Source organism: Silene latifolia, chromosome 8, assembly GCF_048544455.1.
Source record: "Silene latifolia isolate original U9 population chromosome 8, ASM4854445v1, whole genome shotgun sequence".
In the NCBI taxonomy this organism is placed as follows: domain Eukaryota; kingdom Viridiplantae; phylum Streptophyta; class Magnoliopsida; order Caryophyllales; family Caryophyllaceae; genus Silene; species Silene latifolia.
In genome coordinates this window covers 48,342,814-48,394,415 of record NC_133533.1, presented here as the reverse complement: position 1 = coordinate 48,394,415, position 51,602 = coordinate 48,342,814, and the positions used below count along the sequence as shown (strand labels likewise).

The 51,602-nt window shown below is 36.5% G+C and overlaps 1 protein-coding gene across 2 annotated transcripts; it reads left to right on the top strand.

Moving 5' to 3' along the window:
• Positions 1-26,909: 26,909 nt before the first annotated feature.
• On the top strand, positions 26,910-30,883 carry LOC141596813 (serine/threonine-protein kinase Aurora-3-like). Of its 2 annotated transcripts, XM_074417065.1 has the most exons (6): positions 26,910-27,229; positions 27,333-27,575; positions 29,173-29,268; positions 29,763-29,977; positions 30,061-30,133; positions 30,471-30,883. In XM_074417065.1, exons 1-6 carry the CDS (start codon positions 27,047-27,049, stop codon positions 30,570-30,572), a joined length of 912 nt encoding a protein of 303 aa, XP_074273166.1. In that variant the 5' UTR covers positions 26,910-27,046; the 3' UTR covers positions 30,573-30,883. The 2 variants fall into 2 exon arrangements, with proteins under 2 accessions (XP_074273166.1, XP_074273165.1); XM_074417064.1 differs by lacking the exon at positions 29,173-29,268 and having other exon boundaries at positions 26,914-27,229.
• Positions 30,884-51,602: the final 20,719 nt, after the last annotated feature.

Sequence of the window (51,602 nt, the reverse complement as noted above, 5' to 3'; positions counted from 1 at the left end):
AAACATATGAAATGCGATAGAAAAGCAAATAGGAAGGTTTTGACGGATAAAATGGCCATAGAATGTTATAATAGTATGCAAAATAGGCTCAATTAGGGGACTAAATGTGCGCAAATAATGTTCACATCACAGGCCAGTCGATCGACCAGGGTGACAGGAACAGAAGCCCCTGGTGTCGCGGCTCAGTCGATCGACCATAAAAGCCAGTCGATCGACTGAGATACCTGCTGTAAGTTTCTGATTTCTTCGAATTAGCTCAATAAATTGAGCTAATATGGTCTATGAACCTGCAAATACACATAATAATGCGCCCAAAATTGCGCAAAACCCAAATGTAAATTCTAAAGTCTTAAATAAATCCTAAGCAGACTTATTAAAATGCGAAGTCTCACGCACACGAAAAACGATAAATAGTCTAAAAGCAATAAAATAGTCTTTAAAAGGTCTAAGAAACACATAAATCAACGGAAACTGCGGAAAATCTGCGACCAAGGCTTCTGTCTACATGAAGTAGCTTCCGCAGTGCTCATCTCAGAAACTGGACTCCACTCTACTCTGACTGGAATACTCAATGGATCATCTCTAGCATCTTCCCAAGCATGGCCATCATCTTCTAGCTCCTCACACTCAAGATCTGACTCCGAAATTTTGACTGGCTCCTTCTTCTTGGGCTCCTCGTCAGTTGCATAGCTCAGACATCCCAAACCGCCTCTCTGAATAATGGGCTCCTTCACAGCTGGAGCGATCAACGGTTCTTTCTTCCCCAAACCGGTTCCTGCAACATCTAAAACAAGAGAATCGTCCTCCATATTGCTCCCAATCTGGGAAGGAGGTGTCATAACAGGAATAGGTACAGGTAAGGAAGTAGGAATCTCAACATAAGATTTCTTTTCAGAAATCACATTGCAAGTAACGGGGCACATAACATCTTTCTTCCTATAAGTCTGGGCAAAACTAATGGACTGCTTTCCCACCTTAAAGGTCAGTGTCCCTGAGCCAACATCAATAACTGCACCAGCGGTGTGCAGAAAGGGTCTACCCAAAATGATAGGGATATGGGCATCCTCGGGTATGTCTAACACAATAAAGTCAACTGGGAAGAAGAATTTTCCTATTTGCACAGGAATATCCTCTAGGACTCCTACAGTGGACCGCGTAACGATCGACCATTTGCACTTCATCATATTAGTGACCGCAAATCTAGTCAATCCTAATCTCCTAGCAAGACTCAAAGGCATGACACTAATACTAGCCCCTAAATCATATAATGCCTTCTCAATTGAGAAGGTACCAATTTTACAAGGGACTGAAAAGTTACCCGGGTCAGCTAACTTGTGTGGAGCAGTGTGAGTCAAATAAGAGCTAGATTCTTCAGTTAAATTAACAGACTCGGCCCTATCAAGTTTCCGCTTCTTATTTAAAAGTTGCTTCATGAATTTCATATAAGCGGGAACTTGATTTACCAACTCAAGAAAATGTACTTGCACATTAAGACTTTGAATGACATTTTTAAATTTTTCAAAATATACCTCATCCTTCGTTGGTACCAGCCTCTCTGGATATGGGGCTTGCAAAAGTAACTTAGCCCTCTCCTCTAGGTCTCTCATATCGGCATCGGTGGACTTAGGCTGAAAATCCACTACTTTATCCTTGTTATAGCTCGAACCTTCTTCAGTCCGTCTCAGGTATGAACCATTGACCGTCGTAGGGTCATACTTTGGAATCGGAACGAACCCATCAGCATCCGGAACTTGCCTCGATAATTTCGGAGCCGTCGTACCCCGAAATAGGTGGTCCCTCAAGTTATCTGGCATTGGAGGACGAAAAGGTTCAACATCAGCAGCGGTTTCAGTCGATCGACCAGTGAGGTCGGTCGATCGACTGGATTCTTCAGGACCAGAAGCTGTACTGTTGCACGGACTGGTCGATTGACTGGGTGATGCGGTCGATCGACCGTGATTACTGCTGATCGTCTTTTTCTCGCCCTTTTTCTTCTTCCCTTTTTCAACAGCTTTCTCAGGTCCATCAAGAGTAGACCCGCTCCTCAGCGTCATTGCATGTATGGTCTCAATACGCTGATTCAAAGAGTGAAATTGACTCGGTATCTGAGCTGTATTCTTATCTAATGTAGCAAATTGAGATTTCAGCTCCGTGATTGAGACCTCATTCGTCGCATTACTTTTCTGTACCTCCACCATAAGCAGCTGCACTAGACTCGTCAACTCTGCAACTTCGTTATTCAACTCTTGCTGTGACGGAGTGGATGGTGGTGGGGCTACATAAGGAGCACATATGGTTGATGCGGTGAAGTAGGAGCGTAGTTATATGCATTGTCGAGCTTAAATTAATGAAAGGCAAACATCTTCTTATTAGGGCTCCTGCATGCATCAGCTATGTGTCCCATTCCGCCGCATCTCCCACAAAACTCCACCTGCTGCTTCTGAGACTGGAACATGGGTGGAGTCTTCTGAAGTACTATAGATAGGACCTGTAGGACCTAACAAAACAACACTAAAGAAGATGGTAAGAACTGCCTCAAGGTACTCAGTCTTCCCTTGAGGCGAAACACAGATTAAAATAAAAAACAACTAAAACTAGCGCTGCCTCCCCGGCAACGGCGCCAAAATTTGATACCTGTCGAAGTGAGTACCAAAAATAATATTTATAAATTCCGAACTACAACTAGCAAGCGGTAGTAAGGGTCGATCCGCAGGGAGGTAGGGAGATTATAGTTACTTTTAATTTTAGTCTACAGTAACAATGAGGGGGGTTTTGATGTGAATTATAACTAAATCTAATAACATAAACTAAATAAACAAATAATAGAAGCAAAAGATGTAAACAATGATAAAAGAAATGCTAAGACGGTCGGTTCACTATAGCTGCGATGGCACAAAATCCTAGGTAAGTCCGAAATACAGTCGTGTAGGATGGGTAAAACAAGTCCTCTCGGTCCAAGTTAACTAGTAACTCCTTTCGGCCTATGCTACTAGTCCCTAAGTCTCACTAATGCTAGCTCTCGCCCTGAAAAGTGATTCCTAAAGCCTAAATTACATTATCTCTCAATCTCAGCAATTTAGTCGTCTCAACTCGTTAATTAATGCCCTTCCCTATCTTTCGATCTATGGGTTGGTCAAAACTAAGCATCTAACAAGTCTCCTCTCGGTCTCATTGTTAAATATTGCACTTAACGAATTATACGGTGCTAATCAGACACGAAGTCAGTCGATCGACCAGCTACCCCAGTCGATCGACCAAGCCCTAATGCGGGGTCACACCTATTCTAATGTCATCTACGCCATAGATCCCCTACATCTTAGCACGCAGTATTTAGCTATTCATAATGGTATTAATAACGAAAACAAAATTAAAGTTGCGAATAATGGAATTCATAATTAAATTGAATAAACAGTAAAACCGCATAAAAGAGAAATTAGGGCTTAGGGATTCTAAACTAGCAAGAACTAATTCTGATGAAACGAATAAAGCAATACGGAAATTAAGGGTCTAGAATTACCGAAACAAAGGAACAAGCCACGAATCCGAAAGTAAGATGCGAACTTTATTGAAAATTCTAAACTACGAAAATAGCTACTGTATTTTTGGTACTAGATGATAATAAATCTGATGAGGAAGAGTTACGTTATAAAGAAATTATCACGTAACCTAATCCTCATAACCTAAATACAATGGGCTTTATCACGTCTTTTAATTTGCGCATCAGCTCGTGGGGTGGTCGATCGACCACTGGGAACAGTTGATCGACCACAGGCGATGTACAGTAACTTCTGATAAATTCTGCAGCGCGCACTGATCTTAAAACAGCTGTTATTTCTTTGTTGCTTGGTCAAATCAGGCGTTCTATGCGGCATTGGAAAGCTAATAGGATAAGCTTTCACCTCCACTGGGAACAGTTGATCGACCACAGGCGTTGTACAGTAACTTCTGATAAATTCTGCAGCGCGCACTGATCTTAAAACAGCTGTCATTTCTTGGTTGCTTGGTCAAATCAGGCGTTCTATGCGGCGTTGGAAAGCTAAGAGGATAAGCTTTCACCTCCAATTAGAATCACTCGATTATCAGATCTAGAACTCGAGATATAGCCATCTTAATAAGGCTGCAATGTCGAGAAGCATTATGACAGTCTATAGACCATGTAGGTCAGTCTATAGACTGCTGTAGCTGGTTATCCGCTTTTAAAACTCTCGTAAATATATCTTTCAGGCCTTGAAATATGCACCAAGTTCGCTTCCCGAGTCTTTACTCCATGTCAAAGGCAATGCTAAGTACTTAGGGACGGATTCGGCTCGATTTCCGCTGGATTCTTCACATTTCTGCAATTTTATACAAAAACACGAAAGTAGACGGAAATAAGGAAAATAGTAGCATAAACTACATAATTGAGCTCTGAAATGCGTGTAAAATAGGGTGTAAAACATCATATAAATGACAGGCATCAGAATACACGAAGTATGGCATGTGAATCCATAAGAATGAAGAAAGAGAAGTTGTTTGATGGTGAACTTCGGGGACGAAGCTCCTTTAAGAGGGGAAGAGTAATGTCGCAAAGGAAAATTGACGTAATTATAACAATTTTACAGTATTTTTGTGATATTTTAAAGTATGTGAATGATTGTTTGAATAGTTTTATAGTGGTTATTGTGTAATTGAGTAAGAGTTTATAATTATCGAATAAAATAGCATGTCATTATACTTCATCTTCAGTTGATTATTTGTTATGTTGTCATGAGAATTGGATGTTATTAGCGGTAGTGGAATTGCTATTAGTAGAATTGTGTTGTGTGGCTAAAATAATAGAGTGGAATGAACACTGTATTGTTGCGAATCTGTGGTAGGATCGTTGTTTTGTGTGTTTTGTAATTGGTAATCGTTGGCAGGTAATGGATGAAAGTGTAGTCTGATGATTGTGTTGGTGTACGTTTGAATAATATTGTGTAGTAAGTGCAAGTGATAGTCGAGTTAGTCATTCTTATGGACAGTATGTGTTCAGCTATTCAAAAAGGAAGTTGGTGATTAGCTGAGAGTCATGTTGTGTATTGTGTGCTAAGGTAGATGATGATGATGATGCCTGATGAACATATATAGTGGGATGGTATTTCTAAACAGAGTTATGTTGACCTGTGTCGGGTAAACGGTGGTGATGACCTTGGTTTCTTTGTCGTGTGTCGTGGGAGAGGATGAGTCGAACTTCGGGGACGAAGTTCTTTTTAAAGAGGGAAGACTGTAATACCCATCCTTTTAGGGACCCGTTGACCGACCTTAGAGACATATCTTAACCTTTGAAACCTTACAAGCGATGACTGGTGACGGTGTGAGCTTTAGTTTATGTGTTACTCGATCTAGCGGAGGCTACTCGATCGAGTAATTTGGGAGCTCGATCGAGTAGGGGTCACTCGATCGAGTAAGTCAGTTACTCGATCGAGTAACGGGTTTGCAACGGGGAATTATAAATCGTGTTTCGTGAAACCTCAAATCATTTCCGCCTCTCTCCCCTAAACCTAGATACAATCTCTTCTTCTTCCCTTCACAATAGTTCCTTCTTTTGAGATCCTTGGGGATGCTTATGCCATGGGAATGGGTTGCTTGAGTCGGGTAGCGGTCTTGACGCCGGATTGCTATGCGTAGGTATGTCATCGTCATCGTCATTGTCGTTGTTGTTTTCAGTTAGGGTTGTAGTGATAGTGATATATGATTGTACTATTTGTATAGGTGTGTTGCTTGGTTGATTGATATCATATGGTCGGACGTGGAATCGCTGCGGTTTGCTAAAGGTAGGTTCGCCTACTCAGTACTGTTGGTTGTCTAGTGTGTCTTTTGTTGTGGTTTGGTTGATGTAGCGTCGGTATGATTGATTGATTGTGGTATTTGGATGGTGTTGTGTTGTTTCGATTAACGTTGTTGTGGTGCAGCTAATTGCGATTGTTTGTCTATGGTTCTCGAGGTGCGTCCGGCTGAGTGGAGTCACTTGCGGGAGTGGCTTCACGCCCGTAGTTCGCCCTCCATGGAACCCGCCACGGGAGGGGATGTGCACATTAATGGACATGGGTTTATCGCTCAGTTTGATGAGCGGGGCTTAGGTGGGAACGACTGCGGTCCCCCACTGGCAGGGCTGGTCCAGTGGACAGTCGGTGACGGTGATTGATTGGAGATGTGGTGTGTGTGTGTGTGTGTGTGTGTGTGTGTGTGTGTGTGTGTTTTGTGTACTTGCGTTGTGTCTGTGGTTGTTGGTGTATTTCCTCAGTTACTGACCTTGTGTGGTTTTGTCTTGTTGTTTGTTTCTGTTGTGTCTGCCGTGATCCCTTATGGTGAGCAGTCAGTCTTGGCAGGTTGTGATCTGGATTTTAGCTGGGTGCTTGGCGGGATGAGTCTCTCACAAGTCACGACAGAAGTGGTTCATATAGCTGATAGTGGTTTTGAGTTGTATCTTATTTATATCAGTAGTTTTGGTTAATCACTGTAATATAATTTAATTATTCTTTTATCGACATTTGATTATTACTGTCCTCGGGCAACCGAAATGGTAACGCCCTTATATGCTAGGAAAGGTCTTTTCAAGGCTCCTTGGTATATGGGGGTGTTACAAAGTGGTATCAGAGCGACGATTTTGGAACCTGTAACAAATGAGCCTAATGAACGTAGTGAGTCTAATAAAATGAACCTGGTGTATGTATATTGGGAGCCCCAGCTGATGCTAGATTTTATGTGAGTAGGCGCCCTCATTTCAAAATCATGGCCCAATTATGCTTAAGCCAGTCACCGGGTATTGGAATATCGAGTCGGAAATTGTGTGCCTAGTGTGTATAACGGTTATGTTATAAATGTTTGTGATGAAGTCTTTATGAATGCTAGTGTGCGTAATGGTGATGAGAAACTGTTAAAATCTTTGGTTAAGGAGAGGTGAACATGGGAGTAGTGGAAGCATGAAGTGTCTATAGTATGTGATAGTGTTGTGTGGTGTGGCAATAGTAATGCTTTCTAAATCGTTCTATGTGCATTAGTATAAAGGAATTGTGAGTCTTGTATGTGGTGATGATGGTAAGTAGTAAGTTTTGAATTAGTCGTAACATTTGTCAAAGTAGTATTTGGTAAGTGTGATGAATGAATGGTTGGATACTTCCGTGATATGGCATAGTTAAGTTGAGTAATCTAGTTGATAATTTGTTGTGACATGGTTAAGTTATTAGTAAACTTGGACGATAAGTGAGGGCTTAATGTTAGATGAATGCTTAGAGTGATATGATTATAAATTGTATTGTTAAAGTTGCAAATGCATGATTAGAGGTAAAGGAATGTGTCGAATGTATGCACGAGGAACCTAATAGTGTAGTCAATTGGTTGCGTAATGTTTGTCATAGAATGGAGTAAAATGTGTTGAACGAAGTGATATGTTTGTTAGATCAATACATTGCATTAGTGTAGTGGTAATACGTCGTGAATGTATATAATAATCTGTGACGATTTCCGAATTCATTTTGGAATCGACATGAGTTGTTGTTTTGCAGGAACCGTTACTCAAATTCGTAACTTTTGACCTCGTTCTCATTCTTGCCCGACCGAGTAAGAGTATCTAGTCTATAGAGTAGACCTCATTCGATCTAGTTAGGAAGCCATGACGTCGAAAAAGTTGGATCTGCCATCGAAAACTCGACCGAGTAGAGGCCACTCGATCGAGTAACCCACTTAGTCGATCGAGTAAGTGAACAATACTCGGAGAATTGCGGGATTCATAACCCCTCTTCTCTATTCTTTCTTTCTTATTCTTTCATTAAACAAAAACCCTAAATCTCTTAATCTCTCTCAAGTTGCTCTCAGCCTTGTGATTTTGTGCTTGAATCTCGTATTTTCCTTGCTTAATTCGGTCTCTTTGCTTGCCAATCAATCAAGGTAAGGGTGTTTATCCTATTTCTACGTTTTAATTAATTAGAATTATGTAGGATGGTGTTTGCTGGAAAAAAATCGATTTATATGTGCCAAATCTTGCTTGTAATTGTTGTCACATGATTTATTTGCTTTAATTTGTTGAGTATCAATGCTAAATATACCAAAAATAAAATCAAATTAGGGGTTTGTATATCTCGAAATTTCTAGGATTTGAGATTTTAATTTAGATTTTGGTTGTCTTTTACATATAAAAACGGAAAAATTGAGTAATGTATGTTATGGGTATCATATTTAGAGTTGATTTTGATGAATTTTGCTTAAATTTTGCCTTAAAACTCCGTCTTAAAAGTGCCTCAAACTGAAATTCGTCCCATATCCTTGTGAAATTTGTTTGTTGGTAAAGCTATTTTGAAGGATTAATCTTTAAAAATTAGTAGTTGTGATGTTAATTGATGCCATACTTGCCATAATTGTGACAGTTGTAGAGACCGTCTGATGATAAATTAGAGAGTTTAATGTTGTAATTTCTGGACTGTTTGGTGAAGGTGTGTACGTAGTAACTCTTTTCCATGATCATATATGAATGTTTACATGTTTTCAAGTATATGTGGTTTGTGTATTCATGTGTTGAAAACAGATGTCGAGACCAACTGTTGGAACCCGTCAGAGTAAGAGGGGGAGGGTTTATGAGCCCGAGGTAGGTGAAGGGAGTGGGGGACCTACGGTCCTAGAGGTACCCGAGTACCCTTCCGTTGTCTTTGCGGACTTTACTCAAAGAAATGCTTTTGTTGCTTTGCAGAGATGTCGTATGCGACCCACTCGTTGCATTGACACTACTCTTTTGACTGACATGGGGATTGTGACTGATGTTAGGCATATCTTTGAGACCTTGGGTCTGACTGGGTTGTACCGTCTCCGGAAACACTCTTATGCTTTTCTAACCCTCGAGTTTATGAGTTCTTTCAAGTATGATGCGGTGGAACAGACCGTTGAGTTCCGCCCTATGAACACCAGTTTCCTTCTTACCATGGATATGTTTGCCACCCACCTTGGCCTTTCTAGACCTGCTAAGGGAGCTCTTTGGAATATCCCGACTGAGTGTGGGGCTAGTAGCCTTATGCTCTGCTTTACTGGCAAACCCGCCCCCACCTCTAGCAACATGTTGATTAATGATGTTTAACATGTCACCTTAAAGATCTTTCTCCATGCCTTGATCTGTTTGCTTTATGAGAGGAAGGATGTGAGTAAGCTTAACTCACACGAGGTGGTGTTGCTTGCGGCGTACCTTAACCCCACCCGATCTCACAGAGTTACCTTTAGTGCCCCGGACATAGTGTGTGCCAGCTTAGCCTTGATGACCACTTATGACTCTCGTTTTCTGAGCTGTGGTGCCATTGCATTCGGTTGGCGGAGAGGCTTACTACCTTTGAGGCCTCCTCGGCCTATACCCCCCTTGACCCCAGCGGTGCCGACCTTGGACCGTGAGTACTTTCTTGACCTCAAGTGGTTGAGGACTTTGGAGGGTGGTGGGTTAGCATGGAGAGTTTGGGGGATGAGTTGAATGCAGATACCTACTCCCGAGCACCTTCCTGCTACCAAGCCTTTGACAGCAGCAGTAGTGGCTGCCGATTTTGATGATGAGGAGGAGGCTCCTGAGAGGCAATCGTACCTCATTGACTCAGATATCTTGGTGGTGATGCCCGAGCCGACGAAAGTGGATCGTGTGAGACTTGAGGATGTCCAGCCTAGGGTGGGGTTGTTCACCGGTCCGGAACCGGACCGGACCGGACCGGACCTTGCTAACCCGGAGACCGGCTGTTATAATATTAGAGGTCCGAAGACCGGACCGGCCAGGAGAAGACCGGACCACAACCCGGACCGAGTTGCCAGTCTAAACCCGGACCGGACCTCTAAGACCGGTTTCTGTTGAAATTACAAATTGTCATGTACGAATCATCATTACAAGCATAACTGATATCTCTCACCACCATAAGTATAAAGGTTGTACTTGAAACATGTCTCCAACACCAACAAATTATTCCTTATAAAAACTCAAAGTACATAGACAAAATTTCCCCATTTATATATTTTGAAACCTAATTTTCCAAAGAACTAAACAAAGCAAAATCATTTGATCCATTTATCGGAGGTTCAGAGCTTTGCTTGAAAAGTGAGTTGTTCAACTTCTTTGCTGCTTGTTACTTTCTCAAAGTCTACTTGAAATAAACGAATAATATCAAACAAAAGCATAAATTTAATTGAAATAATTAGTAAAAAAACAATAGTCGAATAATAGAAAAATAACATACAGAGCACTTTTTCAATGAAAACTAAAGTTAATTAAAAAGAGAGAGTAAATAGTAATAAATAAAGAATAATAAAAGAAAAGGTGTGGAGGAGAGAAGACGAAAAGTAGAGATAAAAGGTGGGTAAGTGGACAGTGGTAGGTGTATTTAAATACGCAATAAAAGCTTAGGAAAGTAAAACCCTAGCTGCAAACAACTCTATATGATAGACTACAGTATGTTTCTCGAGGTTTCCATCAGTTTCTAGTAAAATTTTGCGCTGTATGTTCACATTTCATCCGGTCTCCGGTTCTGGACCGGTTTTCTTCGGGTCTAGACCGGCTAGGACCGTGGACCGGATTCACCTAAAATCAAGACCGAAGACCGACCCGGATAGCCATCGGTCCGGTCCGGTCTGGACCGGTCGGTCCGGTTCGGTCCGATTTTCCGGGTCGGCCCGAATTTTGAACAGCCCTAGCCTAGGGTAGGGAGGGGACCACATCGAGTGAGGGAGAGGGTGGCTGAGACTCAGCCGGAGCAGCCTGTGCCCCCACAGTACCAGTATCCCGGTTACCCTTCCTTCTATACCCCTGAGATGAGAGTGAACGACCTCACGGAGAGGGTGCCAGCGACCTTGACGCTCCGGAACCTCCACGATATGGGGTACATACAGGGCATCGGGACAGAGGTAGTGCAACCGGTGTGGTGGAGAGGCATTAGGGACGACAGTGGAGTTTTTCACTCTTTTGGCGTGGAGAGGTCCACTTGGGGAGAGCATCCGTCATATCCCTACGGTTGCTTGGTGTAACACCCTCATTTATTTAGGAGCCTTTAGCAAGACATTCCCAATAAAAAGGACTGTTACCATCTCGGTTGCCCGAGGTAAATGATACAAATTAAAACAAACCAAAGTACTTTAATAATTTTAACTGAAATAATGGTTTTATTACATTGCCAATCGATTAAATTTAAACCTTAACATTACAATATACTACGCAGCGGAAATTACATAAATAAAGTTGTATAAGTCAACTAAGTGATCTAGACAGCAACTATGGTCCAAGTCGAGCTCACGTCCCAATGCTCCCAAGTCAGCTAATCTTTAGTACACAAATCGCTCCCCATTATGGTTCATCACAGGTGTTCACGAATACACTGTCAACCACGAGGTTGAGTAGGATAATCACACAACATTAAATGTACAAACTTAATAGATGTAAGCACGTGGAATAAATACCACCACCGATTCCCATCATATCCACACTAGTCGTCCCGGTCCGTGACCGAGGCTCCACCACACCGTCATCCCGCCAACTCCTGGCCCGGGGATAAACACAAATGTCGTCTCAGTCCGAGACTGAGGATATCTCATAACTCATTGTCGTCCCAGTCCGAGACTGAGGATAATCAATAAAATAACATGCCAATATAAATATTGCCATCCAATACTAAACATCCAACTATAATTCAACAATAATAATTTACCCATCCATTAATCATTCAATTTCCACAAAAGACGAGTTGAGTAGTTATCCTACCTGGCAAGTAATATCCAATTACGCAATCCGAGCTAATCAACTAGTAGCTCTCTTCAATAAATCCGACACCTAACAATTATAATAATTATAATTACTAACTAATTAATTATTCAACACAATTAAACTAATTATAAATTAATTATATGAATTATATTATTACGTAGAGTATTAATTTAAAACCCCGTTTCAAACTCAACTCAAATCCCAAATCTATAGTTATATTATAACATCTATTAATTTATAACTAAACTATCAAATGTGTTTACAATTATATCTTAATATACACTAAATGGTTTAATTAATAATCATGTTTTAACCAATTAAATACATATCACTCAAACTATCAATTTTATTTTCATTTGCACACACCCATACGTCCCCATCTCTCCAGTAAACAAACACTTATCACCCAACACACCCATGCTATTCACATTCAACTACACCAAATCCGACTCCTACCATGACCCCATCGCACCAACCCCTCGCCGTCAATTCCACGCATTACACCACCATCTAAAACCCGACCCCTTCATACATATTCCACGGCCAGCAAGGTCCATAGTCACCACTCAGTTTATCCATCTAGATTTTAACTCACGACAAAAAAACAGGGTTATATCGCTCCGACGCAAAGACATTAAAACAGCTCGCAAATGCTACCCAATCACTCGCTATAGGCAACTTAAGACACGGTACAAGTATCAGAATTTAACTAGCTCCATAGCATGTGTAAAACAGCAACGAAACTTCGCCGGTGTCAAAACAGAGTAATGTTGTTGCTGCTGTCCAGCCTCTTTTACGACATTAAAACGACTCTAAATTGCTATTAAGACCACCCGCAAGGTACACCTATTAACATATTATCGACAACAGCGAAGTGCCCACAACTCGCCACCAAACCGAGCCCGAAACCAGTCCTAAAACAGACTCGGCAACACAGTCCCTTAGTTTATGAGACGCCACCTATGTTGATAATCACTAAGCTTTCTATAATTTATAATAATCAATCTATTTAAGAAATCTATATTTATGAACTAACTGAGTCGTACAAAACTTAAACGAACGGGAGAAGATGATACCTCGAGGAAAGGACTAGGAGTGACGACGTTAGTAACAAACGATGTAAAGGAGAGTATAAACTTATTCCGAGCTCTCTAAAATTTCTGCGTGAATGAAGCAAAGGGGCGAGAGAAGGTATATGAATGGTGAAAGATTTAGGGTTGTTGGCGTAGGCAAGATATTCAATGTCTTTTATATCATAAATATTATTATTAATATTATATGTTGTATACCATATCAAGTTCTACTAATTATATTCTAAGTTCGGCCCCTTTATTCATAATTTAATAACCCACCATAATAACTAGCTTACGACCCGGAACTTATACTCGCAAACATTTATAAAATAGAATTCTTTAATTATATTAAAATACGGAGTATTACAGTTGGCCCCTTGGCGCATGGGAGCAGATGCGGGTGTTGGTGGTGTCGCAGGACATGATGCAACTGGAGCGGGCACGTCAGGTGGTGATGGTGGCGTCGAGGTGATGGATGATCAGGATGTGGAGTGATGATGCTCCTTTTATTTTATATCGTTATGTTGACATACATAATGACTAACTTATCCTCTCCCACGACATAATAATTTACGCATCCATTAATGCCTAATGAACATACATAATTTTTGTCATTTATTTACCTTATTTATTTAACCATTATTTTCTTTATTTAATGAAATGACCTTTTACCTTTCCTTTCATCATTACTATATATACTCAATAGTTATGTACCATATTTTTTATTTTTCTTTCATTCATAAAATTTGAGAGAATTAGTAATAGAAATTTCTATATATATAATTATTATATTCACCCTAATTTTCAATTTTATTCAAAAAATAGCACCTAAAGTAAACATAGAAAAGTAAATTAATTGTTTCATTTTTTATTGTTCTTATGTTTTGTATTAATTTGTTATTATGTTTTGTGTTTGTATTAATATTGCGTGGGAATGAATTTCCAACTTTATTCAAAATTAAGGTATAAATTAAATACAAAAAAGAAAGAAAAAAATATTGTAAACTATTCATCTCCTCTCATAAATTTTGTTATTTATTTACCTTATTTATTTAACCATTATTTCCTTTATTTAATGAAATGACCTTTTAACTTTCCTTTCATTATTACTATATATACTCAGTAGTTATGTACCATATTTTTTATTTTCCTTTCATTCATAAAATTTGAGAGAATTAGTAATAGAATTTTCTATATATATAACTATTATATTCACCTTAATTTTCAATTTTATTCAAAAAAATAGCCCCTAAAGTATACATGGAAAAGTAAATTAATTGTTTCGTTTTTTATTATTATTATGTTTTGTATTAATTTGTTATTATTTTTTGTATTTGTATTAATATTGCAGGAGAATGAATTTTCAACTTTATTCAAAAAATTGGTAGGGAAGGTATAGCTAAAAAACTAAATTAATTATTTTGCTTTTTGTTTTTATTATATTTTGAATTAATAAGAATATTATTAGTTATTTTTGTGTGTTTATATTAATATTGCAGGAGAATGAATTTTCAACTTTATTCAAAAAATTGGTAGGCAAAGTATACATAGAGAACTAAATTAATTATTTCACTTTATATTTTTGTTATATTTTGAATTAATTAGAATTTTATTATTTTTTTGTGTTTGTATTAATATTATAGGAGGATGACATACTCGCGTATCAATAACAATGCACGAGATTGGAAATAATGGCTATGGATCTTCTTTATAGATTTTTTCTTTGTTTCAATGACTTTCACTTTTGTCAGTTTTTCTTTTTTTCTATAATGGTGTATTTGAAATATCGAATTGTAGCGAAAATATTTAATAAGTTGTTAACATGTTGTTACATTATTGTCCTTCACTCTTTCCTACACTTTAGTCTCCTTTGTAACACTTATGTTCTATTTTCATTTTGTCAAACAGGTTACAAATAAAACTGTTAGCCAAACTGTTAAAGTACGATGCACATATGTCAATTTGATCTTATCATAGTGTTATAATATGCATAATAAATATTATGCATAATTAGTAATAGTTAGAAACCGATTCTTATTCTCCAATTCATTGTTCCAATTCCAATGCTTCAAGGCCTTTAAATCATTTTTTTTGTTTTCCATCAAATATACTATTCTGTAACTCACAATTTTTTTGGATAAATAATTTTTTTGAATGATTTGTTTATATTTTATTTTCTCATGAATTAGGAAAGGCTAATATTTCGTATGAAGTATAATAGTATTGTTTTGATTATAACTCATGTCACATGAATTCGCCATGTCATATTAAAAATATGCAACATCACATTTAAATATGTCACGTCACATTAAATTTTAATCTAGGTGGTTTTTTGAATCCTACGTGACTTTATCTAGGTGGCGTTTATTTGTCATTTTAGGGTAGCCTTTTAATTATATTTTATAGATTAAACAAATGATTGAGAGAGAGACTACTCCATATAAGTTATTCACAAATTAAACACTTAAACACAATCAATTATTAACGATCCCGTGATTTTCACGGGCTCCAAAACTAGTGCTCCTTACTTAACCAAAAAGTCCAAATAAATTGGTAAAAAGCTACGAGTTTTGAGGGTATGTACATTTATTAATTTGATATGGAGATAAACAATGGGGATAAACAACATAGTAAGGTAAACGACTTGCACTTTTGAGGAGTTTACATTGTATAATGAGGTGATGACAATCGTTGAGCTAAGTATTTGTGTGATAAGCAAAGCATTCAATGAAAGTTTCATTTACTATAACTATATGGTGTTTTACGTACGGATAACTAACTTAATTTGCAAATTATTAAATTATATTCCATTAGAAAATTTATTTATAAATTTGAAAAGTGAAAACTTAAAGGATAAACTTTAATAGAATTTGTAATTATTCTCTTATTCTAACAAATTGTAATTCCTATTCGTAGAGTCCTTACATAAACGTACTTCTTAATTTTATATAAAATTAATAAGATAAATTTTTGAAAAGAAAGAAACTTTATTGAAAGGTGTTCAAATTAATAAGATAGGAAGATTTATACGGAGTACCTTATTTGAGTAATTGAAGTACAACTTCTACGTATCATTCAAAATGATTTAATTAAAAGATAAAAGATCTAAACAATTAGAGGAAGGATAAATTTGAAACCCGTACAACGCACGGGCACAAAATCTAGTTGTCATTAAATAACCCATTAATTTATGTTTAAGATGGTATTAAAGTTAATTAAACAAGCTGACACCAACTACCCATATTACGGCTTACATCGCCACCACTACCGCCACCAAGTCCTTCCTTTTCCATGGCCAGCAGCCACCACCACCACCACACCGTACACCACCCTCACCAACACCACCATGCTCACGGCTAACCCGAGCCTTAAACAACCGTGACTCCTTTGCCCTAACACCAACACAACCAGTCACGCTCTAACCTCAACCTCGACATCACCACCAACGACAATACCCTTGGCCTCCACTATGTCAACCACTAGCCCAGAAAAACCACCCCTTAACCACGATCCAAGGTCCGCCCTAACCCACGGTACAACCGAACCTACAACGCGCACACACACGGTTTCAAGACAACACACAACCCCTCGGTCAAACCGCCTTAGTCAGGTCAACGGTGGTCTCGCGGTGGTCACGGTCAAGCAAGGGTCACGGTGGTCAAGACGGGTCAAACGTATAAATGTAAACAATTGATTATTTTAAAGCATACGGAATAACTTACCACAAATAAAGTTAGCGCGAGGTGAAATCGTCTCACAATCTTTCTCAAATCTCCTCTTAAATCTCTCTTCCTCCTCTCTTATAAGATGAGTTGTGTTTGTGTGAAATAAGGGTTTAGGTGGTATGTGGGGTAGGTTTATATAATAGTATGAGGAAGCTTCTAAGTGGTTTCCATATAATATTATCATACAACTAATAAAATATGTAAGACCAACTCAATCCAGCTCCAACCCGTTACCCGACCACATACACGGCCCAACCTTTCATTTTCTTTTATTTTATTTTATTTTTGCTCTTATTATTATTACGATAATAAAACTTGTAGAATATAAAATGCTCTAATAACTATAAAATACTTTAAAATGTCTTACTAAAATACCGGGTATTACATCGTGGTAAGTGTCTGATAATTGGTAATTGATTTGTGGATTTTACTAGTATAGTAATAGGACGTAATTGTTGGTTGTAGGACATGATGTGGATTCTTGCTAGGCTTGATGTGATTAATGCGATTTCCATGGCATGGTGTAAAGGTAGGGTTTCCCTACTTAGTTTCAGTTTATGATTGATTAATTGACTGATTGAGTTAATATGATTATCGTTGACGCGGATGGTTGTGATATTTTGATATTGGTGACATTGTTGGTATTGATTGTGGAGCCATTATCGGGAGATGGTCTTCACCCCCATGTTCGTCCCTTGTGGCTCCCGTCACAAGGAGATGTACACATTAATGATATGGGTTCGTTTGTTGCGATGAGCGGCGCGTAGGTGGTAAGGCTGCGATCTACCACTGGTGGTGTGGGTTACCTGTTACGATGAAAACCCGACTACTCGTTGCGATAAGAGCCATTGGCTGCAATGGAGTTTTGAGTCAATGGAATTGGTATTGTCTTGCTCATTTTGGGTGCTTGTTGTACTTACTGCTTTGTATTACCTTTTACTGTTACTGACCTGTGTGGTGTGTTTGTTGTGTTTCTTCTTGTTGTCTGTGTCTACGGTGATCTATTTGATATTGCCGGCAAATGGTGAGCAGTGAGACTTTTCAGGTTACGTGTTGATGTTGTCTTAGTTTAGCTGCTGAGCTGGAGAGATCGCATGACATAGAGTCGTTCGTTGAACGAGAGTAGTTCACCAGTTGTATAGTGCCTTGTATAGCTGAGTTGTTTACCCTTTTAATTTCCGTTGTATGTTGTAACAGAGTTTATTAATTGTTCTTTAATGGTTTATTTGATATACTTACCCCGGGCAACCGAGATGATAACACCTTTACTTATTAGGGAAGGTCTTGTTAATGCTCCTTGGTAAGTGGCAGTGTTACAGATCTGAGTTTATTTTTGGGGCGAATTATTTAGGGAAGGTTTAATATTTGTGATGGGAGTATGAAAAATGGGAAATGGGTTTAGTAAAGGGGTAAATTAACTGTGATAGTGGGCTTGGGTTGAGCAAAAAAAACCGAACCGCATTTTTAAACCGAAACCCGAATAATGGAGACCGAAAAATTCGGGTTTTTTCCGGTGCGGGGACCGAACCGAATTTTTAAGCATAAATGAGGTGCGGGTGCGGGTCTAAATAAAACCAAACCGGAGACCGCTTTTAAAACCGGATTGAATTTTTCTCAAAAACATAATTTCATCTATGAATTAAACACAACCAAGCCAAGACTTAGGCCCAAAACATCAAAACCCTATTTCTTTATGAAGTAATTTTAGATGTCTGTGACTCTTTAATTGTAGTTTTGAACATCATTTACATGTCTATGACTCTTTATACTTTAATATGTATGACTTTTTTATGAAATAATTTTAACATTTGACAACCAAGGTCTTCAAAAGTCAAATTGGCAGCATGTTTATTGTGCCATTCAAGAGCATTCAACCAAAAACCGGGTTCGAAAACCGGTGCGGGTAACCGGTTTTCAAATCCGGTTTGAAAATTTCAGAAAAATCGGTTACCCGGATTAAAAGAGGTGCGGGTGAGGTTTAAGAAATTTAAGGTTTTTTAAAACCGGGGACCGAACCGGTTTGCAAAACCGGGTCGGGTACCCGGTTTTGCTCAACCCTAATAGTGGGTGAACGACGTGATGTAGAAGTTTTTTTATTTTGTTTTAAGTTTGTCTTTTTATTTATTTGTATAGATTTTAAATAAGTAATTTTATTTTTTATAATGGGTTAATTAATGACAATACTATGAACTATAGGGGTCCTTCTCAAATTACTATGTACTATAATTTAACTACGATTATTACGAACTAATGCATCATTTATCATCTAATGGAACAGGTGGAAGGGTGACCTGTTCCACCGGTTCTCTTTTCTTAAAACAACTATTAACCTAACATTTTAACTTAATTCATTCTCTCTCTCATATTTTTACCTTCTTTTCATCTCTTACCTTTCCCTCTTCCTTCTACTGTAAAACGCCATTGTTACTCATTCATCAACCTTCATTCATTGCTACTATTCATTCATCAACTTCATTCTTATGCATAGATTATCAAACTGAAGGCGGAGTTTAATCAATTTTGCCCTAAATTGATTCCACAATGGATAAGGTAATTCATTTGCCCTAATTTCGAATTTCATAAGTTTGATTTGTTTGATTACCCTCTTGTTTAATTACTAAGAACCCTAATTTAGAGTATTCATTACTAATTACTAAGAACCCTAATTTAATTACCTTCTTGTTTTCCCTAATTTTGATTCGAAAAAAGTTAAGTTGCTCATATTTGTTGTGTTTTAATTCATGAATATGTTATTTTCCCTAATTTAATTACCCCTTGTTTTCCCTAATTTTGAATTTACTCATTACCCCTTGTTTCATATGTTATTTTATGTTTTAATTAGGCAAATAAAAATCAAACGACAGTTGCGACCTTGAAATTATGGTTTGGTGGTTACTTTAAAAGGGGTGATGAAGGTCTGATATATGTGGGCAGTACATTTAGGACTGTTGGTATAGACCCAGATAAAATGTGTTGGTTTACAATGGTTGAGGAAGCAGAAAAATGCGGTTTTAAGAGAGAAGTGGATGGTATTTTTTTCATGAGCTCTACTAATGGATTGCAAAGAACTTTGAATGATACTCATGCTATGGTTATTTGTAAAAAGGCTTTGGAGGAGAGAGTTGGTGAGTGTTACATTGTACCTGAGTGTAATGTCCCCCAGTTAATGCAGTTGGTGGAAAGTGGTGTTGGTCTTACTTTAATGAAGATGCCTTCCAAAATGGTCCCTATGAGAAAGGGAAGTACTAGCATAAATAGCACAAAGAAGGGACAACCTTTATCTTCACCCACCATTGAAACCCCAGCTTTATTTAACACACAAAGCACAAAGAAAAGCACCCAGAAAAGCACTAAGACAAGCAATCAAAAAAGCACAAATACATCAGAAACCCAAAAAACAGTCTTGAAATCTCCTAAAAAAGCTTCTGCAAAAATCCAAACTACCTTAAGAACATCACCCAGATTGAGATCTCAAGAAATCACTTCAAATAACCTTGATATATCTCAACCATCCTCCCCAGATATCATTGTCCATTATCACAAAAAACTTCAAACTGCATCCAAACAAATCTCTACTGACCATAGCAGACCTGAATCATCCTCCCCAGCTATACCTGAACCCTCATATAATTTCAATGAGCTAACCCTAGCAGATGTGTTCAATGAGTATGAGGCAAATGCTGATGAATCTTGTCTAGCTATTAATGATGATTACTTAAGTGAAGATGAAGAGCAGGACCCTGGTTATGACCCTGAAGGTGAATCTGAGGGAGACTTAGATGAAAGTGAGTCAAATGTGGAATTATTTGAGGAAGGTGAGTCTCTTTATGATGCATTGAATGAGGGAGACTTGGATGAGGGATCTGATATTGAGTTAAATGAGGCTAGGGTTAGGTTGAAGAAATTTAATGAAGATGCTCTAAAAGTTGTAGCTCAACTCCAACTTGAAGCAGCTTCTGGTAAATTGAGTGGATAAGAAGCAGCAACTGTTAAGGGTGCAACTACTACTGGCAGCATTCAATTGAGTGATTATGATGAGAGTGAGGATGAACAAGAGACCCCAGGGAATAGTGATGAAGAATGTATACCTGGGAAGAGGAAAAGATCAAGTATTCCAGTTGTAAATGAAAGATCTGATTTCAACAAACTCAAATGGTGTGTGGGCATTAGTTTTCCAAATAGAGATCTTTTTAGAGAATGTGTAACAAGATATGCCATTGCTCAAGGTAGAGATTTAACTTTTGATATTAGTGACAATACTCATGGGAGAAAACTTGGAGTAAGGTGTAAATCTGGTTGTCCATTTAGGCTTTATGGTAGTTGGGATAATCAAAGAGCAGCATTTGTGGTTAAATCACTGGATCCAAATCATACTTGTCAAAGGACAATGGAAACCAATAGGCAGCTCAAATCTACATGGTTAGCAAAGCAATTTCTGGATGTATTTAAAGCAAAACCACATTGGCCAGCTGAGGACATCATAGAGACAGTAAGAAGAGCTTACAAAGTGCTAATAAAGAAGGGTTTTGCATACAAAGTGAAGTACTATGCTCATAAGCTCTTACATGGGTCAATGAAGGAACATTATAGTAAATTGGGAAGTTATATGGCAGCCCTTGAAGACACAAATTCAACCAGTGACTTCACTTTATTCACCAACCCAAATGTGACATCAAACCCAGCTACATTTCAAAGGTTTTATGTGTGCTTTGATGCCCTGAAGACAGGCTGGAAGCTTGGATGCAGAAAGATAATATCTGTTGATGCATGTTTCTTGAAGACATTTCTAGGGGGTCAATTAATAGCAGTTGTTGGTAGGGATGGGAATGAGCAAATGTTCCCTTTGGCTTGGGCAGTAGTGGAAGGTGAGAATAATGAAAGCTATGAGTGGTTTTTCAAACAACTGAAGATGAGCATAGGAGAAGAAGATGGTCATGGAATGACTATTATATCTGACCAGCGTCAGGTTTGTATATAAACATTCTTCTACCAAACACTAATACATTAGATATAAACACCTTGAACTTATACATGCTTATTTATTGTCTTGTAGAGTATAGTGACCATGGTAGCCCAGGAATTCCCTAGATCTGAGCATAGACATTGTGCCAGACATATATTTGTAAACTGGCACAAGACTTACAAGGGAGAAGACATGAAGCTGATGTTCTGGGCTTGTGCTAAGGCCTATAATGAGGCTGACTTCACTGATGTCTTAGAAACCCTCAAAGAAGTTGATCCAAAAGCTGCTGAAGCTTTCCTTGCTTGTAACCCAACCCTCTTCTGTAGAGCATTCATTTCAAATCACACCCAAAATGATGTCATTGTAAGTAACATGTCTGAGACATTTAATGCCTACATAATCAATGGAAGATACAAACACCTCATTTACATGCTTGAAGACATTAGGACTTCCATTATGAAAAGGTTGGTTGAGAAAAAAATGGAGATGGAGGGGAGTACACATGTTGTTTGTCCAAGGGTTCAAGAGAGGCTTGAAATAGAGAAGGATAAGGCTTCTACATGTAAAGTCTTACCATCTAAGCCTACCCTATTTCAAGTGCAGGATGGGATTGATGACCTAACTGTGGACTTAGAAGCCAGAACATGTACATGTAAGAAATGGGACTTGACAAGTATCCCTTGTAGCCATGTTGTTTCTGCTATATTCAGTATACATGTCCATGCAGAAGATTATGTGTCTGACTATTATAAGAGAGAGGCTTACTTGATGGCCTACAATCTTAGGATCTCTTGTACCTGGTCAGAGATATTGGCCAAAGAGAGACTTGCCTCTGAATCCCCCATGCATTAAGGTAGGGCCTGGTAGGCCTAGGAAGAATAGGAGGAGGGATCCACATGAGGATCCAAAAAAGAAAGGAAAACTAATAAAGCATGACATTGAAATGAGCTGCTCTGTTTGCAAAGACCAATGGGCAGGCCTAGAAAACATCCAAGGGTTGAGGCCACTTCACAGTCAGCTGCTCAGGCATCTCAAAGTCATTATGAAGCCACAGCACAACCAACGGGAGTTGGTAGGAGTGGAAGGGTTATATTAAGTAACGGAGGTGGTGGAAGGGGGACTTCAAGAGGTGGTAGAAGAGGTGGTGGAAGAGGTGGTGGAAGATCTAGGGTAAGTTGTTCCCATTTTTCTGATTTCATTTTTTCTGATTTCATTTTTCTGATTTCATTTTTCTGATTTCATTTTTTTTTCAGGCACCTCAAGGATTTGGAGTGCTATTTGATGAACAAGGAAATGCATTTACAAATGTAAGTTTATCATTTTGATATCAAGTTCAGTGAGTTCAACCGGATTTGTTGTTATTTGATCACTTCAATTTGTTCAGAACAGCAGTGCAGTAATAGATACTTTATAAATGCAGGTTGTGGGTAGTACTAGTGGACCAACAAGCATCTGGGTTAATGGACAAGAAGGACCAAGCACTTAAGAAACAGTCAACCAGATTTTTTGAAGATGTGATTGAGAAGTTCATGTAACTAAGAAGTTTATGTAGTCAGTCCAGTATTATGTAGTACTTAGCAAACTGATGAACTCAAGAAGTTCAGTAACATGTACTGTACTTTGATGTTCCAGCTAGTTTTTGTTTGAGTTGTTAAGTATTAGCAAACTTATGTAAGACTTGTTAAGACAATTTGGTTGCAATAAAAACCACAATTTATTAGACAATCCTTCATCCAATTACATCTTCATCAGTTTTACATTGCACAATGCTATAGGAACTTACATCTTAACCATCCAACTGAAAGCAAAAATTATCCAAGAACAAATTAATGCATACATAAGCATTTTTTCCCCTTTTGAATGTCTACTTAACTCATCCTTCAAATACTTAACCTTCATCCTTAATCTCTCCTTCTTCAACTGTAATTTCTTCAACTTCTCGTCATAATCATTCAACTGCCAAGCATTGGAACTTCCGCTCTGCAAGTCTTCCTACAACAAGAAAAAACCGCATCCATTCTACACAATTAAAAAGAAGAAAAGCAACATTAAAAAAACCCAGATTTTTAATCGAACCCAGATTTTCGATAATCAATTCCAGATTTTTAATCAAACCCAGATTTTTAATTAAAAACAACGAAACCAACAAAAAAAATGTACTTACAGGCCAAAGACGACATCCATAGAACTTCTTTCCAACTTGTCGTCCTTTACCAATCGTCTTCAAAACCGCTTCATAATTGTGTTTGCAAAATACGACATTTGAGGGCTTTGAACCAGATGCAATGGAAGAAGATGGTGACATCTTCATTAATGGACTAAATTTGAAGCAGGGATTAAAATATTTGAATGATAAATTTGAAAAATTAGTGGAAGAAATGAAGGTGATTTAATAGAAGAAATGAAGGAGAGAAAGAGTCGTTGTGAAGGGGAAGACAAAACTCTTAAAGGAAAAAGGAGAGATGTTTTGGTGGGGTAGAGAATGTGATAAATGATTGGAAATGTTGGAAATTGGAAAATGATTGGGTTGATGACTTAGGTCGTGACATTCTACTTGGGAGGGTAAAAGTGGGTCAAAATAAATAAGGTGGGATTAAGGGCTTAATATGTTGGTGATCCGATTAACTCGACCTTCTGTTTGGGGATGGTCTTAATAACGTGATTTTGATTCAAATGTACATTGGGAAGGTAAATATTTGTCAAATGTTTAATCCAAGATGTCACTTGAGTCTCTACCTAGTCACATCCATCTTAACTCTACACACTTTATTGTCTCCTAATTTTTATGTGGGTCAGTTCATATCACATTTACGTAATATGGTAATTATTCGACCCGTCTTACCCTTAAGACGGATCTTATTGTACATACGACAAAAATCGTTTTTTAATAGGTTAATGAAAAACCGTCTTTTCAGAGTTTTTGTGAATGAGAAATAGCAATCTTATCTTTATTAATTCAGAAGACAATACTGATTCCAGGACGCCCCACATCATTAACACAACTTTTTTTTTAATTTTTGTTTTTGGAAATTCAGGTTATGGTGGGACCCGTTAGTGTGCAAAGTATTTATTTTTTCAGAATCCGTCAATACAAACATGCGACAAATTCCGTCTTAGAACAAATACTATGAAATAATTTTATACATTCCGAATAAATTAAATTAATGACATATAAGCGGAATGAATTACAAATCGGAATAAATGAAACTAATTACAAATTATTGATTTACATAATTTAAAAAAAATAACAATAAAATTACATAGTTACGAGAAGGAATTATATTTAATTACGGGATTGAATTACATATAATGCGAATAAATTACATGCATAATTTTTTAAAACTAGATAGTATGATATATTTTTTTAAAAAATCATGAAGGAGTATTTACTTATAGTAAAAAAACTCGGCAACTTAACTACACCACAAGACACCGAAAATGGTAGGTGACAATGATACGCTACCGAGTAAATTTACTGTTCAACAAGCGTTTCAAGCAAAATTTATTTTTTTATCTCTAAAAAAACAAATAAATGTTGACATTTGTTGAAATATTTAAATTTACAAATTTTTAAAAATTATCACACAAATGATTAAAATTTTTTTTAATAAATATTTTTCTAAAATATAACACGATAATTAAACAATTGTAAAAATTTAACATATATTTTTTTTTAAAAAAAATCCGAGGATTTATTTACTTGGAGCAAAAATTATGGCAAATTTACTATCAGTCGCGCACTAAACCCGCCCACAACTTAAAACCGTGTACGAATCCTATTAAGACAGTAGTAAATGTCACTTATCTGGATCTGCTTGCACAATTGTGAAATCCGGAATATCTCTAGCAAAGGGCAATCCTCGCCCATACTCACGCGATTGTTGAATCAGTAAATGAATATGTTTTGTCGCTTATTAAAAAGGATGAGAGAAATTATTTAAGCTCCGATGAGGTGTGTAGTGATGACAGAGGTACAGGTGACGGTGACATTCACTCTACTGAATTCATCAACAGTATAAAATGTGTCGGACTCCCGAATCACCAATTGAGGTTGAAGGTCGGTGCTATGGTGATGCTTCTGCGAAACATTGATCAATCACGTGGGTTGTGTAATGGTACGAGACTAATTGTGAGTGATCTGGGGGCACACGTGATAAGACGTACTCTCTTAGGTAATAGAGTGCATATTGCTCGACTATGACTACTAATGTAGTCTATCATGAAATTTGTGATTCAGATATGCGTACTTCTACCACGACTACTAATGTAGTCTATCATGAATTTTTTCAATTTTTAGAATAACTTGCATATGTTAAAGTTGATTATTAAATTATATTTATTTTATCGGGATGTAAAGTTTTTTATGTAGGCAAATTTTATTTACAATAGTAGATTACGTTATTTACTTATTTTCTCTTAAACCATTGCATGTGAACAAGTTTAAACATTAATTATGTAGATCACTGATTTAGACCAATTAGATAAGTAGAATAGAAATGCAAGAAAAAAAAAATACATCCAAAAATATTAATAACGGCCTAAATACATACCCGTGCAATTTTGCACGGGTTTAAAACTAGTACAAGTACCTTTTATTTATTTTTTCAAACACCGCTAAGACCATCCCCAAGCAGTGGTCGCGCTAACTAGGTCGCGACCCGATTTTACTCTTAATCCCACCTTATTAACCTTGAGCCATTTTCACCCTCCCAAGCAGAAAGTCGCGACCTAAGTCATCAACTCAATCATTATTCACTTTACAACATTTTCAATCATTATTTTCCACATTATCTACCCCACTTTTCTCTCTCACACTTTTACAATTATTTTTCCTAACATTTTATATAGATAGTTATTTTTCTATTATTGTAAATATCTTAATAAAAAAAACTACCACAATATTTTGCGACTATATTAATCTTATGTTGTACTTTACGAAAAAAAATATTAAATAACAACGTTATAATTTTGAAAAGTAATTAGACGATTTCATTAACAATTTAAAAAAATTATTGAAAAACATGATTGGACGTATAAAATACCGCATATATTTTTTAAAAAAACAATAAATACTACGAAATGATAAAATGCATTAAAAGCAAATTCTAGTTACGAAAGTTTTCCCAAATTCTAGTTACGAAAGTAGAGTAGAGTAGTTTAGAGTAGTTTTTTTTTATTGTTTTATAATTATTCGACCAATAAGAAATTGACACATAGAAGGTCAATAATGCCATCTTTTTTACCTACCTTAGTCACAAATTGACCATTTCTTGTTTTTGGTCACAAATTGACCACCTTTAGTCACACATTAACAATACTAATGACATAATTAAGCATGACCAAGCAAAGTCATGACCAAACAATTGACCTTGCTTGGGGATGGTTTAAGGTCGGCTACAATGAGTTTCTTCCTATAATTTCAAACTCAAAAACTTCCCTCCCTCCATTTTATGTTTTTTTTTTATTTCATAAACATACACACATATCTCTTTCAGAGTTTCAGAAGACCAAAAAGCTCCTCCATTTTAACTCAAATCTCCCCAAATTCACACTAAAAATGGCGCCTCACATCCCTAAACCTCTTCAAAGACCCCCAAAACCTCAAAATCAACCATCGCTAAAGCCCCAAATTCCTTCAAACCCTACCATCAAGCGCAATTGGTCACTCGCCGATTTTGAGATCGGTAAACCTCTCGGCAAGGGCAAATTTGGTCGAGTTTACCTCGCTCGCGAAATCAAGGTTCGATTACTAAACAATTTCTCATATTATTACTCTTAATTTCGCTAATTATCGTTCTTAATAATTTGTGTTTTCGTAATTAATTGATTGATTGATTGCGCAGAGTAAGTACATTGTAGCGATCAAGGTGATTTTCAAGGAACAGATTGAGAAGTACAAGCTACATCATCAAATGAGGAGAGAAATGGAGATTCAAATGAGTTTACGCCATCCCAATGTTCTTCGTCTTTTCGGTTGGTTTCATGATTCTGACAGAATTTTTTTGATTCTCGAGTATGCTTTCGGTGGTGAGCTTTACAAGGAGCTTCGTCGTTCCGGTTTTCTTCCGGAAAACCAGGCTGCAACGGTATAATTTCTGAAATTTTGGATATTCTTTGCTGTGTTTCATTGTAGTTAACCTAAAGAAATGAAATTAAGTGCATTTAGTTGCCAACGCTAATTAAGAAGCTCGGTTCGATGATTTTGATGTCGTAATTGTTGTTAATTGTACTGAACTTTGCTGCATTTTATTCTACTTAGGTAAAACAAGTTATAATTAGCCCTGAAAATTGTACTCTAGAATCGCCAATGTGTGAAGAAATTCAGTATAACTTTTTGGGAAATGGATCCTCTCCATTTCCTCTCACAATTAGACCTGGCAAACAGATCGGGTCGTGTCGGGTTCGTGTTCGTGTCACATGTAAACGGGTCACAAACCCTTCAACCCAAACCCGACCCGTTTAAATCTCGTGTCGTGTTCGTGTCGACCCACTTACATAAATGGGTCATCAAGCCTCAACCCTAACCCGCTAATATCGTGTCGGGTTCGGGTCGTGTTTTCGTGTCATGTCAATATTTGGAAAGTTTTAAGTATATTTATGTGATGAAAGATAAAAAAATTAGGATTAATTTATTAAACAGGTCATTCGTGTCGGGTTCGTGTTTAGAGAGCTCAACCCAAACCCGACCCAATTAAATATCGTGTCGTGTTCGTGTCGACCCACTTACATAAATGGGTCATTGAGCCTCAACCCAAACCCGTTAATTTCGTGTCGGGTTCGTGTCGTGTTTTCGTGTCGTGTCATTATTTGCCAGCTCTACTCACAATCTATTTGAATAATAATAACCCCTTCACTCTCATTTTCCCTTTATTTTTATGCGTAAATTTAAAACCGTTAGATGTTGCCAAAATGCGATCCGGACCATTGATAGGAACTTGCCTCTCCATTTCTTTTTAGGAAATGGAGAGAAAATGGGCTCAACTTTTTGGTGTTGCGTTGTTTTCGTCATCTGCTTTATTTACCTCTAGAACTTAGTTTGCTATATATTGTGGGGATTTACTGCACGCTGTAATTTGTTGGATTTACTGCACGCTGTAATTTGTTGTGCTTTCTGTAACCGTTATTTGTTGATCAGAAACTTGTTTTATGAACTATCTGATCGGTTATAAATTTTGATACGTGAACAATATAATAGAGCTACAGTTGTAGCCTTGTAGGTGTTGTATGTTTTGAGACGGGTGATTTAAACTATGAAATGAGTTATCGAAGTGTAAATTTTGATTCATGAACAATACAATCGAGCTACTGTCGTAGGTGTTTTAAGCGAAGTGGTTGAAAGTGGCTATTTAAATTTAAACTATGAAATGATAACTTGGGCATTTTGCTTTTATAAACCAGCTTGTTAAGAGGAAGGGAGTGTGAACGAAGTGAGTCTCACTAGATAGACGTGGCGTATACAGTTTACTGTATAATTCCTGGAGTTCTTTGCTGAGTTATAGTCCAAATGCAGTGTTGGGATTGGGACAACGGGGCAAAGCTAGGCCTAACGGTTCCAGGAAGCTGTTTATTGTTCTTGAATTGCTATATGCTTGTGTATTTCTTGAATGGGTCTCTTTTATCAAATTTGCTGATTCGAGACCACTAATTTCGAACTTCTGTTTGCTTTTTTTTTGGTGGGCACAGTATATTGCTAGTCTTACAGAGGCGTTGGCCTACTGCCATGGCAAGAATGTCATTCACAGGGATATCAAGCCTGAGAATTTGTTGCTTGATCATGAGGTGCTTACAAATAACCTGCTAAATAAATTTGATTTTCTCTTTGCTTGAGGACAATGTTAATCGACTATCCATCTTATACACTCTCAGTCTCTCTACTCCCCTGGACATTTTTTAAAATTTTGGTTTTGCAACCTTTTAGAGGCAGGGAGAAGGTCCAGGTGGGTGGGAAAAGGTCACTTGCTTCCAATCCATTGTTTGCTAAAAATGGAGAAAAGAACTCAATAGAGCAATCCAAAAAAATGTTTATACCACCCCGTGTAAAGGAGGTTTTACTGTATTATTGATTGACATAGGAACTACTTGCTTATCTGAAGGAATTCCAGCTAAAACCTTGACATCTTTTCTGGATTTGAGTGAATTCAAATTTTAATTTAGCGTTGTAGCTCTGGAGTGTTGGTTAAAGTTGAACAAATATATGATTACGCAGATTTTGGCATATGGGTAGCTCAGTGATAAATGACATAGAATTAACTAATCTATTTATTCATTCATAGGGTCGTCTGAAGATTGCAGATTTTGGTTGGTCGGTTCAATCGAGGGACAAGAGACGCACTATGTGTGGGACTCTTGACTATTTGGCTCCAGAAATGGTTGAGAACAAAGCCCATGATTATGCAGTCGACAACTGGACTCTGGGGGTTCTTTGTTATGAGTTCTTGTATGGAGTCCCTCCATTTGAGGCTGAAAGCCAACGCGATACTTTCAAAAGGTAAGACCAACTAAAGGATACTGTTATGGACTAAAGATAGGCTAATAGGCTGGTTCATAATAGAGTACGGTATGGTTGTGCAGGATTAGGATGGTTGATTTGAACTTCCCATCTTCACCAGAAATTTCAGCAGAGGCCAAGAATCTGATCACTCGAGTAAGTTTAATTTTACAGCTTATTTTCCCTCAGTCCCTGAAAAGATTCACTAGTCTCTGGCTCTTGATCATGATAGGATACAATAAATTGGCTCACTAAAATGGTTGCAATTATTCTTATTGTACAGTAACAATCATCTGATATGATTTTGACATAATACTATTACGGGTCACGTGGAAATAGTCTTTTGGTATATCAGAGACTCCTAAACTAGCTATTTTCCTGAGCCCTTGAGTCAGTGGGTCATGTTGTTGACGTCCTCTACTCGTCTTAAAAACCCATGGACATGTCGATAACCTTTTTGGGTTTCTAAGCATGTAATGATGGTGTTTTGCAGCTTTTGGTAAAAGACTCTTCAAAACGGCTATCCCTCCAAAAGATCCTCGAGCATCCATGGATCACAAGGAACGCAGATCCAACTGGAATCTGCCGTAAATAGATCAATCAATGTGATAAGAAATTCATTAGTAACTAGTAACTAGATTCTGTCAGACGTGGACTGCGTACTGCGTAGTTGTTTGGAACTCAGCTTTTGGAGGACAACCTTGTTCATCTCTTATTCAAAAATGTCACCTCAACTGGCATAGTTATGAATTCTCGTATCCTCGGAGCTGCTGTACTGTATGTCTGTACCACAAGTATTTCACGCTTTTGATATGGAAACATGCATTGTATAAGGTAATGTACATGTACTTCCATTAGATTCGGCACCACCCAGCTGCGCCATATCCTAGTATATCATGTCGATTCCTAGAGCTGTAAGCCTGTAACAGAAAAGGAATATAATTGTCGAAATCAAGTCCTGCCTAATCGAGTTCAAACACAAAAAAAAAAGTGTGCTTATATTTCTTTCATACTAAAAAAAAACGGAGTTGTTGTTGACCTGACATGAGATTTATAAGTAATTTACCTTGTTCATTTTGATAATAAATGCACTAATTTGCGTATTTATTTTAACACAAATTCTCATTTTATTAATCAAATATGAGTATTTGACAATTTTTATTTATTTATTATTTTATTTTTTTTAACTTCAGAAATCAAATTTTAATTTTTATAGAACATTATTTTTAACTGATGAGCTTTTCATGACTATGGGTTTCTAGATGAGTTTTCCATGAGTACGAGTTATATCAAGTTACCCACTATAATTTTTTTTTTTATTGATAGTGTGTTACGTGATATGGCTCACATTATGTAGACTATTTACATATAAAAAAAAAAAAAGTTCAGTTAATGTTAACTCAATTCAATTTTATTTTTCTTCACTTACTCGCTCTCTTTCATTAACAAAGTTGTCACCTAATTCACCAATCCAATTATTTTCCACTCTCATCTTTCCAATCATTTTTTTATCTTTTCTATCTCACTAAGCCTTATATCCTACCTTTTCTGTTTACGTGTCCAACCAATTAGAGGATGCTACCTATTAGCTCACGAAATAGGTCAAGTTTATCAAAAAAAAAAAAAAAAGTCATCACTTAAACTCTCTTGCATATAAATTATGTTCATTTGGAATTTTATTTTGGATTATAATGACCTAAGTCATGTTCTTGGATGATGATAGTTTTACACTTTTACTCTATGATGCTCTTCCTCAACAAACATAGCATAGCCGAATATACTATTGTCCCCCAACTTTTCGTTTCGCACAAATTCTTTAATTGCAGTGAGTAGTTTTTGTTCTTGGTTTGTCACCAGAATTTTATTTGGGTGAGTTTGTTTATTGTGATAAAAAGTTTGTCCTTTATTTGATAAACTTGGTTTGAAAAGAAGAACCAAATTTCTGCTAAAAATAAAAAACATTGACCAATAAATATCTATATTTATTTTGAATTTGTCCATTACCAATGCTCTTAAGAACTTTATTTAAAGTTCTTCCATTGTAGATTAAAGTTTTATGTTTATCGAGTTTGGCAAAAGATGACATGGAAAAGAAGAACTTTATTTTAAGAACTACGGTTGCACTTGCTCTAATAGAGACAGCTTTGATTAATGTTAGTAAGAGACTCTCTCATAAGAGGTACTTTGTTGTGAAATAAAGACAAGAGAATTGTAGAGAGAAGTTAGAAAGAATATAGGGAGATTTAATCGTATATTATTCCATTATGAAGGGTTATATATACACATACAAGAGGGTAGAGTTTCCATAAGATAATACACTCTATAATATTCTAAGATATGGACATCCATATAATATTATATTATAATAATATTTCATAACATACTTATTATTTTTGCTTAATTTTTATCTTTTTCTTTTTAGTTAGTTTTTAGCTTATTCATTGGTTATCTCTCATTAATGTAGCCCTTTCGTTTAGCACAAACTTTCAAAGAGGGTCGGTTTCTGATTATCTTATCTTTATTAATTCAGAAGACAATGCTGAATGCAGGATGCGCCACGTCATTTGTACAACTTTTTTTTTGGAAATTCGGGTTATGGTGGGACCCGTTAGTGTGCAAAGAATTAATTTCTTCAAATCGTCTGCCAATACAAACATGCGGCAATTTACATCTTAGATCGAAAAAATACTATGAAATAATTACATACAAACGAAATAAATAAAATTAATTGCATATAATCAGAATGAATTATAAATCGGAATAAATGAAATTAATTACATATAATCGAAATTAATTACATAATTAATAATAAAATTGAAAAGAATAAGAAGTCGAATAAATATAATATCTTACAGAATTAGTTAAATTGAAAAGAATAATCATATATATATAAATCGAAGAAAAATCATCTTAATAGCAGTACATTTTTTTATAAGATCATCGATATACTTCTTTAAAAAACATTACAAGTCACAACAACAATATTTAGCAGATCTTACCATTTTTAATGACATAAAAACAATTTCTACCTTTTATGGTCAAAAAAACATTTTACCAATAATAAAATTTTAATTTGGTTACAAATTTTAAATCTCTTAAAAATGTATATTGCAATATTCGATTGAAAAAAATCAATGAATCCTAACTAATTCATTTAAATCGTTTTTGTAAAATGCATGTAATTAAGAAAAGCTTGCATTAGTATATTCTTTAAAAATGTAGGTAATAGTAAAAGTTGAGAGAAATATTATAAATCTAACCTCTTAAATGGTAGGGAGTATCATATATACACAAAGTGACTAAGATTGATTAATTTAGGATGAATTGGAATTTTTTTCAAGTAAAATAAATGTGATTGAGGTAGAGTTGTTATGTGCAGTCGGCGAAAGAGAGTAGAGAAAGAAACGGAGAGCTACAAATGAAGCAATTAATTGAGCTAACCCTGTTTATATATTTATTTATGAGCTCATATTGTTTTTTATAGCCTAAATGGTTATGGACTTAAGCCAATCCAAATTATATCTCGCGTCATATATGATGCGTGTATTTTATATAAGGTTTTTACCTCATTTTTACACGCATTTCTGTGTTATTTACGTGGCATCTAGCTACAAATGCCCCCCGAATAGTCTACTTTGGTTTGTCTTGTGTAAATTACAGGTATGGACTAGAAAGTAGCAAAACCGAGCCTAAACTTGTCCTATTCACATGCATTTTGGAGAATAAGGAATTGGAGCTCGGAATCCATCACTTAGAGATGCGTGAAGTAGCCTCGGAAGGTGCCCAGGGGTCCATACATGCTAATATAGCTCGATCGACTAGTTTTGTTACACTATTTGGTCGATCGAATGCTTTATCCATCAAGAATTCCTCGATCGAGCTGTTCTGTTACTCGATCGAAATGGCTGATGTAAGGAGTACTCGATCGAACTCCATATTCATTCGATCGAGAGGTTTTTCAAGATTTGTCCTCGATCGAGTGGTTTCAATTCACTCGATCGAGAGACTTTGTGTTCTATGCGTGTTTTTGTCTATTTTCGAGTTGGGCTTTGTAATTGAGATATAAGTTAGGTTAGCACTACGAGACACTTACTTCTTCTTTCCCTTACTTCGATACTTTTCCTCTCTACTCTCTCATACTCTTCTCTTAGAACCCTAACTTGGATTGCTTGTATTTGGTACTATTACTCCTTTCTTAATCTTAATTCTTTATTGCTCTTTATTGTTTTCTCCTCTTTAATCTTTAATTGTTATCATTAATCTCTCTTTATTCTTGTTATCATGCTTAATTTTTATTGCTTATGTATGGTTGTTGCTTCTTCAATGATAATGCATAGCTAATTCTTCCTTGCTAAGACATAGGAGAGCCATGATCTTAAGGAATTTGTGAATTAAGTGATTAGGTTTAATGCAAATTTGGTCTATGTTGTTAATCGCTACATATAAATGTTCTTGTCTAATTGAGTCGACGCAATTAGTTAATAAACCGCGGTACACCTTGACCTAGATCAGAAGATTGGAAAAGGTAAGACCTGTAGCGAATATTAGGGCACTTTAGCGAGGGCGGAAGCTAAGCTAATAGTGTTTTAGGGCGAATTGAGACCAGAAGGAGATATTCATTGCTCCGTAGATTAAACTTGCATTGACCTGAGACCTTAGATTACGTTACTTGAGAATCATGGTGAACCGACTGTCTTAGCTGCTTTCTCTCCACTTGTTCACTTTTTATTCTTTTACCCTCTTTCTCTCCCTTGACCTTATTAGTTTAGAACAAACAATCATACCCCCAAGAATTGGTTACCTTGGCGGACTTAGTTAAAGCTGACATTTTCCCATCTCCCTGTGGAGATAGACCCTACGTGCCACTGATTTCTGTTAGTTGTAATAGGTATTTATTTTTGGTACCTGACGACGGTATCAAATTTTGGCGCCGTTGCCGGGGAGGTGTCGTAATTTTGTCTCTTTTATTAAGTTTGTCTCTCATCTCAAGGAATTTATTCCTTGAGATCGATCTCATATTTTTCCAAGTTCTTAATTAGGTTTGCAGGAAATCTGTTCTAAAAGAGAACACTGTCGTACCTGCTTTGATGTTATCTCTATCTGCTAAGATGCCGAATACCGTCAGTCATTCAGAACCTACGGTGGATTCTATTCCTAAAGGTTTCTTGTTACCCACAACTGATTCGGGGACCTTTGGGATTCACCCATCTTATATACAGCTGGTTGAGAGAAATCTCTTCAGAGGGGTACCTGGCGAAGATCCGTGCAAGCACATAGAGCTCTTTACAGAATATTGCTCCACCATTCCTTTAGCTGCTGGGGTGACGCAGGAGAGAGTTAAAGGAGTCATTTTCCCTTTCTCCTTGACTGATGATGCTCGGGAATGGTTGAGAGATTTGGATAGGGAAGCTGCAGGTGTTACTGACTGGAATTCCCTTGCTCTAGCCTTTTACAGAAGATACTTCCCACCACAGCGCACTAATGCGTTGAGAGCTCAAATTACTGTATTTGAGCAATTACCTACTGAAGATTTGAACGGGGCTTGGACTAGGTTCAAGAGGCTCGTCCGATCTATACCTCATCATGGCTTTAAGCATTGGTTCTTATGTACCCAATTCTACAATGGGTTATATCCAGACCAGAGAGCTATTCTTGATAATGCGGCCAAGGGGAGGTTCCAGAAAAATGTTGAGGATGAGCAAGGGTGGCACCTTATTAAAGAAATGGCCATCCACGTTGCCGAATATGGAAATCCTAGGGGAAGTAGGTACGTACATGAGTTGGCGGTAGCTGAGGTGGAGAGTCCTAGTAGAAGGTTAGGCAGTCCGGACATTTTACAAACTACAGGTGTGCATGAACAAGTTTGTGCTATAACTGAGCATGAGGTAGTTTGTGGTAGATGCGGTACGGAGGGGCATGACCCTATTACTTGTATGGCGGATGTAGAGCGCGTCCGTGCCTATCAAAAATTCAAGCAATGAGCTCCATTCTCTAAGTTATATAAAGATTTGACAACAACAAGTATCTCTAGCCGTCCTGAACCAATACCTCAACCGATTGATTCATCTTCTACAAATGGAGAGCTCGCAGAATTAAAGTCCGTAGTGCAAACTTGACATTACATCTCGGCCAGAAAACCGACAAAAATGACAATGCTATAGTCGAGTTGCGAGATCAAGTTGCGCGTCATACATCCGCGCAAAGTCAAGTGAATCAATTACCTCCATGTGATCCGGTCAATGCCATTAATCTCCGAAGCGGTCTTACTTATGATGGACCGAAAGTACCAGAAGACGGGGTTGTGATAGCTGATGATACCCCGGACAATGATTTGGAGGAGTTAATTGACGATATCCCTACTGAATATCATCCTGCAGCTCGATCGAGTGATCTTACCACTCGATCGAGTGATTTATCCTCCCAAAGTACTCGATCGAACACAATACCTACTCGATCGAGAAGTGCCCCATTTGAAGGATTCGATCGAGGAGTTAATTCCTCTCGATCGAGTAACTTGGCAGAAAATACTATTCGATCGAGTGATTCTGGAGCTCAATCGAAACATGCTGAAATAGAAGAACTCGATCGAGAGGTGAACATTACTCGATCGAGTAATTTGTCTGATGAAACTGTTCGATCGAGTGATAACAATGCTCAATCGAGCAACTGTGCTAGCGGAACTTCAATTTCAAGATCTAATTCCGCTACCGTGACATCTTCCCCTGTTGTGGAGGTGCCACGTGCTGATAAAGGTAAAGAGAAGGTCGCGGGCCCACTTATTGCTACCAGGGTTCCTTATCCGGGACGTCTAAAGGATGCTAAGATCGAGCGACAGTACGGTAAGTTCGTGGACGTGGTCAAGAATCTCCAGGTAACCGTCCCTTTTACTGAACTTATTACCCAGGTACCTACTTACACAAAATTTATGAAAGACATTGTGACGCGTAAGATAGAGCTTAGTGAATTCGAGACTGTTGCATTTATGGAAGAGTCTAGTAATTTACTTCTTAATAAGGCTCCTCCCAAAATGAAAGACTCGGGTAGTTTCTCTATTACCTGTACCATAGGCAATGAAGTGATAGACAAGGCTCTTTGTGATTTAGGAGCCCGTGTCAGTGTCATGCCCCTTTCTGTCTGCAAGAAGCTTAATATGGGTCACCTTAAAATGACTAACATTACATTACAGACGGCTGATAGATCTGTAAGACGACCCTTGGGTATCTTAGAGGACGTGCCTGTCAAAATAGGCAAGTTCTTTATACCAGTGGACTTTATTGTTCTAGACATAGCTGAGGATACTCGGACCCCAATTATACTAGGAAGACCATTCTTATGTACAGCTGGGGCCATTATTGATGTCAAACAAGGGCGTTTGACTTTTGCAGTAGGGGATGACGCGATCACTTTCAGTCTGCCCAGTACACTTGCTCGGCCAATGATAGAGGATAGTTGTTATTCAGTTGGTATTAGTGACGAGTCTGTTTATGACTTCTGGTCAGGTTCTTTTATAAAGGACCCACTAGAAGCTTTGATGCTTTTAGATGAGTGTGCAGATAACCCAGATAACAATGATGTTGTGTTGGATTTGCTTGAAGCTGCTTTAAATGAGCGTGAACTCACCGACGCTGAAAGAGAAAGAGTGGAACAAATGGTCAGTACTCTTTGTGCCATAGAGGTAAAGGTACCTGAGCGTAAGTCTCTTCCTTCTCATCTTAAATATGCTTTCTTAGATGATACAGAGCAATATCCAGTCATTGTTAGTGCTAAACTTGATGATGATCAGCTGACCGCTTTGTTAGTTGTGCTTAAGAAAAACAGGAAAGTTATGGGTTATTCATTGGATGACATTAAGGGCATTAGTCCCGATATTTGTATGCACAAAATTGAGCTTGAGGAAGATCACAAGCCTTGCAGACAGGGTCAGCGCCGACTGAACCAGAAGATGCAGGATGTTGTGATGGCTGAGGTAATGAAGCTGCTTGATGTAGGTATTATCTATTCTGTTGGTCATTCTAAGTGGGTGAGTCCAGTTCAAGTAGTTCCTAAGAAAGGAGGGACTACTGTGGTCAAGAATGACAAAAACGAGTTGATACCTACTAGAGTAGTAAGTAGTAACGGGCTGGCGGATGTGTATAGACTAAAGATAGCTGAATGCCGCCACAAAGAAAGATCACTTTCCTCTTCCTTTCATTGATCAAATGGTAGAAAGGTTAGCTTCTCATAAGTTTTTCTGTTATCTAGATGGATACTCAGGGTTCTTTCAGATCCCTATTCATCCAGATGATCAGGAAAAGACTACTTTTACTTGTCCTCATGGTATTTTTGCTTATCGCAGGATGCCTTTTGGTTTATGTAATGCCCCTGTCACCTTCCAAAGGTATATGATGGAGATATTTTCTGAGTATATAGAGTCTATTATGGAAGTCTTTATGGACGATTTTAGTGTCTATGGAAGTGACTTTGCTAACTGTCTGTCTAACCTTGATAAATTGTTGCAGCGCTGCATTGAGGTTAATCTTGTACTTAATTGGGAGAAGTGCCACTTTATGGTCAACGAGGGAGTTATCTTAGGGCACTTAGTTTCTGACAGGGTTATTGAGGTTGACAAATCGAAGGTGCAAGTGATTCAGCAATTACCTCCTCCTGTTAATGTCAAAGGAGTGAGGAGTTTCCTTGGTCATGCTGGCTTTTATCGCCGGTTTATCAAGGACTTTTCAAAAATTGCTAAACCACCTACATAGCTGCTGCTTAAGAATGCCCCCTTTGTATTTACTGATGAATTTCTTTCTTCTTTTAACAGCTTGAAGCAGGCCTTGATTTCGGTGCCGATTATACAGCCTCCCGACTGGGATTTGTCGTTTGAGATTATGTGCGACGCTAGTGACTATGCACTAGGAGCGGTGCTGGACCAGAGGAAAGACAAAGCTTTGAATGCAATATGATATGCGAGCCGAACTCTAGATGAGGCTCAAGTGAAGTATACCACTACTGAGAAAGAGTTGCTAGCTGTGGTTTATGCGCTAGAAAAATTTCATTCTTATTTGATAAGGTCAGAGGTTACTATTTTTACTGACCATGCAGCGCTAAGACACCCTCTTGCTAAGAAGGAAGCTAAACCACGACTGTTAAGATGGATACTCCTTCTTCAGGAGTTTGACTTGCAGATCAAAGATAAGAAGGGTGCTGAGAACGTAGTAGCTGATCATTTGTCGCGACTGTCAGAGCAAGAGGGAGAAGATTCCTTACCTATTGATGATTCTTTTCCCGATAACTCTTTATTTGCTGTTTTGTCTTCTATTATTAATCATGACCCTTGGTATGCAGATTTAGCTAATTACGTTGTTAGTAGCGCGCTGCCACCTAACCTTTCTTATTAGCAGAGGAAGTGTTTTCTCTATAACGCTAAGCAGTACTTCTGGGATGATCCTTATTTGTTTAAGAAATGTGCAGACGGTCTCTACAGACGGTGTATTCTGCAGTGGGAGACTAAGGCAATCTTGGAGGGCTGTCATTCATCATCTTATGGTGGTCACCACGGTCTATCGCATACCATGGCTAAGGTACTTCAGTCTGGTTTTTATTGGCCTACTTTGTTTGCTGATGCTCAGGTTTTCGTTTCAGCTTGTGATGCTTGGCAACGCTCCGAGAATATTTTCAAGAGACATGAGATGCCACAAAATGGTATCCTAGAGGTCGAGGTTTTTGATGTCTGGGGCATTGATTTCCAAGGATCCTTCCCGTTTAGTAAAGGTAACAGGTATATCTTGATAGCTGTAGATTATGTGTCTAAGTGGGTGGAGGCGATTGCCTCACCTAATTGTGATGCTAAGACCATGATTAAAATGTTTAAAAAGACTATCTTTCCCCGATTTGGTGTCCTTAGGATCGCCATTAGTGATGGGGGAATGCATTTCAAAGAAAAGAAACTAACTTCTATTTTGTCTAAGGTTGGTGTCCAACACTGGCGCGGTTTGAGGTATCATCCCCAAACTAGTGGGCAAGTTGAGGTCTCTAATCATGAGATTAAAGAGATTTTGGCTAAGGTAGTTTCTAAGTCACGGAAGGATTGGAGTCTTAAACTGGAAGACACATTATGGGCTTACCGGATTGCCTTTAAAACGCCGATTGGTGCATCACCATATCGGCTGGTTTATGGGAAGTCCTGTCATTTACCTGTTGAGTTAGAGTGTAAGGCTTGGTGGGCTATTCGTGAACTTAACTTTGATCCTAAGTTGTGTGGTCAGAACCGTTTGTTGCAGCTAGATGAACTGGAGGAGTTTAGGCTAAATGCCTATGATAGCTCACGCATCTACAAAGAGAAGACGAAGAGATGGCACGACAAACGGATCATACCTCGAGAATTTCATGTCACGCAGAAGGTGTTGCCGTTTAATGCCCGACTGCGCTTATTTCCTGGCAAGCTGAACTCCAGGTGGAGTGGCCCTTACACAGTGACAGCCCTCACTAATTTTGGGTCCGTTAAGTTAGAAAATTGCGAGGGAAATAGGTTCAAGGTAAATGGACAATATGTGAACCATTACCATGAAGCAAATGATGCAGACAACCGAGTTGAAGTCCTACTACAACAATCCTGATGAGCCAGCTAATTGAAGCCAGAAAGGTCGTGCGGGACCTCTTAAACCTGCGCTATCCGGGAGGCAACCCGGACTGTTTTGCTGTACTTTTGTTTGAACTATTTATTTCTTTTTATGTTGGGTGTTAAACTCCAAACGCTGAACTTGCGCGTATCTTGTTAGTCTTGTACTCCTTTTGTGCGTTTTTGTAGGTGAATTGGGTCGATCGAGTGGTTATCTCACTCGATCGAGCGCTTTTTATGGAACTTCTACTCGATCGAGCATCTGCTGTTCTCGATCGAATCCCTGTAAATCCACTCTTCTCGATCGAGCTCCATATCTTCTCGATCGAGCACTTCTGGCACCCTATTTACTCGATCGAACCTCTCTGAACTACTCGATCGAGTACTTGCGTGGTCCGAGTACCATATCTCGCCCGCTGCGATGCTACGAGGCTTTATGTGACCTCCCATGTTTATGGTCGGTTTGGGGAGGTCCCTCATTTACGTCATCTTGTAAGTTTTCCGACTTCCGTTCTTCTTTTCTCTTTAGTTTGCATTCCTTTCCCTATTTTTGGTACAATGAGGATATTGTACAGTTTGATTTGGGGAGGTATGCATCCATATCTGTGTCTGCATGTTTTGCTGCATTTCAGTTTGCACGTTTCCTTATTTTCGCATGCATTGTTGTTCTGTTTCGAAAAAACAACGAAAAAACCGTAAAATTTAAAAAATTCAAAAAATCTCACGTTTATTACTGCAATTAGGTTGAGTCGGAATGATTTGAACTTTTTACGCTACTCTGAGTCCCTTTACCCATACCTTGCATATTCTTGACATGTTGTTGGCATGGTAATGTGCATAATCTACGAGTTTTTGTTTCACCCTCATCTGAACGAATAGACTTGACTCATATTATTGGCAAGCTACATTTACATTATAAGGTTAGAGCTTAATAAACTGGTGACATCCATGACTAGTTTCATATAGGATGTGAGTAGTACTCTCTATAAGGCATGTAACATCAATTTGCATAAACATGAATTCAGTCTGCTTGATACCTGTATGCATTTGGTCTGTGGTTGGTGACACATGTTAGGAGAGGCAGTTCCCTTTATTTCATTATACCCATGAGCTCCACATAGCCAAATTGCCCATTTTGTCCTATATAGCTACAATCTATAACTTTGCCTACCCTAGCTGAGCTAGTAATAGTACACTACTACAGATACAGGCTATAACAACGGTTAAAAACCGTTGTTATATAAAAAAGCGGACGTTGTTAAAGCGTCCGTTGTAAAAGGTTTTAACAACGGTTGGTTTTCTTAAGGAACCCGTTGTTAAAACTATTAACAACGGTTTTAAGTATAAAAACCCGTTGTGGAAAGTGTGACTCAATTTTGGTGGGAAAGTTATAACAACGGTTGTAATATAAAAAACCGTTGTTATAACTAAAGACAACGGGTTGTTTCTCAATAACCGTTGTTGTTTGTTTTTAAAAAAATAAAAAAAATTAAATTAAATATTACTAGATGCATGCATAATTACGGCCCGTTATAATTCCGATGCATGCATTATTACTGCCATCCCTGCATATGAATGGACAATATATGGAATGAGAAGGGTTATAATAAGATTTGAAGCAGCGGAGAGAGATATGATGATGTTTATGGCACAACTTCCTAAACATATATTAATTAAAAAACAACTCAAATGACACATTACTTAGTATAAATACATGCATTATCTCAACCACCATTCCATTATCTCACTATCTCCAAACCCTAACTGCTAAAACAAACTCCAAACCCTAATTAATCTTTCAAACAAACTCCAAACTTCATCAACAAAATGAATGATACCATCCTTAAGACTCTTACTATGACCGAAAACAACAACAGTTTCATCCGCCGGTTGCTCCACATTTAGGACAGTTTCATGAGCTACCTTGTGGATGCTCGATCCGCACTCAAGGACGCCAAAAAAAAAGGCTTGACAGAAGCAAATAGTTGTTACAAACTATATGACGATATAGCAATCACAAACGAAACCTCCAAATAGCTAAGGAGGAGAGGATGGATATCATAGAAGAGAATAAGACTCTCTATGAAAATATAAGAATTGCATTTTTATCAATGTAATTCTTTTTTAAATTTATGTATTTATATATATATATATATATATATATATATATATATATATATATATATATATATATATATATATATTAATTAATTAATTAATTAATTAATTAAGTTTATCATGCATTCCTCTCTATCATCTTGCTTCTTCTTTGTTTTATTTTATTTAATTTGTTTTACTAGCTAATTAAGCGAATAATACTTAGAGAAATAACATAATGATCGATAAAAACACATACATGCAAATGAAATAATTAGAAAAAGAAAATAATGACGATGAAAGACGATGAAACCAACAGTGACGGCGAGATGAAAGCGACGATGAGAAAGAGAGAAAGAGACGATGAGAAAGTGTGTGTTTGTGTTTGTGTTTGTGTTTGTGTTTGTGTTTGTGTTTGTGTTTGTGTTTGTGTTTGTGTTTGTGTTTGTGTTAAGGTTTGTGTTTTGTGGCTGTAGCTGATCTGTGTTTGTGTGGTTTATAGTATGGAAAGTATTGACATCGGTTGTTAAACAAAAACCGTTGTTAAAACAAAATAACCGTTGTGATTACTTTTCACTAACTTTGCGCCAATTTTGCGCCAAATTATTAACAACGGTTGTGCATGTTTGACCCGTTGTTAAAACTTGTAACAACGGTTATATAACCATAACCGTTGTAATTAATTTTAGTAAAATTCGCGCCATACGTTCTATAACGTCTATGGTGATATTCGTGAATAAGCGTTGTTAAATGGGCGTTGTAGTTGCCTGGATTTGTAGTAGTGGTAGCTGTTTGGAATGTTTCATTGCAATGTGGTTACACATCCGATTTGGGAAGTTGGTGGAAATGTTGAAGGGAATGGAAAAGTATGAATGAAAAGAAAAAAGTTGTGAAAAGTGAAAAAAAAATGAAAAAAAAAAAGAGAATATGAAAAAAAAAAAAAGATTATGAAAAATCATGAGCCAAAAGTATATTATGTTGTGATTTCTGTTCCCGTGTTTTATTTGTATCCTATGGGGAGTTAACAATTTTTTTTTTGGTACGAATAAGGGGCTAAGCCCCAAAAGAAAGAAAAGACTAATTTCTAGCTACAACACGGGGAATGGCTACCCCGAACACATCCTCTCGAAGAATATCTCGTAAGCCGCCTGGTGGGTAATCTAAGAAAGTAGGGATAGTACTCGAATTAACGCCTTGGTTAGCCAAGAAATCAGCTGCTCGGTTGGCTTCTCTGTAAGTGTGCTCTAGTTTCACTGTCCAATTCTCGTTGCGGATTATATCTTTATAACGCATGACAATGTGCTTCAAGCTGTTACTTACGAGTTGGTCTTCATTGATAATATTTACACAAGGGGAATTATCCATGTGTATTAAGAGCTTTCGTATGTGGGATGATTTTGGTCGTTCCAGTCCAACTAGCAAAGCTAACAACTCGGCTTTCATTGAGGAGCAGTTCCCACACGACAAGTAATAGGCGGTAACAAAGATTATGAAAAATCATGAGCCAAAAGTGTATTATGTTGTGATTTCTGCTCCCGTGTTTTATTTGTATCCTATGGGGAGTTAACAATTTTATGGTGGTTAGTGAGTGTGTGCTGTAATTGAGCATTGTTTTGCATTGATTTATAAAGCGTATGAAGTTGGGAAGTGTTTCTAATTTGGACCTGTCGTTGCTAGCTTGGCAGCTAACTCCACATCTCCAGATTCATTATAGCTCCTTCTTACCCATTACCTCACTTACCCAAATGTAAGTCCTCGGCATGTGTCTTGGTCATTAGTTGGTTGGAATGCATATGTACGGTTGTAGAGATTTTGTTCATGTTAGACTGCATGCATGTTCTTATAGGTCGAGTTAGGTGAGTGTCTTTACTTCTTTCTATCTCTTACTTATATACTCACCCTATGCCTAATTCGTGTGATGAGCGACCCGTGAGAGTCCGATATTTATGAGTCTTGCAAGGTCGACGGTTCAGTAGTTTGAGACATTGATTTAACTCGTTTGCACTTACCTATTGCTGCTTTGTCAGTTGTTGCATTAAATCGGTTTGGGTGGGTGATTTGTAGCTGATGAGTTGGTCCCGTTCCGTTAGTTGTCTTAGTTGAATTCATAGTTTGCTTGGGGACAAGCAAAGGTTTGGTTTGGGGAGATTTGATGCGTGTATTTTATACTCCCTTCTATTCACTATATTCTTCCCCTTTCCTTTTTGCACAAGGAATAAGAAACCGATTTTGGACCACACAAAACACACTACCCCACATGTAATTTAATTTGGACCACACAAATCAACCCAAAAAAGGAAATAGGGAAGAAAACCCGAATAATCCAAATAAGGAAACAGGGAAGAAAATGGTGAATATAGGGGGTATAAGGTTTTTACCTCATTTTTACACGCATTTCTGTGTTATTTACGTGACATCTAGCTACAAATGCCCCCGAATAGTCTACTTTAGTTTGTCTTGTGTAAATTACAGGTATGGACCAGAAAGTAGCAAAACCGAGCCTAAACTTGTCCTATTCGCATGCATTTTGGAGAATAAGGAATTGGAGCTCGGAATCCAACACTTAGAGATGTGTGAAGTAGCCTCGGAAGGTACCAAGGGGTCCATACGTGCTAATATAACTCGATCGACTAGTTTTGTTATACTATTTGGTCGATCGAATGCTTTGTCCATCAAGAATTCCTCGATCGAGCTGTTCTGTTACTCGATCGAAATGGCTGATGTAAGGAGTACTCGATCGAACTCCATATTCATTCGATCGAGAGGTTTTTCAAGATTTGTCATCGATTGAGTGGTTTCATTTCACTCGATCGAGAGACTTTGTGTTCTATGCGTGTTTTTGTCTATTTTCGAGTTGGGCTTTGTAATTGAGATATAAGTTAGGTTAGCTATATGAGACACTTACTTCTTCTTTCCCTTGCTTCGATACTTTTCCTCTCTACTCTCTCATACTCTTATCTTAGAACCCTAACTTAGATTGCTTGTATTTGGTACTATTACTCCTTTCTTAATCTTAATTCTTTATTGCTCTTTATTGTTTTCTCCTCTTTAATCTTTAATTGTTATCATTAATCTCTCTTTATTCTTGTTATCATGCTTAATCTTTATTGATTATGTATGGTTGTTGCTTCTTCAATGATAATGCATAACTAATTCTTCCTTGCTAAGACATAGGAGAGCCATGATCTTAAGGAATTTGTGAATTAAGTGATTAGGTTTAATGCAAATTTGGTCTATGTTGTTAATCGCTATATATAACTGTTCTTGTCTAATTGAGTCGACACAATTAGTTAATAAACCGCGGTACACCTTGACCTAGATCGGAAGATTGGAAAAGGTAAGACCTGTAGCGAACATTAGGGCAGTTTAGTGAGGGCGGAAGCTAAGCTAATAGTGTTTTAGGGCAAATTGAGACCGGAAGGAGATATTCATTGCTCCGTAGATTAAACTTGCATTGACATGAGACCTTAGATTACGTTACTTGAGAATCATGGTGAACCGACTGTCTTAGCTGCTTTCTCTCTACTTGTTCACTTTTTATTCTTTTACCCTCTTTCTCTCCCTTGACCTTATTAGTTTAGAACAAACAATCAAACCCCAAAGAATTGGTTACCTTGACGGACTTAGTTAAAGCTGACATTTTCCCATCTCCCTGTGGAGATCGACCCAACTTGCCACTGACTTCTGTTAGTTGTAATAGGTATTTATTTTTGGTACCTGACGACGGTATCAATATACGATAATACGTGAAAATTGAGTAATAAGTAGACATGGTAAATGGATTATTCGGATCGATTTATTTCAGGTTCAATAATTAGGTCATTCCGAGTCTTTTGCGTCAGGATTTTGCTTCAAATAAGTCGATTGGGTCATTTCAGGTTAATACAAGTCGGATGATTTTGGGTCGGCTCACTTTCGGCTCGGGTCTATTGGATCAATAGTAAACGAATGGTAGCACAAATAATTGTGTGCGGAATGTTGTGGTTAATTCGAGTTTATATATTAAAGGTTTGTTCAATGTATATCTTTATCTTCATTAATTGTTGGATAGTTGATTTTGTTTGATCGGGTTGATAATTAAACATTCATACTAGGATATAGAGTTGGCAAGTCTGATCCAATCCTAGCATACTCGACCCGATAATATTACAAACCGAAATCGACCTGGCCCGGCTGATCCGATTGTCATAAAGACAAGTCTAATTTATATAAAAAATAATATTATGGAAGAATTTACAATAAACGGAGTCATTATAGTATACCCACAATTCAAACCCAAATATCGCGTCTTTGACTGAGCCAAACTTTTAAGATTTCTAACAGGCTATAGTACATTAGTATCCATTAAAATTTTAAATTATTTATATTTAATAAAACAAGGTATACGTAATTTATTAGATCACTTATATAATCTATAATTAGACTCAGATTTAATAGTAACCTAAATCATAACAATATAAAACATTATTTTCTATATTTATACATTTAGTTAAATTGTTGAATATTAAACCCCGTGCAATTTTGCACAGGGTTAAAACTAGTTAATGGTAATAAGAGAACTCTTTCCTAAGAGGTAGTTATTATTTTTAATTAATCTTTATCTTTTTAGTTAGTTTTTAACTTATTCATTGGTTGTTTCTTATTAATGTAGTGAGAGACTATATCTAGAAGACTTAAGTCCGGTTCTTTCTGACTTAATTTCAACTCATTTGAGTTCAGCTCAGCTTTATTCAGTTCAGTTTTATTCAACTCAGACAGTTTTGTTCAATTCATCTCTTTATAAAATTAACTCTTACTTCCGCTATATTCAGTTCAGTTCAATTTCATTCAATTCGTTTAAGCAGAAAAAAACATGATGCCTTACCCTTTTCTAATGATTCAAATCTTACTTCTAATACAAAAACATTTAACACAATCTCTTTAACCCACGTCATCTTATACAAGGATTTCTTTTTGCATTAGTGGGGGACATAGTGGGGTCACTTGAAAGCAAGTAATTTATTTGTGTCAGCTAGTGGTAAATGTAATTTGCAACTCATTTGAAATTCATATATTTGTTCATTTTTTAAATTGCCATAACAACCAAATTTGATAAAATATTTATTTTAAATGGTATGTATTATTACAAAATGCAAAAATAAATTGAAAGATTAATAATTCATTACATATAAAAGTCAAATTATAACTGACTATTTTAATCTTATTTATTAAAGCAACAAATGTATCTCTCTGTGGTTGAAAGTCAACAATTCAAAGGCTATTTTTTCTTCCCTGAATTCTAAGGACCACATTTCTTTAGGGAATTAATTACAAATAATTTGATTTGATACTTTTATGAATTGTTCAATTGTACAATTACAATATTATTCCACCTGCTTAATAATATTGAATGACATAAATATTGAAAATACAAACATTAAATATACAAATTTACATTTTTATAATTTAAAAAATTATTTAAAATAATTAAATCGGTCACTATTAAACTGTAGATGATTGTACTTTGGTATGCAAATTTCAAATATATCGGAAAAATAACATAAATAATAAATAATAATAATTGAAAAACGAAAAAAAAAAGCAATTAATTCTTAATATTTTTATCAAATAGTTATCCAATATTAGTAATATGTTTAATGAAAACCTTTAACACTTATTAAGATCTTCATCAATTCATTGCATTATGACCTTCACCATTAATTCAACTTCATGAGATTAATAGTTTTATTTTCTGAAAAATGTAATATATAGTATAAATTTGAACATATCAAATTAATTCTAGAAAATAACTAAAATTAAGTTTTTCAAATTTAAAAATATAATGTCAACTTATAGATTTTGAGATGCAAATATAACATCAAGACTTTTTAATTTGTTTAATGATACCAAAAAATTCAGGAAATAAAAAATTGAAATTGAAATAAAAATTGAAATTGAAATTATGATTAAAGTAAAAAAAAATGCCAAATAATAAAGTTGCATACCAAAAAAAATCTTTACTGTATTAGTCATAACATGAATTAAACCACTAAAATTACTTGATCTTTCTCACAATATTATCAAGTAAGCCAAATTTGTGATTTGATTAAAAGTTTTTTTTAGGAAAGAAGGAGAGAGGATATAACCATGGGATAAACTGTAAAACTAAAGGAGTTGCGGCTAAATACCAAGTACACTAAAATGAAAGTCATTTAGGGTTTACAATTTAAAGCTATGAATGTATGTTTAGTGTGTGGCTAATATTACGGATCATAGATTATATGGGCTTAAACATATTTTGTTCAGCTACTCTCCTATAAGATCGTCCTATAACATAGGACGGGCCCAATAGGTAGTACTAATCCAACAAGAGTTTTAGTTTAAAATAAATAAAAAGAAAAAAAGAAAAAAGAGCAAACCACCTTTGAAGTGTGAAGTAAAGAACGTGTGCGCATAACTAAGAACAAATGAAAACTGAAAATTTACTCCTAGGTCCCACCATTCTTTGATCTTCTTTTCGATAGTCTACTATGCAAGTCTGCAACTGCAAGCACTACTACTAAAATTTGTAAAGCAATCATGAAGTAAACCCAAGCTCATTAGTTTTCACTGTTAAAGAATAGGTTTTCAATATAATAAAATCTACTATATCTAACTCAAATTTTCTCCTACTTAGCGAAAATCATTGATAACAGAGTATTATTATTATTATTATTATTATTATTATTATTATTATAGAAATTAAATTTTAATTTGGGAGTTTATAGGATAAATTCCTTAATTTTTAAGTCATAAAAGTTTAAGGGTATATCTCTAACAACTTGTGAAATTAACTTAAAAATTCTTGTTTTTAAGTTAAAACAAAAAAAAAGAGTATCAAATTAATATTATAAAGTTAGATATTAAATTTTTCAAATTAAAATCAATATTTTTCAACTTTAAAACTCTAGTTAATTAAAATTTAAAGGTAAGATAAAAGGACAATATAGTTTCTAAATAGAAAAAAATTGGGGGGTGATATGCATGAGTTTTCTAATTAGTATAGGCTAAGAGTATATGTTTCCAATAAAAACATTTATCCCATCTAAAATCCTTAGTTTTTAAGCAAAAACACCAAGTTTTAAGGTGATATGCATGAATTTTCTAATTAAAAATAGGTGTGTTCTAAATTCAAGTCCAATTTCCAATTTTAAAACAAAAGATTTCAACCTAATAAATGAAAATTTTAAGCTGACTTCTTACAATCTATGTTTAATCCCAATTGATCGTTGTGGGACTTCAATCTGCGTTTCCATCTTAAGACACTCTTTTTCAAATTCAAACAATGAGATTTCAAGTTATAAAACACCAATTTTCAACCTAAAATCACTAGTTTTAGTATATAGATAGCCAATATGGGAATCGAACCCACACCTTGTGTTTTACACACGCTCTTCCATTTGAGCTAATCAGCTCTCAATTATCTAAAAAATTATAGATTAGAAGGCAAAATTTGAAGTCCAACATCATACATATAAAAAAAACAAAAACATGAGTTCTGCCACAACCATAATCTTAATTTTTTTTACAATTAAATCAAAAAAGCAAAAAAGTTTGTTTCATGATCAACAGTGGTTAATTAAGACATTTAACTACAATCTTGTTTCTCTATGTGAGAGGAATGATTTTTTCCATGTATAAATCAAATTACAAATTAATTAAAATTTGGAAAAAAGAACTTTTAGTTTTAACTTTTAACACACAATGATGGATTAACATTAAACATGACATCCTTAATCATCCGTAAAAAAAATAAGAGCAGAAAACAAACCGTATTTGCCAAATTATTCTTGACATTGTTGCTGGAAGAAGAAGAAGACATGACTTAAAATTGAAGAATTGGAGTATTACCGTATGATGCTTAAATTTGTGTTTGAGGGAAGATGAAAGGAAGCTAAGAAATAGGAATATAATAACTGATAACAAAAGAAAAACGCCAGATTTTATTATCATGATTTACATGAGCATTTTAATAATAAAAAATGTGATTTGGGCTTTTGATCCAAATTTGGGCTGGTCTTATACTATAAGACCGTCCTTCCTAACAATTTGTGTATTTTGTTAACACAGTTGTACACAATTCTTATTTAAGACGGGTGTATCGTCTTAAACTTAAGAGGGTCATTTAGTATAAATAAATAAATAAATAAATAAGACATACAAAAGCATAATTCAAAGGAAAAAAAATAGATTTGTTTTATATACTTCATTGATAATGCTAAGACTGATACCTCTATCTCTAGGAAGACTAACGTATAAGAGTATATGTATATTGGGCATGGTGCTTGGCAGAATGTCAAATAATGTTTTGGATAAATTAAGTTTTTGGGCGATGAGATATGTAAAGGTTCAGTTCATAGACTATACATATGAGATAATACCTCTTATTGTTTATTTTCTGAGTTTTATTTTAAAGTTTTTGAGTTCTGCTTTAGCATAAAGTTTTTGCGCACATTTACTAAAACATTACACTAAAAAAATATAATATTGCTCAAAAACTATATTTATAAATGGTAATATGCTCAGAAAAAAATGTGTATATGCTCGAAAACTAGAAGGCCTGAGGTACTACCTCAGATGCGTAATCCTTTTTTCTCGTAAAGGTTAATTTATACTCGCTTCGTTTGGTTAAATATCATACGAATACTTTTTGCACAGGGTTTAAATTAAGTGGTTAAATCTAAAAATAATACTCGAAGAGTAGTTAAAATAAGGAGGTTGCTAAAAATAATACTCGAATGAGAAAGTATGAGGGCATATTAGTATTTTAAGTGGTAAAAGTAAACAAAATAGAGCGTATAAAATCAAATTGAAACAGTTTATGGACTATACAACCAGTTGTATGTTGTGTAGAATCCAAGATTTATAACAAACTAGTTTTACTCCCGTGCAAAAAAAATGCACGGATCGGTT

What these genes read in the sequence shown, in the direction of transcription:
- LOC141596813 (XM_074417065.1), top strand. Translation starts at nt 27,047, where the DNA reads ATGGCGCCTCACATCCCTAAACCTCTTCAAAGACCCCCAAAACCTCAA. An exon ending in ATTTGTTGCTTGATCATGAG is followed by an intron (nt 29,269 to 29,762) that starts GTGCTTACAAAT and finishes ATTCATTCATAG; the next exon opens with GGTCGTCTGAAGATTGCAGA. An exon ending in CAACGCGATACTTTCAAAAG is followed by an intron (nt 29,978 to 30,060) that starts GTAAGACCAACT and finishes ATGGTTGTGCAG; the next exon opens with GATTAGGATGGTTGATTTGA.